At 26.2% G+C, this 67,499-nt stretch overlaps 3 protein-coding genes across 3 annotated transcripts; all 3 read right to left on the minus strand.

Annotated features, from left to right (window-relative positions):
* Positions 1 to 7,348: 7,348 nt before the first annotated feature.
* Positions 7,349 to 14,016, minus strand: LOC145835786 (glucosamine 6-phosphate N-acetyltransferase-like). The gene is made up of 5 exons (XM_082943504.1): positions 13,858 to 14,016; positions 10,639 to 10,701; positions 10,288 to 10,415; positions 8,432 to 8,493; positions 7,349 to 7,793 (listed from the first exon to the last, which is right to left on the minus strand). Exons 1-5 carry the CDS (start codon positions 13,997 to 13,999, stop codon positions 7,646 to 7,648), a joined length of 543 nt encoding a protein of 180 aa, XP_082799630.1. The 5' UTR covers positions 14,000 to 14,016; the 3' UTR covers positions 7,349 to 7,645.
* A 562-nt stretch (positions 14,017 to 14,578) lies between these two features.
* Positions 14,579 to 16,498, minus strand: LOC145835660 (GDP-fucose protein O-fucosyltransferase 4-like). Its single transcript, XM_082943348.1, has one exon. The coding sequence runs from the start codon at positions 16,480 to 16,482 to the stop codon at positions 15,121 to 15,123; it is 1,362 nt and encodes a 453-aa protein (XP_082799474.1). The 5' UTR covers positions 16,483 to 16,498; the 3' UTR covers positions 14,579 to 15,120.
* A 21,579-nt stretch (positions 16,499 to 38,077) lies between these two features.
* Positions 38,078 to 59,534, minus strand: LOC145835389 (vacuolar protein sorting-associated protein 18 homolog). The gene is made up of 22 exons (XM_082942955.1): positions 59,332 to 59,534; positions 57,655 to 57,774; positions 56,472 to 56,625; positions 53,933 to 54,127; positions 48,570 to 48,727; positions 48,056 to 48,158; positions 47,487 to 47,636; positions 47,147 to 47,303; positions 45,109 to 45,193; positions 44,706 to 44,807; positions 44,465 to 44,635; positions 44,223 to 44,354; positions 43,784 to 43,888; positions 42,924 to 43,043; positions 42,340 to 42,435; positions 41,934 to 42,070; positions 41,306 to 41,486; positions 41,012 to 41,155; positions 40,673 to 40,801; positions 40,429 to 40,490; positions 40,122 to 40,305; positions 38,078 to 38,304 (listed from the first exon to the last, which is right to left on the minus strand). Exons 1-22 carry the CDS (start codon positions 59,467 to 59,469, stop codon positions 38,101 to 38,103), a joined length of 3,027 nt encoding a protein of 1,008 aa, XP_082799081.1. The 5' UTR covers positions 59,470 to 59,534; the 3' UTR covers positions 38,078 to 38,100.
* Positions 59,535 to 67,499: the final 7,965 nt, after the last annotated feature.

Here is a 67,499-nt window from a genome sequence, read left to right on the forward strand (position 1 = left end):
TATTTACATTAAATAGTGTAATGAGATGCATCTTTCATTTTTTTATTCCATTGTTAGAATGTTCAACCTTAATTGTAAATTTATTGAATGTTGAGTGTCATAAATGAACCAATCAAATTATAGCGTATTAATACTAATGTAATAAAAATATAACAAGAGAAGGTATTATTGTATAATAAGGTAGGTACTGAAATTTTGTTTAAGCTAAAATTAGACTTAATGTATTTTTCAGATAAATTTAAGAATTTTTCTATTGTATCTTTGTTATAAAAATATAAAGAGCTTTTGTTTAAAAGAACACTTTTAATTGTTCAAAGTCTTGTTTGTTAAAACAGCTAAACTTAATAGTACTTCTTATGTTAGAGCTATGCTTATTAAACTTGTTAGAGAAAGTTCTGTAAAGAATTTTAAAAAATAATTTTCTAGTAAATATAGTCGACATTGTATTTAAAAAAAATTTACATCATTTATGGAAGAAAAACATTATTACAACTTGTTAGCAATAAACTTGTGAAACTTAATTTTTATACAAATGTTGCCTTACTTGAATTTTTCTAAATTAAGTTGTAGTTCTAGGTTTTTTATATTTAGTTTACAGACTTCTTTTTCAAAAAAAGCATTTAGTTACTCTTGATGAAATTATATATGAAATGTATTAAGTTTTTTTAATCTTTCATTAGTTTGAATTAATTAGGAACTTAAACCGGGTAGCTGTCTAAATTGCACGAGCGTACAAAATTGCATGAGTGCACAAAATTGCACAGAGACACATTTGCACGAGGGGATAAAGTTGTACGAATATACTTTTGCACGGAGGGTTACTTTTGCACGAGCAGACATTTTTTTAAAATTTAATTTTTTTTTTTAATTTTGTTTACTTTTTTTTACTATCACTGTTTTACTCCTAACCCTTACCATCGGTCAGTAAGTTATTTCTTTTACTATCACTGTTACCCCTACTTACCCTTACCCTTGGTCAGTAGCTTTTGTTTTTAATGATTGTTTTTTTTTTTCTTTTTAAATTTTTATTAGTTATTTTTTATTGTTATTTTTCCTTTCACTGTTACACTTAACCCTCGGTCAGTAACATTTTTTTCTGTTTATTTACATATTTTTTTGTTTTTTTTTACTCTTGTGCAAAATTGTAACTCGTGCAGAATTGACCCTTAGTGCAAAATCGTCTTTGTGCAGTTTTATTCCCTCGTGCATTTTTGTGCCTTCGTGCAATTTAGTCGCCTCGTGCGATTTAGTAACTTAGCTTAACATTTCAGGCTTTTTAGTGATTTTTGTTCAAAATTCCAGGTTTTTCAAAGTTTCTTTTACCTAAAATTTCAAATTCACGATTTTTCCAGAATTAAAACCCTGCTTAAAACAAAACTGAGTAAAAAAAAAACACTGGTGAAAATCTAAAAGAATAATAAATAAAAACACCAAATGAGAAATAAAAAACTTAAGGTAATAAGATAAAACCTTAAGAATACACTGCCATGTGCTCCCGTTTTAGGTTTTGTTATTTCTAATTTTCCAACTATTTACATATTGTTGTACCTTATTTATGTATTTTACTAACCTAAGTTTTCTATTTCGCTTGAGGTATTTTCAATTTTAAATATAATTTTGACAAGTGTTTTTATTAAGTATTATAAAAATTTTAACACTTATTTTCTAAATTAGTTTCCCCTAGGTTTATATGTATAGTTATAATTACTAATTAACTACTTTCTAACTGTTTGTTTACTTATTAACTTAATCTTTTTATAAATTTGTGTGCTTCATGTTATTTCTAATGTTTTTTTTTAAGCTTTGAGGATCTTTTTAGGTGAAACTTAATTAACCGAGTAAGAACCTGTTAAATAAACTTATTATAATTAAGCTCTCTAGTTTTTATATAAACTGAGTACTTTAATTCATATAGTTTTCTTACTTATCTATAAATGTATTACGAAAAGATATGCAACAACATAAAATCCAACACTTTCTTCATTTTTTATATATTATCTTTTTAATTTTCTTATTGATCTTTTAAAATTAAAGTAATTTCTATTATACTCAACTTGAAGAAAAAAACCTTTTTGCCTTTAAACCAATGGTTTTCAACTGTTTCAAAAGCTAAGCGCAATAAATTACTAAAATATATTTCTTTTCACACTAAATTATAAAAATCTAAGTTGTTCTTATAAAAAAAATGATATTTTTGTACTTACTATCTTTGTATTTAGTTAGCGTGTTTAGAACTGGTAATTTATGCAATAACTAGCTTCCAATGAAAAAAAAAACATTATATAAAACACATTTTCAAACTTTGGAAAGTTTTTGTGCGTAGTAAAAAACTTTATGCACACTATTGTGCACAAGTGAACAGTATGAAAGCTAGAACTACAAACTTTTTCTAAAAAAATTGTCAACCAACACCATATAAAAATATAAAGAAAATATTTATTTATTGGTTTATAGTGAATGCGTAAACGACTAAATTCTTATTTGAAAAAGTTCTTTCAATTAAACAACTAATCCCAAAATATATTTTTAACTGACGTTTTTCAAATTTACTTTTTTTAAATTCATCTTCTATTAATCTAAACATTAACTGGTTCTAACCTCAAGTTTTTAATTATTAAAATGTTTCATATTAACTTGAATTACAACCTGTTAATAATTCACAAATTTTTTAAGACTAATCAAACATTAGCAATAGACATGGAAATGGAAAACGTTTTGCGACTAGACATTGGAAGCAAGCAAATCGACAAGGCAACTTTGAGCAGTCAGCTGCAAAGGGAGTGGCCGGAAGTATCTGAGATTTACATACAAAAGAAAATCACAAAAGTGAAGAACGGGCGGAAGCAATGTCGGAGGCTGGATCGTTTTTGGTTGAAGACGTTTCTGTTCAAGTACAATTGCTGGACAGAAGAGCAAAAAAGAATTTCAAAAACCTTTGCATTGATACTAAAAGTGTTCAAAACGAACAACAAAATGAATTTATGTTAACTGGCACAGAACAGACTCAAGATCGTATTAAGCTTGTGCCTTTGTAAAACAAAATTGCAAAATACTATAACAAAGATGAAATAAAGGCTTTTCTGCGAAAAAGTCCGAGCCTGGAAAATTCGTTCGAGATTATTCTCAACAACGAAGAACAAAAGTTAGACGCAAGTGCAGCAGAGGTGCAGCAGAGGAGGCGAGAAAATACGAGCATCAAAATCAACATTTTATCAAAGATCAGTTGAATCATTTCGCAGCACTGTGCTCAGAGAACACTGCAGACTTGAAAGCGCTCCAAGCTTTTCAAAATTGCAAGCACAAGTTCGAGCGGCTGGAAAACGATGACGGCGACTTCAAGCTTTTGAAACGCTCGCTCGGATACCGAGATTTGAACATATATCGAGTATCTTTGAGTGAAAACTTTGAAGTGCTCGAGAGCGATCCGAAACGCAAAAAGGTGCTGCTGCTTCACGGAACCAGCGGAAAGAGCGTCCGAGGTATTTTGAAAGAAGGATTCCGACCGTCGGTTGACGGTGAGTACGGTCCCGGCGTGTACATGACAAACAGCTTGAACGCTGCTTGCGATTGTGCTGGTTATTTCGGGTTCGAAGTTGTAAATGGAAATAAAGTTGCTAAAAAAACTACGTACTTGTTTGTGAACAATGTTTCGCCAAAAGTTGTAACTGATGAATTAGCATTTAAAAACTCAAAACCTACGTTGAAAAGATTACCTTAGTAGCAAACAAGAAACTAAAACCATAAGTTTAAATGATAAAAGCAGACTGAAAGATTGCTTTAGAGACGACTATGACAGTTTAAATAGCAAAATTATAAAAGGAACTTTTAAAACTTTCAAGCTTAACTGTCGAGCCCAACTTTCAAGCTATTCACACAAGAAGAAAACAGATGAAAAATTGTTTTTGTCCCATCATGACGTCGTATCTCCTGCGTATCTTGTAGAAATCAAAGAATATATTGATATTAAAAGTTTACCAAAACAATTTATACACAGTCCCTTGAGCGAAGAAAGTTTTCATGACTATAAGAAAGTGTCCAAAGAATACGCAGTTACCGTGATGAACAACAAAAAGAAGACATCAAAAACCAATTTATGTAGAAATTGAAACTGAAATTAAGGCGGATCACCTGGAAGAAATAGAATTTCTCAAGTTGACGCTTATTAATTCATCAAACGTAATCATGCAACAGCTTTCTTTTGGTATAAACAAATTAGCTAACCTAAAGTATACGAGCAATTTCAAATATCAAATGAGTCTTTTAGCAAAGGAGAACAATGATTACCAAACGATATCTAACTTAGTCACAAACGCCAAGAGCACGTCGATGGTAATTCAGTTGTACAAAGTAGAACCTTCGGTACCGGCCGAAGCTGATGGATCGCTTGTCAAGCCATTTTATCTCCACGGAGTAAACGCAAACAAAGTGGCCGACATATAAGAGTTTGGCTATCAACAAGTCAAAACGCATCTAGATGATATCCATAAAACTCCTTACGTTAGTAAGTCTGACTTAAGGCGTTTCGCCTCGCTCAATTTTGATCGTGATTTTACGTCGAGTAAAACTGATGGTGATATTGGTAAGTTGTCTTTTGTGTTTGTTGTGAGCGAATGGTTCCAAAGGTCTTGATGGTTCTGCGACAATAATGGACAAAGATGGTACTGGACAAGACTTTAAAAGGTATCCAAAAGGTGTGCGACTCGATAACCGAAAAGTTTTTGTTGTACTAGGTCCAAGGACCAAATAGCTTGATCGCTTTTTTTTTGTCGTTCAATAAACTAGTAAATTACATGTAAAATAAATTTATAGCATAAAAAACAGTGTTCATATTTTTTTGAAACAATAACAATTATTAAAATATATTTTAGTAAAATAGCATATTTCAATAGTCTTGTTATAGAAGTAGATAGATGTTACATATGCAAAACTCTATCTAAAAATCTAATACAAACTTTATATAGCATAGCCTTAAGTAAATTTTATACTTTTTAAATAATCGAAGTCAAATTTACAGGTGTTGTGTTATGATGTACTCCAAAATAACGATGTTGCATACTAATTATTGTAGCTTTACTAAACAAATTAAGAAGACCAAATTTTTAACTGTAACAAACTGATTTTTTTTTGTAGGTGTTTATGCGTTACCTGTATTGAACAGGCTTGCTTTGTTAAAATTGTCTCAAGAAAAAAGATTTACATTATCTTCTTTCCTCTTACAGTTAGTAGCTATTTAAACAACTCGCAATAATACTCAACTAAAATAATTACAGAAGAGAAACAGCAACGTGCGAAATCCGCTGACTTATTTTACAATCATGTACTTATCTTTTAGTTCATGGAATTTTGCTGTTCTAAATATAACTCGAAATCTTACTTGGTCAATCCTGACGCTTAACGTTCACACTTAGTTACCAGCCTACTTCGGTGAAATTCCATGAAGTAGGCTTCATTCTTATTTTATTGTAATATTTTTCATTTGTGACTAATAAATTAATTTTTAAATAGTTTTTTTACTTTAAGTTAAGGTTCGGCAGCCTTTTACAAATCGCGGGGCAATTTCAAAAAAAAAAATGAGGTTGCTTTTCAACTGAAAATGTCTTCGAGGGTCGCGGTTATTTTAAAATAATTATGTAGTTTTTTTAAAAATACTGTTTTAAACAAATAAGTTTAAGAAAAAAGCAATAATAGAGCATTAGTAAAGAGAAAGTATTAAATAAAGACCCTAGTTATAAGTTTGTACTACAATTAAAAAAGTTCTTAAAAACTAGTTGCATACATTCAAAGCAGCAGCAACCTGTTTTTAAACTCTTTTGAACTAAACAAAAGTTTTTTGGCTAAATAGAGCTAGATAAAAGCGTTTATTGGATAAATTAAAAATTTAAGCACTATACTTTTTTTTGAATGGCCTAAATAACTTTTCAAAAATTTTAGTAAAACTTTAATTTTTTAAGAATAGTTTATCAAGGTTCGTACACAAAATTATTCAGACTATGAAATTTCTCTTACTTTTGTTGGTTAAAGCCTAGTTTATCTTATAACTTCAGTTAAATCAATACTGATACGCTTTATTTGGGACACGCTGAGTTCCAACTCGCGTGCAATTCCCACCCACTCAAGGGTAAGGGGTAACAGAGATAGTGAAAAATATATTTAAAGAAAAAATAATATACGAATAAATAAATTTAGAAACAACACAGTTGGCAACTGTGGGTATACCGCCTTATTTAAGATACTCCCCTCCCACTAATAAATATTATTTCCACCTCTATACAAATAATCGTTGAAAGACTAAATTTAAAATTACAACACTGTAAGGAAGTTGATAATATCTGTTAAAAATCAAAAATGTTATCAAATAAACCCTATACTTCAAAAAAATTCACAATTTAATAGTTTACTCAAATGAAAACATATTCTCAAATTTGTACTTAGAGATTTTAAGGCGTTTAAACTGACACTTTACTATGTTTAGTAAACTTAAGGCTTTAAAAATAAAAGTTAATTTAGATTGAAATTCCTTGTTTAAGAATCTACTCTTACTTATATTTACTCATATTTCTATTTACTAATCTACTAAACAAAAATTCTCAAAGATTTTAAAGAAATTTTCAAGCAAGCACTTCAACTGGCATTTTGTCAAACTTTCCAAAACAAAAACTGATTTAGCCTGATGCGTATGAACCCTGCTTTATCCAACAAACAATTTCTAACTTTAACACTAAAAACAAGTTTTTGTTTTTATTATATAAGCCTTAACTTGTAGGTAGACCATAATAACCTATTAAATTAAACTCTTCGACAACGTTTTAGTAACTGATTATCATACAAAACTACTTTAATTGTTTGATACTTTACCTATTCTACTGCAACAGAGGCAATAGCTAGTGAGATATGTATTGTTAAACAACCTTTTGTTAAAACTTAAATGATCTGCTGCATAAGAAGTTTTTCCTACAAAGTCTACTTCTTTGCCATTGTCAAAAAGGTGTTATGTAATAAGACATTTTTCTTACTAGCATACAGTATTTATAAAACCAAGCTTAAAGTAAGTAGTTTTAAAAACCATTTGAAATGAAGCCCTTTCATTCAGGTATGCCATTTAAATTTAATACTGATTTTAAAACTTATTGAGTCAACAAAGGTTTGAGTACTGTGACAATTTATAATTATAATAAAGTTTAAGCAGGAATTTTTAAGAATAGTGTAAATTGTTTTTTTTTTGTATAGAAAAATGTAAAAAAAATTTAAAAAATTGGTTAAAAACCTACCTTTACTTAACATTGTAAAGTAACCTTATACAAAATCTCTTTTAGTATGACAAATTAAGAAGATTAACTAAACTGAGCTCATTTTGTTAGTTTAAAAAAATGTAAGTTGTAAAAAAGTGACAACAAAATTGAATAACATAACACATAATTAAGGACAAAAAATACAGATACTAGATTATGTTTGTCTAAATTTTATTAAATTGGAGTGTAACAGCAAAAAAACTAAAAAAATTAATTAAAGCTATTTAAAAGTAAGTGTAAAAAAAAGCAGAGTAAATACTGAGCATAAAAATAATTAAAAGTACAGCTTATGATAGAGATTAATTGTATGATATTTTACATCATGGTACTATAAGCAATAAAAAAGCGAAAAAGGTTTAACTTCTGAAACGGAGCTGCATATAGTGTTCTGAATCTTTCACGTAGCCGAATTTTTCGTAGAAAGGTCGGTTTTCTTCAGTGCACTCCAATGTACATTTGTAGCACCCAAGTTTTTTGCTCAACTTTGTTACAAGTCCGAGTATGCTATTTTGCAAAAAGAAAGTCATCATAGTGTTTTTTGTTGAAAAGTATTAAAAAAAAGTATTATAAAAGTATAAAATTTCGGTTTTTTAAAAGCTAATCTGTTACGGTTTAAGCGTACTATTTCTGATTACGATAGTCAAATTTCTAATAGTTAAGTATGTTCATCATTAGTACAAATTAAACTTCAAACATGGTGAAATTTTTATATATATTTAGATAGTTTTTAAAAGTTATTTTAAATTCAGTCGTTTAAAAGACAACTTTCAGTGTAAATATTTTTTATAAATATTTTAATTAAAATATTAACTTGCTTTCAATCGTTAATCAATTTTGAAAACAAAAAGGTACAAATTAAGCCTTATCTTATCTGCATAAAAACTAATATTTTTTAATAATTGTCGTTAAAACTTTTCACTCACTTCAATCTAAATTTTAATTTTTCTTCTGTGAAAAATATAAACTATACGTTTTATAAAGTGCTTAAATTTTATGTTGTCTTTGTACACTAACGCATTCAAGATTTATAAAAAGACCAGGTATTAAAAACAAAAAACTGAGGAATAGAAATAAATACCACGTAAATTTCACATTCGCGAAGTCAAGCTTTTTAAAGCTAGGGTTAAAACAAAAAAACTTACAGTTTTCCAAGACGTTGTCCCCGATATTTGTCATCAACAACGACTTCTTCTACTCTGCCTCTCTGCATAATCATTATAAATGTTTTCAACTTTATTTTATACTAATATTATTCTTTTATCAACTGTAATTAAAGTTATAATTTTAATAAAATAATTTAAACTATGTTGTAGATAACATGGTTGCCACAGATCAAGCTGAGAAAAATTTCTTGACTTTTCCTGACTTTTAACTAAAATTTTCCTGACTTTTCTAAATATAAACTCTTGAGTTAAACTTATACTAAAATACATAATCAAACACTTGAAACTATATAAATCTTCCAATCTTATTTTTATACAGGTTAAAACAACAGTTTTTTTTGATGAATTCAATCATCTAACTTCCATTACATCACTTGAACCATCTGTGTATGATTGATGTATTTGCAATAAACAGCTCTATCAGCAAAATAATTGTATTTTCTAACTTGATACAGTTCTTTGATACAGCATACATATAATCTTTAATGGATTAAATGCATACATTGATGTAGTAGTTTCTCATTTCATACTGTTTTCAAGCAGAGCTTTGTTAATACTTAATCTAGTTCGACCTTAGCCTGGTCATTGTGCAGCACAAATAATGGTTGCAACAACTTTCCGAGAGAAGATTTGGCAGGAAATTTTAATGTTTCAATATAGAACTGGTCCAAACAATCGTCCTTTTTCTTGAAGCTCTTGAACTTTAATGCATTCATTGGACAATTTACCAAAGTTCTATACTGTCAATGCTGGTATCACCTTCAGAGTTGAAGTATATTTTTACTCTTAAGGAGTGCACAATGTTGGCAAAACGCTTAACAACAATTGTGACTCCTAATGTTTTCAAGGCTATGCGTATTTAGGCATGACATATCTTTTACAAATGTACTTCCAATAGCCATTCTGCTCCGGATATTTTCAACCACTTTTATAACAAATAACTCATATTTTTGTTTGAATTTAAGACCTTTTGTTCCTCAACTAGGTCTTTTTTCCTCAAATTTGCAAGCAAACTGGTTGCAGCAAAACCAAGATCAAGAGCAGGTTTTAAAGAGGCTTGATCATTTAATTCAACCTTAAATAACTCGTTAAGCTGTAGTTCGTAACTATCACGTCTTTCATAATGATGCACAGCAATTTGATTACCAAGTACAAAATGTTCTAATGCATAAAGGCAACAACTGGCTGGGTACTCTGGTACAATGTCAAAAAAGGCTGAATTAGAGATATCACATAACTAAAGAAATGCAAGAAAATTTTTGTGTATATATCACAATTTCACTATGGAAGTGTTCTTGCCACAGATCATTAATACTAAAGGGCATAAAAAAACTGCTTGTTCAAGTAGGGTAGTTGTTCAATATGTTAATAGAAAAATTTTGCAGTTTTACAAAGGATATTTTATTAATTTATACCAGATGAAGGCATTGGAAATTAAAAAAAAATGCAAATTTCTAGGTAAATTTTGCAATTTTAGTCTGACTTTAAAGAATTTTTAATTAATTTTTTACTATTTGAAGGCTTTGGAAAATAAGGAATTTTGTAAATTAATCTAAAAAAATCTGACCTTTTTTTAAATTTTGTCAAATTTCCTGATTATTCCTGACTTTTTTTCAAAAACCCATATTTTTCCTGACTTTTGTCATTTTTTTTAGTTTTTCCTGACTTTTCCTGACCGTGTGGCAACCCTGAGATAACTTCCTAATTATTTTTATAGCAGGCCATTAGTAGTATATTTTTAGAAAAAATAGATCAAAATAAAAATTTCTTAAATATTAATAACAAAATACATGCGGATGACCAAATGTAAGAAGCAAATTAAATACTAATCAAACCAAAGCACACGAGTGGATGAATTTCTGTTCAACTTCCAACATGCTAGTTGCTACTATCTTGTTTGTAGATTCATCTTCTACAACTATCACGTAATACTCTCCGTTTTTCTTCATTCCATTAAAACGCTCTTTAAAAAGCAAATATATGAAAGGATAGTAGATAAAGCGAGCAAGTATTTATTTATTATCAATGTTGTTTAGTTGGTAAATATTATTCATATATATATTATAATTTGAAAAAAAATTGAATTTAGGCCTTTGTTTTGTTGCTATTTCTAATTTTAGTAAAATACACATACGGCGAAAAATATTGATAGTACACTGAAATTCTTACAAAATTTCTAAAGTTACCTAAGAAATCATTTTTTGAAACATCTCCAGCTCTTGTCAATTGATTTAGTAAACTGATAAAACCTGTAAATGAATAATTTGTTTAATATTTTCACATTTACAAAAATAGAAATTAAGGGCATAGGGGGGTCCGACCTTCTTTTTTTTCCTAAAAATAATATTTGATCTTATATGAAAGCATAAAGTACAAACTACAAGCCAGTTTCCATACAATTAAAAAATCTTATTTATTTTTTGAGATATTGCAATTTTTATAAAAAGTTTCTGATAGAAACATAAGGACCGCAAATTTTTTGGGATCATTTTTCTTTGAAATTTAAAAAATCACTAAAAAACTATATTCTCCTTTATTTTTTGAGCTAGAGACTTCAAACTTTCAGGAAACGTTCCTTTTGTAGTTTACTAAAATTTTTCAATATAACGACTTTAAACAAAATGACTGTTCACTTGACTTAAAATTCATACACTCTAAGACTTTGAATGTTGCAATTTAAAATATATTAAAAAATAAAAATTTTAGATAAAAAAATAGGTGTTTTTTATTTTATAAAAATTTCATTTTTCAAAATTATAAAAAATCCTGCATTCAATCTTTTAAAAGATTTAATAATACACTTTCTTTCAAAATTTGAAGAAGATTGCTTAAAAAATAAAGGAGGAGATAGATTTTTAGTGAAATGTTTTTTTTTGCGTTTTTAGTTTGTGCCTTCCGTTAGGAACCTATTTAGGTCACTGACTTTGATCTCTCATACCTCAAAAAATACTTTGAATTTTTTCAAGCGGTTAAAATTGTCTGATAGCTCAGATAAAACTTTATAAAATAAGATCAAAAATCAAGTTGGACCTCCTTATGCCCTTAAGTGCTAAGAAATATTAAGTTTTACTTAATATTTTTTAATATACCTAATGTGAGTAAAAAGAAAATTTTTAATTGGAGTTGGAATTAAAACTACTGATCAACTTCGAAACAAATACTTCAACCCACCCTACTGTCAGTCATTAAGAACCAATACAGGTAAAGCTTTTCTGCAACTAATAGATAAACATTTTAAAGAAGACCACAAGTTAAACAAAATAATAAACAAAAATAATTGTAAAGTTTCATATAGCTGCATGAGCAATATTAAGAAATTAATTCAAAAACATAATCGAAAATACTTAAAAACAAAAAACGATGAACAGAACGTAACACTTTGCAACTGTCGAACAAAAACCAAATGTACCCTTAAGAATAAATGCTTAGTTGAAAATGTAATTTATAAAGCAACAATCAGATCGGAAAATGAAACAAAAAACTATTTGGGCTCAACGGGTGGCACTTTCGAAAAAATATGGTACAACCATATTAGTGACTTTAAAAACTGAGTTGCCACTCTTTGAGTCAAAAAATCTTCACTGAGTGACCAGAAACTTCCCTGAGTAACCTTCATGAGTTTTTTTTCAAATACTTAAAATTTTCATTATTTATTAAAAAACTACAATGTTAATTCAAAGAATTATGAAGAACTAGCCGCAACGCTAAAAAATTCTAAATAAGCACTTAAAAATAAATAAAATTAAATTTTTTGAACAAAATATTGAAACTGGATTAACTAAATCTCATTATAAATATAGAAAAAAATTTCCCTGAGGTTTTTTAAAAAATCTAAAAATTTCCCTGAAGATTTTAGAAAAAACTAAAACTGCCCTGAGTTTCCCTGAGTTAAAAAAAAATCAGAATTCCCTGAGTTTCCTTAAGATTTTCTATAAGTTGAAAATTCCCTGAGTTTCCCTGAGTGTGTGGCAACCCTGTAAAAACTATAAAGAGAACTGAACAGAAATATCAAAGTATATATGGAAGCTTAAAAATAACAACATTGACTACAAAATAGACTGGGAAATTATCCACCATATTGGCAAAGCTAAAAACCCACAAGCATTTGAAGTACTTGCATATTAAAAAAGGTCGCAATCGCCGAAGCACACAGAAGGGATAACCTAAATAAACGGTACAAGCTCTTTTATTCCTGCCCGCACTTCCGAAAACTCAACTTCAAAACTTAATACAGGATTTATGCATGCTTTTAAATAAATTTTCGTGCAGCTATTATTTTTTTGAAACTAAAAGTTTTTTTTATAAAAATCATTCAAGCAAAATTTCAAGTTTTCGTAACTATCACAAGCACAAAATTAGTTAAACTTTCAATAGTCAAGTCACAATAAAAATTAGCTTGATTAACATGCATCTTAACTTAAGCTCACTTATTTAACTAATTTTTTATTTAAGCAATGTTTACTTTGAAAATCAACTACAAGAAAATAGAAAGCGATACACAGATTTTTATTTTTATTATTTGTGTTGTTCTTTGATTTTGAAACTTAACTAAAATTTAAAATTTGCCACAAATTCAATCTTAAAATTATAATATAACTTGTTCTGTTTTTAGGTAAAAATTTGTTTTAACTATAAGTTTTTATATAAAGCATTCGGGCAGGATTTCAAATTTTCATAGCTATTACAAGCACAAGATTGTTTAAATTTTCAATAGTTACGTCACGATTAAAATAAGCTACGTTAAAATGCATCTCAACTTTAAGCTCACTTTATTAACTACATTTTTGCTTAAGCAATGTTTACTTTGGAAATTAACTAGAAGAAAAAAGAAAGCTATATACAGCTTTTATTATTATTGTTGTTGTAGTATTTATTTTAAAACTTAACTAAAATTTAAACTTTACCTTAAACTCAATAAAATATTCAAATTTAATTTGTTTAGTTTTTTTTTAATTTTGAGTAAAAAGTTGTTTTTATTTTAATTAAACTGTTTAAATGCTATTTTCCATGACTGTCACATATCTTTTTAGATTTATTTAAGCACTGACGAGATCTTTGACCAAAACTTAGTTTAAAAAGTAAATTCTTAAAAGCATAAATTCATTAAAAATTACACTTGAGAATACGATAAAATATAATTTTAGAGTATTGTTTGAATCTTTGTAAAATAATTATAATTAAAATATATTCGACCAATGTATTTTATATTTTGTTTTTACTTTATTAAAAAAATACAATAGAAATAAATTTTGTCAGAACTTAAAAGTCTGTATTTTACTTAAGTAATAAATTTAATCTTGCACTTCGAAAAAATAGCAAGTGCTAAATGAATAAGATAAGATTAAAACAAAATTTTAATAAAACTTCCTAAACAACAAATTAAACTTCAACAACCAAAATATAACCTTTTTCATAATCTCCAGTAGACAATGGTCTTACAGTCAAGTTTTTTCCAGGTTTGATTACTGATGTTTCTCCATCAAATTTTAAACCATAGTCTGACAAGTCTAAGTCCTCTAAAACTTTTGCGTCATAAAGATAATCCATTGTTTAGTATACAAACTAATAACTTAGAATATTTTAATAATAGTTAGCTTTTAAATATAAAATGTACGAGGTTTATGAACCTTCTAACAAAATTTTTTAACAAGCAACAATTTACAAAACAGATAAGAAAATTCTTGAATTTTTCAGAACATACCTAAGCTTAAAATGAAATCAGTTTGTTTTAAAAAGTGGGTTCAACTACCACCTTAAAGAATAATTTTACTTAAATAAAGTTGTGCTTTGAATGAGTAATAATTGTTCATAAATTACAAAACCAAATAAACTCTTAGCTTATGGTAGTATGAAAGATGAACATTTTTTATGATTAAATAAATCAAGTTTATATGTATTACAAAATACTGTATGTAATTATTTAAATTTAAAACAGATATACAAATACATTTCAAAAAATATGATTTAGTAAAATTGTTAAAATGAAAAACAGTTTGTTATGAAAAAATACAATTAAATAGACTAAAACTTTGTATTTTCATCAAAACAAAATTTTTCAACTAAAATTTTTCAATTAAAAACCTTATTAGAGACAAACAAAAAAATTTTTTTATAGTTTATGTGGGTGTTGAAATAATATACTTTTACCTCTTGAACCATGTCTTTTTGTTTAATTAATTTTTTTGTTGTATATGTAGTCAGCTAAATAGTTTTTAATTGTTCACAAAGTAAATACCAATTAAAAAAAATGTTTGATAAGTACTTTAGTTTTATAATACATGAAAAGTGTTACACGTGATGATTCAAAAATAGAATGAGAGGAGCGACTTAACTCACCTTAAATACAGTTAATTTTCATTCCTAAAAGTTTCATGTCAATTATTTTTGCACATAATTACATTTTTAAATAGTACAGTATTATAAGAGGTAGTTTAATTTGATCTTAGTCATAAAAACACAAGTTTATTTACAGTATTGTATTTTAGTGATCTTAGTCAATTACAAGAAATAAAAAGCACAGAAACTATAAAATAAGCATGCATGTCTTTGTGAAACAAAAAACAATATTTCGAAACAGAAAATATAAAAATTTAAGGCAAAAACACAGAAATTATTTAAAATATGTCTTTGTAAAAACTGCATGCAAAAAATAAAACTTATGTTAAGTATCAAAGCTCAGTATGAGAATATGCACCATTACCTTGTTCATACAGTTTTTCAATGTATCCCCAAATGGAAGAAAAAGATGTAGACTCCTTTTTAGAATCAGTTACCATTTCTTTTAAAGCTCTGGCCATATCTAGTTGATGCCAATAGTTTTCAATCCACATATGCATAAGATTATTACGTGGTAAATCTTCTATTTTTCCTAAAGATGGTTGAGGTTTAGGACATATTATATCTTTTTCATCTACTATATATGACTTATGTATGCCTTGTTTTCTCTCATTTTTAATTGCATGAATTTTATTGCAAATATAACATTCATAAGAACCAACCATATAACTTTCATCATAACCATTGGGATCCCATTGACGATCATTTAATAAGCTTTCTAAAAACTTGTTGGGTAGTTCTGGGGACTTCTTATAATCTAAGTGTTTTAAATAAGCTGCATCACTTCTATCAAGCATTTTTAAATATTTAGCAAGAATTCGCGGACTTGAAAAGTCATCAGCTAATATGACTGAATTTTCACTTGGAGCAAAGTCTCTTACAAACTTTGATCCCTTGTACACAGGTACAGAACCTAAATGAAAAGCTCTTGTCAACTTTTCAGTAATATAATCATCACAAATTGCATTTTCAAAGGCAATATGAAACTTGTATTTAGACAATATTTCATAAACTTCTTCATTGTGCATCTCACTTGTATCATGCAAACTTGTATTTTTAAACTGCTTATTATTTAAACAACTGCCATAAGAATCAATATCGATATACTTCATTAGTTCTTTTACATAAGCATCCCTATCTGAAGGTGCATCACAATGAGACTGTAAATAAGCAATAGGGGCAAAGCCTTTTTTCCTGTATTTGTTTTTTTCAGTAATACTCTTTGGATTTCGGTTAAGTAAATAATTTATACTGGGGTAATGCTGTAAAGTCAATGGAAAGTCTGAGTTACGCTTATAAGTAGCAGAAAAATTAAAAACTGCTGCAGAAGCATTATGGGTAAGAAGATAACTATTTTTAGGAGATTCTTCATTGAACAGCGCCCACAGATGGTTATCTTTTTTTGGTAACGGAACATCCTCTACATCAAAATTACTACCATAAAACATTAAACTTACAATTCTGTCATCATTAATAGATTTTAGAATATTTTTGTTTTGAGTAACTAAACACTTTTGTCCAGATGATAAACATTCTACTTCTGTATACTTTCCTGCCTCTTCTACATGAGGAAAAAAGCCTTCACTCCACCATAAAATTATAGGTATGTCTTTTTCAGACTCAAACAATACTTCCTTTGAGTTCCAAGAAAATGCAAACACAGGTAATAACAATAAAAAGAATTTTTTTAACATAATTAATTAATTTCTTATATTCTTCTATAAGATGTTATTATGTTATGTTTAACTAAAAAACCTTAACTTATTTTTTATTTGAAACTAATGAGGCTAGTGTTATTTAAACTAAATGTCTTATACTAACTAAATACTTATTTTCTTTTATAAAAATTTGAAATAATATAGTTTAAGGGCATAGAGGGGGGTAAACACCCTTTTTTGGTTTTTGATCTTATTTTATATAGTTTTTACTAAGCTACAAGATGCTTTTCACAGATTTAAAAAATTCAAAATTTTTTTTGAGATATAGCCGGTCAAAGTCGGAGGCAACAACAGGATCCTTATGGGAGGCGCAAACTAAAACGGCAAATATCTAGAAATCACTAAAAATCTATCTCCTCCTACGTTTTTTGAGATAACTACCTCAAATTTTCAGGAAATGTTCCTTGCAGTATTTAGAAAATTCTGTCGGAACAGATTTTTAAAAAAATAAAAAATAAAAATTTTATAACAAAAAAACAAAAAAAAAACTGTTTTTTTTGTTTATTTTTTATATAAAATTTTTATTTTTTATTTTTTTTTTAATTCCTTCCGACAGAATTTTCTAAATATATCAAGGAACATTTCCTGAAAGTTTGAGGTAGTTATCTCAAAAAACGTAGGAGAAGATAGATTTTTAGTAAAATAGTCTATTTTTGCCGTTTTAGTTTGCGCCTTCCATAAGGAACCTATTGTTGGCTCCGACTTTGACCGGCTATATCTCAAAAATTATTTTGAATTTTTAAAATCTTTAAAAAGCATCTTGTAGCTTAGTAAAAATTATATAAAATAAGATCAAAAACCAAAAAAGGGTGTTTACCCCCCCCCTATGCCCTTAAAACAAAAACCGGTTTTAAAAAAATGAACCTAATCATAACTACATTTCAACCAAAACAATCACAATATATAAAAAGTAATGAAAAGTATCAATAAGATAGACAAGAAAAAAGTAAATACTTTAGAGCAGGGAGTAAATTTAATTGTTTTAGGGGGTAATTTTTTTTATTACAAGTTATGTAAATTAATGTTTACTAAATGTATTTTCAAATTAGAAATTAATATTTAAGTTTATTTTTTTCAAGTTACATAAACTCTTTAAACTTTACAATTTAGTTCATTTGATAAAGTTAAAATTAGTGATGTACCAGACTGACTATCAGGGTCCGGATCCGGCCCGATATTGCCATTTTTGTCTGATATCTGGATCCGGCCGGATCTTAATATGAAAAAACAATTTGGATCCCGCCAGATTCTAATTTGAAAAATTGTTAGAATCCAGGTCTGGCCGGATCCTAATTAAAAAAAAAGTCTGGATCCGGCCGGATCCTAACAGAGATCCAGCCGATTCGGATCTAGTTAGTAAAAAAGAGCATACAAAAAAGTATTTTTTCTTAAACAAACCCTGTGTAAATTGAAAAGCGTCATTTTTGTCATTTAAATTAAAAAACTACGTGATTGGCTCATTTTGTAAACGTGACTAAATTACATTTGTTTACATTTAAACTATGAAATAAACATTTCAGAAATGCAACTCTTTACCTATGTTGTAAAATAAAAAACTTTACTACCAAATTGTCAACCTTATGGCTAGCTTTTCTACTGACTATTAGTAATTTTAGACTCAGGCTAGTTTATACTCACTCAAGCTAGTTTTTTTGACTTAAACAGTGGCAACCCAGCTAGTTTAAAAATTTTTGGGAATTTTTGAAAATCTAAGGCTTCCTCAGGCTAGTTTAGTTTTTTATAAAAACTCAGGCTTAATGAGACGATCCAGTTTTCAATATTTTGTGATTTTCTAGTTAATTTTGTTTAAGAACGTTATTTTAATTGATTTTAGATTGTTAAGGCTATAAGGGGGTCAACCTTGATTTTTACAAGTTGATCTTATTTGATAGACTTTAATCTTAGCTACCAGATACTTTTAACAGCTTAACAAAATTTAAAGTAGTTTCCGAGATACAAGTGGTCAAAGCCAGCCAGCTTAATAGCTTCCTTATAAGAGGTGTAAACTAAAAAGGCAAAAAAAAAACTTTATTATAAATCTATCTCCTCCTACAGTTTTTAAGCAATCTTATTCAAGTTTTACAGTTTACTCTTTAATAAATTTTAAATGATTTGAGTGTAAGAATTTTTTATATTTTGAGAAAAAGTCCCCTTTTTTCAAAAAACGGTGTTTTTTTTCGAATCTTAGACCTTAAATTTGTAGATTTCATTTATTTGAAATTCCAACACTCAAAAGCTTTTAAACTACGTAAGGAATATTTTTTTGAAAATTTGAGGTACCTAGCTTAAAAAACCTAGAAGGAAATAGATTTTTAGTGAAATGGATATTTCCGCGCTTAAGGCTTGCGCCATCCATTAGGTCCCTATGGAACTCTCTGGTATTGACTGCTTATATCTCAAAAACTACTTTAAATTTTGTAAAGCTATTAAAAACTTTGGTACCTAAGATAGTATTCATTAAAGAAGATCAACTAGTAAAAAAAGTGTTTAACCCCCCTATAGCCTTAATTGTAAACATTACATAAAATTTTCAACCTCAAATTTAGCTGTTCTACTGATTGCTAGCTTAAAGTATTTATTTTTTTGGTTTTTCAAAACCTTATTCTGACTCAAAAAAGTTTATAATCACTCAGGTTAGTTTTTTTGAATTTAAGAGTTGCAACCCTGATATAAGCTAAAATTAGGTGATATTCTGGTTGCCAAAAATCATGGAAAGTTTATTAGTTTAGCAAAAAAGATATTTTATTGTTTTTAATTGTTCTTTCAATTTGAAGTTTATCTTTTGTTCTTTCAATTTTAATAAAATTCAAATGTAAATATTGTTCAGAAAATTAGCAAACATACCAGCTACTATTTTTAACTGTTAATCTAAACTAGACCTTATAACATATCATAAACTCTCTTATTATTTAATTATTTTAGCAGCACATTAATATTTTTTAGTCTAATTTTTAAAACTATAATTTTTTTAAATTCAAAAGTATATAGTAAGATATAACACATAAAAGATAAACTTCACACAATTATACTTAGTTAGTAGTTAGTTATATAAAATTGCATTATAGTACATAGTAGTTTTTATACTACTTACATTACAAATAACTTAAAGTATTAAGAATCAGGTTCCGGATCCGGCCGGATTCTAATTTGAAAAAAAAATTCTGGATCGGGGTCTGGCCGGATCCTAATTTGAAAAAAAATTCTGGATCCGGGTCCAGTACATCACTAGTTAAAATTCAAAAAACTTTTTTTTTCCTCAAAATTAAACACTATTTTGTATATTGGGGGTTAACTTGGTAATTACTTTCAAAAAAGGGGTAAAACATGATAAAAAGGTTAAGAACTGCTGCTTTAGAGCTAATTTCTATAGCCATATTAACTTTTAGATCTGTAGAATTTCATCTAAAACATAAAAGAATAAATAAGTTTTGATTTTTTTTGAGTAAACATTAGGCAAACATGGTCAAAACTTTTATACCAACAAAAATATTCATGTATACCTAAATTAAAGTTTTCAATAATACTATTAAGATAACAATAAAATAAGTAAGGGCTTTAAATAAAAAAAGTAATATTTTCAAAGAAAAGTTACTCATAACTTTAAACACTGCTAAAAAAATCAAGGAAATGTATGCTTTATTTACCAATTAAAAACACTGAACTGTTTTACATTACTGTTTTCTTGTAGGTAAATATCTAATAGTTAATAACCTTTGAGAATTTTCATAACATTCCCGTAACATAAAAGAGACTCAAACAATCTTGTACACACAATTAGCATCAAAATAATACAGAATATACAAAACAACAATAAAAAACACTACAAATTTATGTTTTGCAGAATTAAAATAAAAACTCTATTTTATAGGTTCTTCAAACTCTCTTGCATAATAGACCAAAACTTGAGACTTTAATACCTAAAGGAATTAGGCTAAGTATTGTCCTAGGTATTTAAAATACAAAATTCAATTAGTTTTAAAACCTTGTATTGTGTAAATAAACAGATCTACCAAGTGTAAATATATTGTGATCAACATTAAGTCCTGATAGAGTATAAATATCAACTTTTTAACTTACAATTTTAATACATTGTTATTTGGAAGACTAAATCTTTAAAGAGAGAGTGTGTTAAGATCAAAAGCAGGCACAACTAATACATACCTAATTGTCTTTAATTGAATACAATTGAATTCAAAAAGCATTCAGCAGCACCACCCTGAGAAGAAAAACGATGTAGTATAACAATTTTTTATCAAATCACTACAATGAGTAGGCCTAGAGTGCTTCTGTATATATTTTTATTTGTGTTGAAATCTGATGCATGCTTTATGTATAGCAAATAGTGATAGGTCTTTTCATTTTAGAGTTGTCTAAATATCAATATAGTGATTGTTGTAAATTATTGAAATAAATTAAATTTATTGTCAAGTTATTTATTTAATATCTTTTTTTTTCAGTGTTAGATTCAAGACAGTTGATTTTATCATTTTATTATAAATAAGAAGTAAAAATTAAACTTTAGTTCAAATTTATTTTTTGAGTTTTTTGTTTCAGCTAATACTAACGAACTTTTATATCACTTGTTTTTTCATTAATTTTCAAATAAAAATAGTTTTTTTGTACTGAAAGCATTTCCTTATTTTATAAATACTTTTATAGAACTTGATTATTACAGTTAGACATTGGTTTATTTAAACTTGCAACAGCTAATTGTAAGATCACACTCGTGGCAGAGATCACATGATTAGATTGTTGATGTGTTTTTTTTTGTTGTAGCACTAGTAAACATTTGCTTGGGGGTTTAAGCTCCATGATTTTCCCACACTTTGTGGTTTTTACTGTTGATAAACTCCCACATCTTGTGAGTGTTTACCAAATGACATGTCACCAAGGGATACTTCTTTCAGTTAAATATATAGTTTATTTTAATTACAATAACTTAATGTCAATTCTAAAGGGGAAGGTAGAACTACAGGTGATCACAAATTGCTTGCTTGACCTTCAAAAAACAATTTGATGTTGCACCAATATTGAACTGAAACTAAATTGATTCAATTTAGGCTCTATTTAATTTAATTTAGTCTCTATATAATTTAAGGATGTATGTTTAACAAAATAGGTACATCTATAAGGTATGCACCCTCATAAGGTACACACTTAATTTCAATAACATATTTATTCATTATACTTAAAAGTTTTCTTTAAAAAGTACACACCTGTGTAGATGTAAACAATGAATTTTTATTTACTCAGAGGTCTAAAATAATACACGCACACTTATCTATATATTTAAGGTGTTTTTGATAATTTTGTAAAAGAATAAATTATTATAACTATTTACTGATCAAGATGAAGACAAGCTTTTTAGATCAAAGATAGAGTACTTATCAATGTAACTATTTTGTTGAAAGCACATTCTTAAATTATAAATTATGGTTTAGCTAGAGCCTGAATTAAATGAATATGAATACAATTTCAGTTCAATATTGGTGCGAAATAATCCTAGTTAACTACTAAAAAACAATCTATTTAACATAAAATGCTTATCATATTTATACTATCATAAATATAAAGAACTACTGAACAGGTCATTTTTGCTGCACAAGCATCACTTTAAACTTTAACACAAGGGGACACTTATTAGGAGGGTCACTTTACAAAGTACACACTTTAAGAGGTGTACACATCAGCTCAAAGTTTGTACCTGCATGGCACTAAATTACAAAACAAACAAAATAGAAACATTTTATATTTTTATTTTTTAAAGGTAGAAACTTTAATGGGGTGCATACTTTACAAGGGTGCATACTTTGTTGGGATTTGTAATTCTTTAAGTGCATACTTTGTGCAAAAGTTTCCTCTTGCAAAACTGACCCCTCCTGCAAAAGTGTTCCCTTGTGAAAAAGTGACTTCCACCAACAGATTTATACTATCATTCTGCTCTTAGGATATATTCTTTTTTTTTGCTGCCGAACATCAATGACTATAAAATAAATGAACAACAAAGTAAAATTTAAAGAATTTAAAACTGAATATGTTAATTATCTTAAAACTTTTAGAACAGTTAAAGTAAATTTTACAGCTTAATGTTGACTATGAAGTTCTTTTAAGTTAAATATGTTATAAGCATTTTGATTACCTGGCATACACACGAACTTTGTAGCAGAAATTTCCCTAATAAAAATATTTTTAAAAGGTTTCTTGAGTACCCAACATTCTGGTTTAGTTTTAATCAGTTTTCACCCTGACTTCAGTTGGAATTTGCATGGAATACTCACAATTTCTACTCAAGCAATTTAAATTTGACCAATTTCTATATAAATCAATTACCTCTAAAACCAACTATTCAAAACAATTTCTTTCTTATAGACGTTACTTTTGCGAGAATCTTAATTTTACACGCGTCTTTTTTGCAAGGGTTTCATTTTTGCACAAAATGTCACTTTCTCACAAATTTTAAAATTAGCATGGTCACTTTTGAATATTTTTTTTGCTCTTAAAGCATTTTGAATCTACTATCTATTTAGTTTTCAGCACAACAAGAATTGTTGAAGAGATGTTCACATTTCACAATTAGATTTAAAAAAAAGAAGTTAATGTATACAGTTTATGAACTTTCGAAATAAATAATTTAAATAAAATATATTTAACAAAAATCGGCACAAAAATCTTTGGGTTTTGAATTAAATAAACAACAAATTATCAGATAATAATAATTTTAATTTTTACAGGTTATTCTCAATAGATTTTATTTTAATATAAAAGTTGTTGTTTATTTAGAGTAATCTAAGTAATAGTTTTATATTAGTTAAATTAAATTTGTGCAAGTACAGAAAACCATAATCGAATTTTAATTAAAAAAAGCAATAGTTGTTTAAAAAACGCTAAATTTAGAAATAAATGAGTATTATTTTGATCAGTAATCTAGACTTTTTTAGATAGTAAAATTATTTAGTTTTAGTACTTAAAATAAGGTTTTTATATAGCTTAAAACAAAAGTTTTAAGTGGAAAGATTTTATTCTAATTAAGTAAATTTTGCGCAACTCATACAAAAATACCACACTACGCCACTTATATATGTTATAGATAATTGTATGGTGTTTTAGTGGGATGGTGTTTTAGTGGGATGGTCTAGTTCAGTAGTCGTCAAGCTAATCAATTTCTGTATACACCAAGCTGCAAAAAATAAAATTATAGCACCCCAAAATCTAATTATAATAAACGCCGCTATTGGTGGGACTAGGTAAACACTTTTATTAGTGCATTTCTCCTTAAAAGTCTCAGTTCTCAGTTTGTAACTCAGTTTGTATTTACAGGCAAACCATTCAAAAACTGAAGCTGAATTTTTTGTTTGACCCTCTTTTTAAATGACCTCTTTATTTGCTTTACCTTATTTTCACAATGATATTTTAGTTATATGGCTTTGTCTTAAATATTAATTAAACACTTCTTCGCAATCACTACAAAATCCTCAGTTCAGTATTCTTTGTATACTTTATTAAATATCAACTACATACTTAATCTAGTTCTGTTTAGTCTTTGTGTAATCTCAAAATTTCGTGCACTCCTAAATGATTTTGGTGAACCCTAAAAATTTCATGCACCCAAAAAAAAGTTTTGTATACACTAGTGTGCACCAGTGTACACCTTGACGACCACTGGTCTAGTTTACAGAAACCATGTAAATGTTAAATACAGTTTTTGTTTGATGAACATGATATATTAACTATTTATTTAAATGTGTAGTGAACTACTTGTTAGTAGGTTTGAGTTTGAATATTTTTTTTTACTTATTTTTTTTCCCTATTTCATTAGTTTTTAATTATTTGTGTATGTTTCAGAGGACCTGTTAGTTGGAATAAAACAATATCAGTTTTAGTAAAGCTGCTTTTGTTTAAAACTTTTTATTCAAAAAACTTAAATCTTTACGATTTTAATTATAAAAACATCCAGATCCGGCCGGATCTTAGTTTGATAATATATTTGAATTCGGATCCGGTCGGATCGGAAATAAGTGGGCTCAGTAAATCACTACGGTGACAGCAAAATATTTTTGATTCAAAGTTGTGTTGATTTTTTGTGTTGCTAAGTTTTTATAACTTTAAATATTTTAAGCTTACTTGTACTCTACAGATTCTTTTTCTAAGAAAATATACAGATCTTTAATATATGTGTATCATTACTTTTCTCTTTATTATGCTGTATAATAGTAGTGATCTACCAAATCTAAGATACGAATTCGGACGAAATCGGCCTTTTTTGACTCGGATTCGGCCGAATCCTAATTTCAAACTGAGATTTGGATTTGAACCTGGCTCCATTCTTATTTCAAAATAAGATTCAGATTCGGCCGAATCCGAAATTTTGGATTCGGTAGACCACTTTAAACTTATTAAATTTTACTTAATTGTTTGTCAAAAGTTTAATGAAATGTAAAACTAGTTAATGAAGTCACGCTTGAGCGGATAAAAAAAATGGTTGTTCACAATTATAACAGCCTTATAAACTTTGATTTAGAGTTTGCAGAGAGTATAAAAAACTATGTTAAATTATTTTAAATAAACTCTTAAAAAAAGTTAAGTACATAATTAAGGTATTTAAGCTCAGATATTTTGATAACCACTCTTACTTATTCATCATACTTTTAGCTTTTTATGTTTGCTCGTTGTAATGAACTGCTGCATTATTTATAAAACGAAAAAAGTGCAACTTAAGTATTTAACATTAAGCAGATGCTTGCATACTTTTAGCTATATATTTTTTCTTAATATATTATTATTTATTTAAATGATAGTTTTAATTTACGACATATATGTTACAACTTTTTTCAAACAGAAATTTTACTATTTTATTTTTAAAAACATTTTTCTAAAAAATAAAAAAACATCTGTTAACAATAAATTCATAATTAATTTGTAATGAACTGCTAAAAATTTTTGCATTATTCATTTTTGAAATCTGAATATTAAAAGAATATTCAGAGCTTCCACAGTTATGAAAATTAAGGCTTAAAATCAATAATGCAACATTTAATCAAAAAACTTTTGCAAAGTAATATATAAAAGTTTTTATTCAGCTTATATTTTAGAGTAAGAAGTTTTGTAATGTTGTCGTGTGGTTCTTTTGTATAATAAATACATCATCCAAATTATCTTGCCTAATTTATATAAAGTAGTCTAGAATACTCTTAAGTACTGATAGATAAAATTCACTGATACATTATAATAATTTAGTATAAAAGTATTTTATATTTATTATGTCCACTTTAAGTAATACAAATACCTAGCTGCCCGCAGAGGGTCCTAAGCATAAACGTGCTAGAAAGTCAGCTCGTCTGCAGGAAAAGTATAGGGAAAGAGGCCAGGTTGACAATCTTCCCACAGACAGTAAACCATATCCAACTGAGACTTTGGATCTGGCCCACCAACATCCACAGCTAACAATTTTTAATAAATCTTTACTTTATTTGGTGTTAATTTTTTTGGAGTGAAAGACTATTATAAAGAAAACAAACTTAAAATAATTGAAGTTAGAACATTCTCTTTACAGGGTTGCCAAAAACCTGGAACCCTAGAAATTGACAATTTAGACTAAAAATCAAGGAAAAAACTGGAATTTTGAACAGAAATCACTAAAAAGTCTGGAATAAAAAAAAATTAATATTAAGTAGTAAAACTTTGATTTGATACAATGAAATCTATCATATAAATAAATTTTTTTGTCATCATCAAATTTTTTTATTAAAAAATTTTTTTTAAGTAGTTTTACAGTATCCTTTCATTGTTTTTATACAATTTAACACAGTTTTTAACCTTAAACTAAATTTTAAACTAAAAATAGACCCAAAAATGTGTACTTTTAAAAATATGGAGGAATTTTTGAAAACCTGGAAAAGAATTTCTAAAAAAATTTGGCAACTCTGTCTTTAGCAATAAGTGAAGACCTTTATTTGTTATATATCTTTAAAGACAACAGCCTTAATTAAATTATTTGGTTAGTTTTATACTACTTTAGTGCAGAAGTATAGTTTACAAAAACCATACATTTTAAAATAATTTATTTGTTATGTTTTATTAATTATAGTAATCAAGGGTTGCTAAACGCTCAGGGTACTCAAGGAAACATAGAGTTTTAAAAATTTTAGAAAATCTCTTTGAAATTCACGGAAACTCAGGGTAGTTTTAATTTTTAATAAATATTTCAGGGTAGTTTTAAAACTTAAAAAGTTTTATGCTAGTTTTTCATAGATTTTGAATGAGATTAAGTTGATTTAGTTTTAATTCTTTGTTATATAACCAATTTTTTAAAAAACTTGATTTTTACTGATGTAGAAAAGATGTTAAACTTTTTCTAAGGATTTGAAAAATCTCGGGTTGACTCAGGACAGTTTAAGGTCACTCAGGGCAGTTTTATTGATATAAAGAGTGGCAACCTTAAATAAAGTAAATTTTGTTGGTAGTTTATCTGTGATGATTTTTTTTTTAATTCTCACAACTTTACAAAGCTTATCTTGTTAATTTTTTCATTTTGTTGGAAGAATATCGAAATGTTTTGATTTTATTTAAAGTTTTTTACTTAATTTCGAATATTTATACCAGGAAAAATAAAAAAAATAATCGTTTTGATAAAAAAAAAGTTATATTGAAGCAGATTTCCGCAGATTTTAGCTCTATATTATTATGATGATATTTAATTATTATTATTTTTTTCTGTTTGAAATGTAAATACATACAAATGCTAAAATACGATGTAATTATATTGTAAATTTTATAAAATAAGTTTGACTCACTAGGTAAATATAAAAAAAGCCTGACCTTTCTAATAGCTTAGTAAATAATTAAAGATACATTGATTTGTATTTTTTAGTATCATGTTTTACATAGCAATACCGCCTTTTTGTATCCATAAAATGTTTTTTTAAATAAAAACATAATTTAGAACAAAAATATTACGACCTGTTTTAACAGCTTTTTCAAAGTATTGTTTACACAACAGAGAAAATAAATTACTATTTAGACTTAAAATTTTGTGAACTTTAAATTTATAATACTATTAAATTATTATTCTACAATTATTTTTGTTTTACAACTTTAATAATGTCTCAAATAGTCTGGTAACATTCTACTATAAGTTTGGAAGATAGCTACATCGCAGTATGCAAAATCTGCGGAGCTAAGATAAAAAGAGGAAGTAGCAAGTCTAAGTCATATAATACCTCTTTCATGCACAAGCATTTGAAAACTCAACACAGCGAGAGTTACAAAAAGTCTCAAAGTGAATCTTTAGACAAAGGTAGATGTTGTACTGCACCAAAACCTCTGAAGAAAAGAAAGCTTGAAGGTATAAAGCAAACTAGCCTTGATGATTATAAGTTTATGAAACTCTGGGGCATTAAGGATTCAAAATCAATTAAATTTCTTAAAAAATTATGAATATGATTGCTATGGACAATCAGCTTTTTTCAATTGTAGAAGATCAACGCTTCATAAAGCTTCATATTATAGCCAAGATATGTAATTACAAGTACTAAGTACTTTACTGAAACCATGCTTCCAAAGGCTATGATAGTCTGAAGAAGAAAATTGCTAAAGAGTTGTCACATGCTTCGTCTTTGTCATTCACAAGCGATATATGGAAAAAATTGAGAACAAATTAAGCTAATATTTGTTTAACCGCGCACTGTTTGAATAAAAATTTTGCGTTCAAACATCGTTTTTTGAAAATCGTAATGGAGGGTGAGCACACTGGCCAAAACATTTGTAATAACATTCAGGATATGCTTACTTTATTTTACCTTGGATCGTGTTCACGTTTTTATGCGAAACGATGCAAAAAATATTAAAAAGGCAATATAATTGTTAAAGACCTCGTTTGTATCCTAATTTATCCATACGCTTCAGCTAGTTATTTAAGATTTATTGTTTGAGGACGATTGTATAAAATTGCTAATAGGAAAGGTACGAAAATTAATTTGCCATTTCAGCTATTCTTCTAAAGCAAGCAAAAGGCTAAAAAAAGTCCAGGTAGATTTTGCCTTGCTTCTTGTTCAAGATATTGGTACAAGGTGGAACTAAATATATCTAATGCTAGAGAGACTTAAAAAGCTAAAATCAAGTGTCCGATACTATGTGGCTAACTATAAAAATTATCAAGATTCGAATACTACACCTGAAGAATGGCAACTGGTTGATGACATTATTCTACTACTTGAACCTTTTTTTTGTGACAAAGGAGTGTAGTAAAAACGATGCATTGCTCTCAAGCGTGATCCTGCATGCAAAATCACTGACAAAGTTTGTTAAATTTTATAAGAATTCAGAATAAGTATCAAATGTTTGTAAAACTTTAGCTAAAAATATAGGAGGTGCTTGCAAAAGAAGGTTTTATACCAATAACAACAACTTAAACCTGAATGACAACAAATTACTTATAGTAACAACAGCTGTTAATCCACGATATCTACTTTTCGCTTTCCCTTCTTACCGTAGAAATAATGTTAAGGAACAGCTAAAATTTAAAGTTAAAATGCATATCTGTTTCGAATCTAATCAAGATGGTGATTCTCCTATATTGCCACCATAGAAACCAAAACCACAACACTCTGTAAATTTTGACCCGGAGAAGTTTTAAACTTACTATTCTTTGTTTAAAATAGAATCAAACACAGCTACACAGAAAGACGATCAACAGGTTTCTATTGATAAAGAAACTGAATCAGAAATAAAGGGCTTTTGTGCTACAGAGAATTTGGATGCAGAAACTGAAGAGGATAAAGTCTTAAACTAGTGAAACTTGAAGAATATAAAGTACCCAGATCTTGCCATCTTTGCAAGGAAATATCTTTCTGCACTATCATCTTCTGTGTATTCTAAAAAATTATTTTCTGAAACTGGGAAATTGTACAAGCAAAAGCGCAATCGATTGCTTCCAAAGACCGGTGAAAAACTTTTATTTCTCCACCACAACTTGAAAAAACAAGTTTAGTCTTTTGTAGTTTAACAGAGATATCTTTTGTTATTGTAGTTAGTTTTATATTTTTAAACTGTTGCTTAAAATAATCAATATTTAATTTTTATTATTGTAAAAGTATAGCCCTTAGTGGAATTTAAAAACTTTTTATTACAACTGTAATTCCTAATTTTTTTAGGCCTTTACTACAGTTGGTATTATACTTTTATTTAATACGGCTCCATATTTTTTCAATTGAACTTTAATTAATAAACATGAACACTTGAAAAAGTTTATGTTATAATTCGTTTATGGTCTTAATAAGAGCTAACTCTCAAATTAAACGTAAAATTTTTTTTTGTTCTTTGTTTTCTGCTTCTTGCATTTATTAAAGTCTATTTAATTATCTGTTTTAGTCTATTATTTATCTAAATGCATAACAAAAGTACAACTTAATTGTTAATATTGCTTGCATGGGCATCAAAGATTTGAAATTAAGTTTTGTGTATGTAGCTTAATTTTTTCCCAGCAATGCATTTGCTTTTTTGTTTCTTTTAAAATGAAATATTCTTAAATTGAAATGTATTTATTTATTAAGACGTTAAAAATACTTTTCAAACTTTTTTTACGACATAAGTAGTAATTTAATACGTAATTATTATTTATAAACCTAGATTGTATTTACATAACAAGCAGATTAAATCTTTCGGATTCCAATTATTAAAGTATTCGGATTCGGCCGAAACCTTATTAGAAAATAAGATTCGGATTCGGCCGAAATTTTTGGATTCGGTAGATCACATATAAATTGTTAATTTTTATTATTAATTTAGCGGTTTGTTTTTACATTTTCAGATTTTAAATTTATACATAAGTAAAACCTACAAGTTATGAACAAGCTAGTCGATGAAGTTAAGAAGTATGCACAGAAAAATTTTCAAGAAAGTTTTTCAAAAGATGTTCATTTACAAGGTTAGAAAAATAATATTTTTGTATAAAGGTCAGAAACAAAAATATCATAAAGTTCAATTTTTTTTTGTTTTTAAAGTTTCTTTAATATATATCTTTAAGTTTAATGTAGCTTAATTGTAAGTGTTATTTATAAATAAAATAAGCTTTTGTAAAGTGTTTTAGTATTCGTTTCAGTAACTAAAACAATAATTTTTTTCTTAAAACACCTTAACTTGAAACCTTAATTTGAACAGGAAAACCTGGCATTAAATCTTTAAGATAAAAATTAGAATTTTAAAAATTACTTAAATAGTTTAATTCAGACTATAGCTGTACAATTGTTTTGATATTTTAAGCAACTATTTAACTATAATAAAATATTAATATAGTTATAATATAGTTTCAATATATTATAACTATTTGTCTAAATTAGATTCTAGTTTAGTTTTAATTTCTTTCTATATATCGTTTTTTTTGTTTGTGAGGTTTAAAACTTAAATTTATGTCAAAAAAAATTGGTCTGTAATAAATTGTAAGAACGTATGGTGAAAAACTCGATAACCGATAGGCTCTTTCGTACACTAGGTCCTTACTAAAAACTTTTTAAGCGCTTCTCTTTCAATATTAAATATATAAATTGTTTATTGAACGATAAAAAAGCGCTCAAAAAGTTTGGTCTAAGAACCTGGTGTACAAAGGAACCTTTCAGTTATTGAGTCGTACACCACATGCTTGTAAAGTTTCTTACGAGCTATTACACATAGCTTTTTTTAATCATTTTAATGTTTAAATCTTTAGTAATAAACAATCAGTTAAACGAAAAGAAAAACAAAAGAAAATAAAACTAAACGAAAACTAACTTGATTTTGTGTTTAATAATGTACTATGAATCTTGTTAAGTAACATATGAACTAAAGTATATATATATCACTTTAAAAGATATCAGCCAGATAAAAGATATAATAAAAGATATTTGAAAAAGATGTAATAAATTTGTAATTTCTGTAAACAATGTTATACTTTTATGTTTTTATTCCAAACTTTGTTTTTAAACCATAAAGTTCATTTATAGTTAATACCCACATAAACATTATACATAATTATACATGCTTTGTTTTCTAATGTGTGTTAATATTTTATAGACTCCGTAGATCTGTTCTTAAATTTATTTAAGAGCAGTGAAACGCCGTTAGTAGGAATAAAGTTTTGACACAAAAACACCTGTGGTATATCAATTTAAATTAACTTTTAAAGGTAGATAAACAACACTAATAACAAACGTGTGAATACGTGAATTATAGATTACAACTTCTTTAAAGAAAGTAAAATGTAATAAGCTATAATTTTTTACGATTTTTTTTTTGTATGTATTTTTGTTAAAAATGTAATTTTCATTTTATTTTATAATTTAACTTGAACAGTAAAAACAATTTTGCATTTGAATAGTTAAGTAAACTGTTGTAATTTTTTTTAACAATTTTAGAGAAGTGATTTTTACAATAACTGAACTTAACTTTTATAAAATATGAAGATAAATACTGTAAAATGTATGCTTTTAATAAGAAAAAAAGATAAAAAAAATCTATAAAAACTTTTACAATAATTATATTAACAACAACATACTTCCTTCTATTTTAAAATATCCTTTTTGTCTTCTTTTTTTTTGAATACTTGTCCAAGTCTAAAACTGTACTAATAGAAAGCAAGCAACATTTGCAAACATAAAAAAGAAGAATTTTTTCTTTAATTTCCTCAAAAAAACAAAAAAAAATAAACTTAAGTTAACTTGAGTTAGCTTACTATTTAAATACTTTATTTTCTGCTAAATTAAAAACATCTTTAACTATTTTTTTACATTTCAATGCTAAAAATGAAAGAAAAACTGTAAGCATAAGAAAAAAAAACTATTTAAGTATTCTGAACTTAATTCAAAATAGTAAACTTAAAGAATAATCTTAAAATATGAGCAGATAGAAAATTCTAAAACCTAGACTAAACCAATGTTACTGTAACCAAACAAATCAACTTTCAAACAAAAAAAAAAGAAATATAAAATAATAATTATAATTTTGGATATTAAATGATAAATGCTATTAACTCCTTAAACAAAGTAAGCAGACGAGTAGGAATGATCACTAATGACCTTGAGAATCAGTATTTAAAAGATAACTTTTAAGTTCATCCTGAAACTTTCCAAAATGACTTATATTTTTTAAAGATATTGGTAGCTTAATCCATAACTTACTTCCTTGGTAGGATAGCGGTTTATGACCTATTTTGCTGTTGAATCTAGGTAGGAACAAATTTGTTTCTGAAGACCTCGTATGATAATTATGGACATTTTTTACACTTTTATAGTAATTTTTAAGTTATGTGGTATAAGTTATTGTTAAACATAAACATAAACAGACCTTTTACATATAGATACAGACTTTCAACATCTAATATTTTTTCTGCATCAATAAACAAAACTAGATATGAAAATACATTTTACATATAACTTAATGCTATTATAGATAGTAAGAAAACAAAAGAAATTCAGTTAATTTTGGCTCTGAAACTAGATAAGTTTGTGCTAAATGAAAACAAAAACCCGAAGATAAGCGAATACATCCAGGACAAAACAGCAATTGAAAATGTTCTTACTTTTTACAGTTTAAATGAACTTTACAAAACAGATACTATTTCCGAGTCATCCTTGAAATTCATTGAACGTTTCTTTACGATGCTAGTTGAAAGTAAAGACTTTTTGCATTTAGATTTTAGTGTTGTTGCAAAAATACTTAGAAGTTCTGAGTTGAATATTCAGTCAGAAGTTGAAGTATTTGATGCGGCAATTAATTGGTTGCAACACAACATTGTAGCACGTAGCAAGTTTGCTAAACAGTTGTTACTAAAAGTTCGTGTTCCGTTGTTGTCAGAACATGCACTAAAGCATATTAAAAATAAAACTTCATCAATAACTGAAAACAGTAAATGTGTTGATGCATTGAAAGAACTATTGGTAAACAAGAAACACTTCTTTCAAAATAAGTCAAGTAGTTACTATACAAGAAGGTATTGTAGCCAAAACAAGTTCAATATACTATTTTGTGCTGGTTATAGTAAAAAAAGTCGTAGAAATTTAAAAAGAGCATCTAAAATTGATGGCAGAAACTTGAAGGACGTTCAATTTCTACCTTCAATGATAGAGGAACGAAGATACAGTAGATTAGTTTGTGTAAAGGGTGAAGTTTACGTGTTTTGTGGTGAAAGTAATAATTGCAAACTTATAAAGTCTATTGAAAAATACTCAACTACCACTAGAACATGGAACAAAATAGCTGATATGCTCGATAACCGTGAGGATTTTTGCGTTTGTTCATTTATGGATGAAATATTTATTTTTGGTGGCTTCCGTTATCGATGCGGTCTAGATGATGATGACGAAGGCGTATCTAGTTCTTGTTTACAATTTATTAGAAACAAAGCAAAATGGAAGAAAGTTTCTAGTATGATCGCAGAGAGAAAAGATGCAGCTTGTGCAGTTTTTCAAGAAAATGTTGTAGTTTCAGGTGGAGTAAATAACAGAAGTCGTAAATTAAATACAGTAGAATCATATGATGTTTTTGCAGACAAATGGTCATCCATGCCTAATACTATAAATGGTAAAAGAGAACACAGTTTAGTTGTTGTTAGAAATAAGTTGTTTGTTATAGGTAGAAGCTTTAATAATTGTGAAGTTTTTGACAATCTTAGTAAAAAGTTTGTTGCTCTTAATTCACCGGATTATATTGATTTTCATGAAGCTATATCTATTGGAAACAAAATTATTATCATCCAACATTACAGCTCGTTTATAGTTTGTTATGATGCAGAAAGAGATGAATGGTCTAAACAGTCGTTTAAACATACAAAAAATCTTAAAGGTTTTTCTTGTGCAAAATTACCTTGTTATTAATGAACATCAATAGTCCTGGACAACGTATTAAACTGTATACACGGTTTAAGACTTATACATCGAAATCTCTTTTCGTACACTAAGTCTTAGAACGAAGTTTTTTGAGTGCTTATTTTTTTGTTGTTCAATAAACTATATATACGTTACAAAATTTAAAAAAACTAAATCTTTTTACTTTAAATTAAAAGCTTTATGTTTTAAAAAATGTTTATAATACAGTTTTTATACAAAATTGTTTAACTATTTACGAATACTTTCCTACAATGAGTTACCAAGAAATTAAGTTTTGTAAAAATATCAAGCTATAAGCATGTTTTCTTTTTACTTTGCTTTACATATCTATCAAATTAATTTATGGCTTCTTAAAGAGAAAATACTCTGTTTAAGATATTTTAGTATGATTTTTGTCCATTTAATAAAGATTTAAACTTATAAAAATTCTTTTTTTTTTTATGTTTATTTACCCTAGTTAAAATAAAAAAACGAGATTTTTAAAAAATTTTTCTTAGAAAGACTTCCGTAAAGAAAAAACCTTGTTTTTGTAATTAAATTATACAGATAGCTGATTTTGTGATACTCAAAACATATACTGAGTGATAAACAAAATAATAAAATGAATCTCAACTTTTCTTATACTTAGTAACTTGTTAGACAAGAAGTCTGTTTTAAAACATAAGTAAACCATACTTTTAAGAAAAAAACTTTATTAGTTTAAATGTTATGCAATCAAAAATTCCGTTCTTTCTTTACGAAAATATTTTTTTAGTTTTAAACTATAATAAATAAGGCTGTAACGATATCTGCACATATCGCTCTGAAGAGAGTATAAAAAACGCGAAAACGGTATAAAAATCACTGCGAGAGAGATCAAGCGTAGTAGTTGAGTCGTGGTAGCCGTAGCGTGGTTGCGTTCGCGTTAATATTAGTTGGCATTAGTTTGTTTTCTCGTAGGGGTAGGCGTATGTGTTTATTTTTGGAGCACTACTTTTGATTTAAGAATGACTTATGTTTAAGACTTTTGAGTCGTTTACTAAGCATTATTTTGTTTTTGGGCATTGATTCATATTCTTGCTAATCTTCTAATTTTCAATTAGCGAGTCGCTTAGTTTCTTTTCTAAGATCGTAGATTTTTTAATACATTGTACAATAAACATTGAGTGTTAATTCATATTTGTTTACTTACTAGAATTTAACCTAGTTAAGCGTAACTTTTATATCTAGCAATAATTTATAGGCTAGATTATATTAGACCTTTTGTAGAATACGTTTAATTTTAACACACACTCACTAACACGATTAGTAACACTAATCACCTATATTTGAGTATGAGCACTAGCAGCAAGAAGTCCATACCTGTGTCAGTATACGACCGCTCGAGGTTAGTTACTGATGCTGAAGAGGGTATGGATGCTAGTTACCACAAACCAACTATAAACCCTGAGCCAATTAATCTAAGAGAAAAAATTGTAAGAGGTGAGGGTTATAAGGCTAATAATATTTTTATATGATTTATAAAAATAGTATAAGTACAACCGTTTACGTATAACTCCAAAAATTTTTCAACAAAATGCTTTTTTAAATAATTGAAGTAAATATATGAAGATGAAGTTTTTTTTTAATTAACTTAGTTTTAAGTATTTTATACTCTAAAACTACGAATTGCACATTTCAAATTTTTATCAGGGCTCATTAAGGTGCTTTAAAAAAAAAAATTCAACAGAAAATATTATTTTTATTGTGTGAAAAAAGAAAAGTTCACACAAAAATTAATATCATACACAACAATAGAAATTAAGTTAGTACATCAGGTCGTGAAATTAGCATGTGATTTTGATTTGAAAAATTCTAACTAAAATTGTAAACTGAAATCGACTATACATTTTTCTTTTTGGAAAACCTAAATCATAAAAAAGTAATATGCTAAATTATAGTTTGAATAATTTCTAAACAGAAAACTTTATGTATTTAAGTTACTTTTACTATGTTGTAACGTTTGAGGAATCGAACAAAGTTTTAAAATTCAACAAGTAAATAAATTCTTCAAATAAGGTATTTGAAAAAATTACGTATTTCTGCACTATATATAATGAACAACAAATAAAATAGACTATTTTAATATAAGATATAAGCCAAAACCAAGGTAAACTTGATATATTTGTTAATGGATACAAGATACGTATATGCCAATCTTTTATTTGTTCAACTTTACGTAAGACTAGTGTTGTAGTTTGTTACCTTTTACTTTTAGTAACGAAGTCAATAAATTTTACTGAGTATTTAACGAGTTTAAAACAACATTCATAGAATTTAATTTAGAGATAATCTACTATATTAATTAGAAATATTATCTATTTACTAAAAAGACTTAAGTGAAATAAAAATTTTGTAAATACAATGTAAATTTTTTAATTACAGTTTTATTGTGCGAAATCAAATCTATGAATCAAATATCTTAATTTACATGTAAAACTGCTAATTCTTATTCAAAAAATGTACTTAACATAAACTTTATTTCATTCCAAAAATTAAACTATTTGAGAAATGAAACACAAAAACTACAACATTTTCCTAAATATAAAAAACTATATTGTTTAAGAATACCGCATCTCCTAGTCAACTTTTTGTGCTAAAACATAATAACCTAATTTTCGATCTACAAAGCACAAATGTTTGTTACACTAAATATGTAGAGTAATAACTAATTAGCTAAGTTCTATTTACTTGAAAATAAATCATTCATTCCTACGCAAAACGAGCTAAAGTCCACTTTAGTATCATCAAAATTGTTCTTTTTCTTGTTAATCGTCTGCACATAATGCGTCATCGACTTGTGCTTTCTTTTCTTCTTAACTTTGCCATCATCTAATTTTTTTTTCGACTTTTTCGATTTGTTAGACGCAAAGTACTTTGACGTTTTTATCAACTTTATTCCTTCCTTTGGTTTTCTCTCAGTGACGTCTTCTTGCTTGTCAACTACATCCACAAACTCCAGTGTTTTATCAAAATACTCTTTCAACTTCTTAGAATAGTAATCTCTGGAGCCTTTGCTGACAATCAAATCATCTTTGCCGCACTTCTTTTTACCAGCTTCACAATCACCATTGCTTTTGCCCAGATCTTTTCCGAGCATTTTTTTCTTGGATATTGCGTTGAACGGGTCGAAGTTTGTGTCGATGCAAGCGGAAAAGTTGTCCATTTTTATTAAAAATTTAGAAAGACCTAAAAAATTTCCATTGTTTTAGATGAAAGAAAAAAATTAAGTTTAAATCTCAAAGATAAAGCGTGAAAATTTACTAGTTATTGCACTGAACTACTGCAAAATGTTTAGCACATAATCAGAAAGATAAATAAAAAGGAAACATGAATAAACATTTCGAATTATAAGATGAAGGCTTAATTTTTTTTATTATACATAAAATGTATCTAATAACAAAATATTATGAAAACAAATAAAAACATTATCCATGTGAAAATAGCAGTATAAAGGTATTGAATTAACAAGAAAAACAGTTGAAAAGGCTCAATAGAATATATAAATAAAGCAAAAAATTTCGTCTTTTATGATAAAAATATGTAAACGTTTACAACTTGCTTTAAAAAAATATTTAACAACGCTAAAATTAATTCAGTTTAAAGTTACTAATTGCACATAAGATAACCATAAAAACAAAACATGAAAGCTCACATTAAAAAAAAATATTTTGTACTATAAAAACAAAAAATTAAACAAACAACAAAAAGTTTTCTAGTTATTCTACCATTCTGTGAAATCTTGATACAACGTTTTGGGAGGAACAATCGGCTTATCCAGCATTCTTATGGCCCACTCACCGCACAGCAAGCAATCAGAAGCAATGATGTCGTCCAGTTCTTCAATCACTTTCAATCTCAGCTGCTTCCTTTCAATAACTTGTTCCTTGTTCAGGTTGGAAACCGGCTGAGTCAGCTGCAGCAGTTTCTGTTGAATAATGAAGTTTGTTTGTTAGATTTATAACAATGCAAATTAAGAGCATGATATAGAACTTACGAAATAAGTAAATATAAGCTGCTCTTGAGTAAGATACTTTTTAAAATGTCTTTAATAATTTTTTTTATTTTAACAGTAAAATTTATAAACTTGTGTTGAGTGCAATTTCGTGTTTTTTAAGTTTAAATTAAGTTTTGACAGTGATTAACTAACTATTTAGCTGTGAAAATTTTAAGTAGGTAAATCAGTTTTTAAATGTACGCAATACAAAATAAAACAGATTGAAGATCTACTTTCTGGTATTTACTAATCATTATTTAAAACTTAATTGAAAGTATTTTATAAAAACGTAAATAAACTCATAACATAACAATTTGTTTCAAACAGCAAATTTGTAAGTTAAATTTTGTCCTAATTTTATCAAACATAATTAATAAATAGAAATAAAGGATGTTATCTTATCAACTAATAAAAACTTTTTTCAAGGTATTAAAAATTAAAGGTCTAAAGGTGTAGCATAACAAACTACATAAGAAACTTTTTACATACATCAAAAAACAAGTTGCTCTTATTTAAAGCCTATGATATTAATTAGTTAAATGTAACTTTGTATATCATTTCATAGTTTCATTTTGAAAGTATTTATTTAGTATTTAAAAGTACTAAATATGATTAAAACTAGAGTTTTACTGAGCTTATCGCTTTATAAATGTTTCTAGCTTACGCAATGGTCACAAGCAAATGAACTAATAAGTAACTTCAAAAGTATTATACACATTTCAAATTCTTAACTTGATTAAAGACTTTTATAATAAAAAATGATATATATTCCAGCAGCCTACCAAAACAAACTAAAAATAAGATTTTTTATTGGTTTAAATATATAAAAACTAAATAAAACTATATGAAAAACTTTAAAATTTTAATTTATAGAACGAAAGTATAATTAGTTAAGGCCATAGGGGGGTGGGGGAGGGGGGGTAAACCATGTTTTTTACAAGTTTATCTTATTTTATAAAGTTTTTTCTAAGCTTCAAGATGCTTTTTATCGTTTTAAAATTTTTAATTCGAATTCTTTTTTGAGATATGACCAGTCAAAGTCGGGCCGCATAATAGGTTCCCTATGGGAAGGGAAAACTAAAACAGCGAAAAAAGACTATTTTATTTAAAATCTATCTCCTCCTACATTTTTCAAGCAATCTTCTTCAAACTTTTACAGTCTAATCTTTTTACAATAACAAAAAAACGTTACTTTGGAATTAGAAAAAAAAATGTAAAAATTTGTTTTTTTTTGAAAAAAAAACACTTTTTTTTAAATTTATGTGATAAAATTTTATTTTTTTAAATTATTAAAATTCTAAAGTAACGTTTTTTTCTTTTATTGTAAGGAATGTTTCCTGAAAATTTGAAGAAGATTGCTTGAAAAATGAAGGAGGAGATAGATTTTTAGTGAATTTTAAAATTTCCGAGAAAATTGACCCCGAAAAATTTGCGGTCCATACGTTTATATTGGAAAGTTATTACAAAAAATTAAATATCTCAATAGTTAAATAATATTTTTGAATTCTATAAAAACTGGCTTGTAGTTTGTACTTAAAACTTTCATATAAAAGCCAAAGTTAATTCTAGTAAAAAAAAATGTTGGACCCCTATGACCTTAAATTAAGAACAACAATGTGAATGTTAATTGTATGCCTTTTTACTATTTTAGTCACCGTTAGCATAGTTTTATATAAATATGTTTTTTAAGCTGATCGTAATACTAATTGTATAAGTATCTTACTAAAATCTACTTAAAATAATATTACTTGTTGCATTTCATCCAGCAATTTCAGTTTCTCAGGCATGTCTATCATCAGAGCTTTTATTTCCGCTATGAGGCAATCTCTGTGCCACCCGTGTTGGCAGGGAAATATGTAAAACGCCCTGCTGGTCAGCTGCTTGCCACACACCTGACAACAGTCCGTACTGCCGACTACCAAGTGACAATTTCTGTGATAAAACGAAAACAAAAACTTATTATTTTTGTTGTTATTGATACTAAGATTATAAAATCAATAAATAAAGTTTTTCATTAATAACTATTTATAAAACTGGAGTGAAAAAGAAACTAACTTGGTCAGCTGTATACTTGATCTAATTTTCATTGCACTTTCGGTCGCAATGTTCATTTCCTCCTAAATTTCATTTAAGTTATAGAAATTATATATATATATAATACTAATAAGAAATGAAAGAAAACATTTAATAAAGTTGTTAATCTGTTAAAAAAGTTGCGAAAAAAAAAAAAACTGTTAAGTTACATTAACAGTTATTTACCTACAGCAAAATGTTAAATTTCTACAATTATTTACTTTACCTTGAGCAAATCAATTCCTTGATTATATTCCGATAGAGACTCACACAAGGCATCTTTAAAGTGGTCGATAGTTACAAAGTCTGGAAAGAACGGCAAAATGTCTTCAATTTTTAACAAGTCTTGTGATTCCTAGACAAGTTTAAAAAACACTTTATAATAATAATTTCAAATGTACTTTAACTACTTTTTAACTGTTTTTAGTTTTTAAACAGTATTTGTAAAATATAACTTTAACCTTAGGATTTTAGTTAAAAAAAACAGTTTTTAAAACTTTAGTTTTTAAACAGAAACTACAAATTATAAGAACTTAATTTCACTAAAATATTATTTTCAGCTTACCTTCAAAAGAAGCATTGATTTTTTGATGTCTTTTTCTTCTTGAACGGCATGCTTTGCTATCATTAGCCACAACTTTTTCTTTATTTCCACTTCATTTTCTATTTGCTGAAGCAACACCACCTCTTTTGCTTCATTAACACCAACCTAAGAATTAGTCATATAATATTTTAAATATAATACAAACTTCTTTTTTTTATTGAGCTTCAAAATAATGGGACTGTTTTAAATAAACTTTAATAAAAATCAAATATGAGAAAAAATGTTTTTCGACTAATATAAAAAATATAATTTTACCAGCAATGCCATGGCCACTGCTTCTTCGTAAAGCTTCATTATGATGTACAAGTGGACGCAGGAGAGGTGCAAAGTGAACTTATCCTCGCCTGTTGAAGTGAGCGCTTGCAAGCACAAGCGGAGTGCGTACTTCACGTCGTAGCACACTGAAGAAACGTCGTCGCCTTGTTGCTTCAAATAACTGAAACATTAAGTTCATCGTTAGCAATTATTACCTTTTGACAATTTTGAAATATCTTTAAACAAGAAGTTTTTACTTAAAAAATATTTTATTTTTTAATGTGAAGTTAATTTGTAGAAAAACTATGTATATAACAACTTGTAGGGCAACACTAATAATATTTATTACAGTAAACTGGATAGCACAAGTTACGTTATCAAGTGGTATTAGCTTGAACAAATGTAGTTAAACCGATTCTGAAAAATAACTAACAAAAAAAATCTGAACACCTTTCCAAACTAAGTTATTTAAATATTTCAATTTTAACTCAAGCTAAACTAAAATAATAAAATTACTAAGTGTTTTGTGCAAAGCAGAATGTTGATATTTTACAAAATATAATAAATCAAAAAAAAAATACAGTACAAATTTTCTTATTTATTCTTGTAAAACAGAAATAAAAGCAACCTGAGCACACTGTTTGGTTGGTATTGCACGTGAAGAGAAAGCAGGTAGTTGTGAACAGCGGTGTCGGTTACGTTGAGCTCGGAAATACTGAACTGAAGATACCTGATCGCATGCCACCAGTGTGCTTTTTCACTTTCCTGAAAAACTAGGGTTTCATTCTACATTTGCACATTTATTTGTTAGGTTTGCAAAAGATAAAAAAACCGTTGTTGGATTTTCTTTAAATATCTAATTTTAAAGAGCTTATAAATAGCTAGATTTTATTGTTTAAATTTAAAACAAAAGTTTTGTGAAATCATATTAGCATTTTTATAAATAAGTTTTTTGAGAGGGTAAGAAAATAAAAATAAAAGCTAATAACTTTTGTTGATACTCGCAAAGTATAAAACAATTTATACCAAATCACCTGATTTTTTTCAAAGATAAGTGACGGAATAAGTTGAAGAGGATCAATTTTTCTTCCTAATTTTATCCAACAGTCAACGACTTGTTTTGGAATTTGCTACAAAAAATTATACGATTAAACAAAAATTACAGCTAGACATTAAACAAATCTGATGAAAATATCTCAGTGAACATCTCACGGAGATTTTATAAAACATAACTTTTGAATTTAATAAGTATAGATTCAATATAACAGTCTAGAATTTATCTGGGACTTATAAAAAATATATGTAATTGAATGCTTTTTTCAAAAATAATTTATATTGAAAAAAATTTAAATTATCTAGAAATATTTTAACAATTTGTAATTCAAAAAAGTTAATTTATATGTTAATCTAGATATATGGTAGTATGAATAATCGGTATGAAAATAAATTTTATTATTTTAAAAGCTTTTTAGGCTTTTTTGTATTAATTTTTTTTAATCATATAATTTTTCTACCAAACTTATCTATTGATTACTGGAAAACATCAGTAAATGTTTTTCTAGTCATAACATATGAACTTCTTATCATTATTATTTTATTATTACTCTTAAAATATTACCTGCATCAATATAGGACAGTACTTGTAGTACAGTTTGTTATTGCTTTGTTTTTGTAAAGCGTCTAGTGCTGACAGAAAATTTTTCTTTTGAATGTAATGGTCAATAACACGTTCAAAATCCTAAAAAGCATTTATTTATACTTTTTTCTTATTATACAAACTTTTTATCACTTTTTAATTATTTTCAAAGCCTTACAGTAGTATTTAAATTTTACATAAGTATAAATTACAAATATAAAAAATACTTAAAAGCTAAATCATGACTACTAGCACAAAACATATATTTCTCTCATAAAACCAAATAGGGTCTATCGCAAAAATCAAAGTGTATCAAAAATAATACCATTACTTAAGAACAATTAATTTACTAACTTTCCATAAAAAAATTAAGTTTTTATGTTTTTTAGACTGAACAATTATATTAAAACTTTAACTCTTTAAGAAAGACTAAAATATTACAGTCCTTTAAAAATATTCAAACAAGTATTTCTACAAATTTAAATAATATATTTAAATTTTTCTGAATTTAATACTTTAAAAACACTAGAATACATAAAATTAAAATGTATTATTTATAGCTTTAAGTATTAAATTTAGGTATTGATTTTTGTCAAGACAAGAATTTTAGTTTGAAAATATTATGACATATTATTATCATTTTTAGATTTTGATATTAAGTAACAATTGATAGTGTATATATAACTACTATTATAGAAAAAATGAAAATACTTACAGAAAGCATGCTATACTTTTCATTTTAAAGTATAGTGTGTTGTACAGTACATGTGAAGATTATAATTTGGCAATAATTCTTGAATTACTAACTAAATATAAACTACATATACATAACAAGAACATACTTGCATTTGTAGTGAAAAATGTATGTAGATTTCAATTTGGCCACTTTGATGCAGTAAACTATAAATTGTCTGCCGATTTTCCCTGAATACTTCTTGCAAGTGTTTCTATAATTTTTTAACAAAGTATAAAAACAGAAGTTGAAGATTAGTTTAGGTTATTTTAAACTTTAGTTCACGTATTCGTAAAATTTCAAAGACTATTTTAGGTAAACTAGATTCTAATTCGGGGTATTTAAACTTTCATCTCGACTCTTAAACAGTTTACAAGTGTGCTGAAAGTTTATCATAAATCATTTAAACTTTACATTAGCTTACTTTGATTTAAAAAATTATAAAAATTGTTGCCCAAAACTATACTTCAAGTAGTTCTACAGTGGTCTACTAAAATTTAAGATATTTTTGAATTTAAAAGTTTAATTAACTGCAAATAAGTACATACTTGTGATAGAAGAGAGCGAATTTCGTCTTGGTACGATTCAAGCTTTGAACTATCGGATGAGTTAGATATGGCATACAAAAGCATATGAACAAGCCATGTTGACAGTAAAGTTAATTGAGTTATATCTCCACTCTAAATTTTATTAAGAAGTTATCATTGAAAATAATATCAGTATCTAAAAAACATAGTTATCCATTTTAGTCAATAAGCTAATTTTGCTGATTTAGAAGAAAAAGTCTTACTTTCAGGCTCTGCATTCTTTTTTCAACGTATTTTCTCAGGGCATGCTCCTGATTTGCCCGTATGAACTTAAGCACAACCTTCTCAAATGAAACATTAGTTGACGCATAGACAAGTGCACTTTCCAAAAACATCTTTCTGTCAAAACAGTCGTCTGCCTCACTTATGAGTACCTTAAAAAATTGTTTTAAAAGCAATTTTGCAATTTGTTAAAATTTTAATGATTTTAATTATTCGTCTTACTCTGTCTAGTTTTTTGTAATCATTTCTGCAATATTCTTTGGCGAGATCAAACTTTTTCAGAGCAAGATAGATTTCCCATACATTTTTTTGTTCGTTTGTTACCTAAAAATAAAAAAAATACATTTCGTATTTTAAAAAGTATGGAGTTTTATTAATTAAAAATAAAACTCAAATAAAATTTACTTATTTTAAAACTACCTACAATTTTTTAGATAAATATTGGCAACCTTTCTTCTTACAAAGTCTAGACACATTATTAAAGTTTTCAACAAAAATTTAGTGTTTTAACACAACTAAAACGTATACTACTTTCAGTAAAACTAAAGAATTAAAAATATATACACAATTAAAATATAGCTAGTATCTAAAACGGTAAACATAAAAAACTTTTAGATAAACAGACCTTGTATTTAAAAACAGCATTTTCTGTATAAAGCCAAATCGTACCAACTGTCGGGTCTTTAATTATCCCCTTTAGTGGTCCATGTCTATAGTAAAAATTAAAGATATTTGATATACTTTATCATTAAGGTATTAGTTTTTGTATAGATTTTTTTTACAAATTTTCTATTCTTTTATTTAGTGTTCAAAACTATTAAAAATATAATTTACTTTGGTTAAAATTTTACAAATCTTTTTACCATTTTGGAAAACTTTCTAGTTATCATGCTTAGATTTCTTAAAGAAATATATTGCACTTATTAAAATTTATTTTAATAGTGATTGTGTAAAACCATTGTGAACTATTATTTATTTTATAATATTAAGTGTAATAACTTTTTTTTATGTAATGTATAAAAAAATATGTATTGTAGATTTAAACAATATTTATTATTGTAGATATTTTTATAATAAATTCTAATAATCCTCTGTTAAGGCCATAGGGGGGGTCCGACTTTTTTTTTTTACAAAAATTATCTTTGGCTTTTATATGAAAGCTATAAATACAAACTACAAGACTGTTTTTATAGAATTCAAAAATATCATTTAACTTTTGAGATATTTTATTTTTTGTAAAAAGTTTCCGATACAAACGTATAGACTGCAAATTTTTTGAGGTCAATTTTCTCGAAAATTTAAAAATTCACTAAAAATCTATCTCCTCCTTCGTTTTTCAAGCAATCTTCTTTAAATTTTCAGGAAATGTTCCTTTTATTAAAAGGAAAAAACATTACTCTAGAATTTTAATAATGTGAAAAAAATAAAATTTTATCACATAAATTTAAAAAAAAGTGTTTTTTTTTCAAAAAAATAATATTTTTACAAAAAAATTTTTTAATTCCAAAGTAATTTTTTTTTGATATTGTATAAAGATTAGACTGTGAAAGTTTGAAGAATATTGCTTAAAAAATGTAGGAGGAGATAGATTTTAAATAAAATAGTCTTTTTTCGCTGTTTTAGTTTTCCCTTTCCATTGGTAACCTATTATGCGGCCCGACTTTGACTAGTCATATCTCAAAAAATAATTTGAATTTTTTAAAACAATAAAAAGCATCTTCAAGCTTAGAAAAAACTCTTTAAAATAAGATCAACTTGTAAAAAACATGGTTTACCCCCCCCCCCCCTATGGCCTTAACTACTACCTATTAATTATACACTATACAGACTAGCTATTTGTTATAAAAATTTATCATAAAAGTTATTGAGCTTATATTTAGTCACTTTTTTACATACAAATTTAAGTAAAAATTTAAGTAGATTTTAGTAGTGTATCAGAAAAACACTATTGAATAAATTTAACCTTAAAAATACATGTAAATTATCACGTTCAAAAAAGATTTAAAGTTTATGAATAAGTAGAGAGTTTACAAATGCTAATGATGCTATATTTAAAGTATGATAGTTTTTCTGATTAAAATAGGCTTAAACTGAAGTAGTAACTAAACTTATTTTACTTTTACTTAATTGTTATCAAACACCTTTTGTAGAATTTTTTTTTGGTAGCAAACAGTTTTAAGTTTAATGTAGTCCAAAACTTTTTATTATAGTTGCTTTAATTTTTTTTATCAATTAATGTGCTTTCAAAAACACCATAAGTTGTATAGATTACTTGGGTTTTATTACTTAATATCAACTTGCTAACACTTTTATCTAAAAAATATTAATCAAAAAATATAATTTATTGATTTTTATTTCACAAAATTATGCTTATTAGTTTTTATTTTGTGATTGAGTTTATTATAATTCTAAGAAGCTAAATAAACAGTTATATTATGTGTAATAATTTTACTTGAAGTTTATTTTAAATTCAATATAATTTTTAGAGTGAGTAAATAGATCTCATATAACTGAATTAAAGAAGCAATCGAATTTGAAACATAAACATAAAACTTAAACATATTATAACTGAAATATTGAAAATAACTAGAAACAATAAACACAATGAACAAGCATGTGGGAAATTAATTTAAAGAACAAAAAAACAACGAAAATTAACAAACTTGCTGGAAATAAAGTCGTCAGTGAGTTTCTTTTCATTCAAAGTGCACAGAATTGTAACATGATCCGTGTACAGCAACATAACGTGAAACTCTGTGACGACCAAGTCGATAACTTCAGAATCATCTTCAATGTCAAAACGATTCCTCACCGTTGAATCTAGTTTTTATATGCTATTTACATAGCTGATCTATCATATATAAATATCGAAGAACTAAACTATGCCACAAGACATTTATCAAGGTATTAATCATTACACACATACTTTCCTGTATATTTTAGGAAAAGGTATTATTTATTTACATTCAACAACGTCAAGATAAATAAAGCACAAGCAATAACCAGGTTCAGGGAAAGAGATGAGTTTGGCGCCTGCAAGAACGCTTCGCTGCAAAATGTCCGAGGAGGCCGGTGGCACGGAAATGTTTCCATGATAAATTCCGGATGGGATCAGCCAGCTGAACTGATTGGGCATCCTATTGAACATGGGCTCTGTTTAACTTTTATCATTATTTATTAAACATTTTTTCAATTACTTAAACTTAAATGGAACTGTAAAGCAGTGAATATAAAAGGGAATTGTTATGTATTGTCCACTTTTTAAGATAATTATGTGAAAAATTTATTATACGCCATTGATTTTACCTAAAAACTAAATTATTCAGGCACTAAATAAATTAATTTTTAATAAGATAGATAATACTAACAATTTTAGATACTTTTTAAAGCTAAATGATGCACAGTAGATGTTATTAAATAACAAATACAACTTAGAACTATGTTTATAGTTAAATTATTTAAAAAAAAACTTTAAACTGATTTTAATTAGCTACTTTTATCTTGCAGTAGAATAAGTTATTGTTAATAATTGTTTTAATGGTAGCACAAAGAAAGAAAATAAATTAAAAAACCTATGTCGTTTTTGTAGAAAGTTCGCAGTATTCTAGGAGCACATTCATCAGAATGCAAATCGATGTATCTAGGTGGGGATTCAAAGTACAATGAAAAAAACCTCTAAAAAAAAATAATATTAGTTAATAACTAGAAAACATATTCTAAACGTCTAATTAAACTTAACATTAAACTATAATACATATAACGATCACAACTTCAATTGAAAATAACGGCATATTTAAGATAAACTTTCTATGTACCTTCTTTAGTAAAACAAGTTTTGTGAACCAAAAACTTAACAAGAGTACAGTACATTGACAGTCAAGTAATTAAGTAGTTTTAACTATGCTAAGGTTTTTTACCTGTAATAGTTCTTTAACTCAAATAATAATTTTTCTTAAAGATTTTAAGTGACATCACGACTTTAATAATTATACAACAACAATAACAACAGGACAAAAAAATAAAAAAATATATTTTTTCAACTTACAAATTATGAACTTTTGGATCAAATAATTAAATAAAAAAAACCTGAAATATAGGTTCAGAAACACCGGAATTCATATCGATGTAGCCATTAAACTGGTAGAGTCTAGATGCAGCGCACAACAAAACACAAACTTCTTGCTCGCTCGATCTTGTCGGATTTTTAGAGGTATTGAAACACTCAATACTACTTATAATTGTGCCTATAAAAATATTTTTCTGACCATGTTAAAAACTTTTCAACCGACAGGTCGTGGCATTTATTTTAATTAGTTTTTACATATGTAAAAATAAAATAACTCCTGAAAGATTAGAAACTTTTAAATCGTAAACAAACCATAACAAGCTGTGCATAACTTATGAAAAATATAAAATATACATAGTAAGGCTATTTACTTATACTTGAAGTATAAACTAATTGTATATTATGGTTGTTTTGTTTAGCATAACAGTGATTGATGTGAATGAACTTAATAAGCATATTTGATAAATTTAAATTTGATAACATTTGATAGATTTTTAAATGCAAAAAATAAGTTTATAAAAATAGTTAATTGTAGAGTTTTTGATTGCTTTATTTTTCATTAATATATTAGAGTACGACTGTTAAACATATGTGTTTACTTTTTATTTTCAGCTAAGAATCATAAGTTGTAGCTTAAGACAGCTAATATTATTTAAGTTGATCATACAACTTAAATAAAATTCTGTAAAAAATAGATTACTAATCATTTGTTAAGCAAGTTTATGTCATTAGGGTAAATTACTTAAAGAATGTCTTATTTTTTACATTAATAACTAACCTATCAGATGATCTATCGCTTTTATAGCTAAAATTAAATTTTAAGATATAAATAAACTAAAAATAGAGATTTCAATTCAGATCTAAGGTACTTTCATACATGTTCATCTTATTTTAAGATCTTAAACTTAGCTAACAGTGGCTTTTTACCGTTGCACATAATGAAATCTAGTTTTATAAGTTTTAAAGGGACAAATTCAGAGATTTCAATAGGATTCCAATGGAAGGGTGAAGTTAAAAGAGCAAAAAAAATCATTAAAATTCTATCTTTTCCTACAGTTTTTAAGCAACCCTTCTTAGACTTTCTCAGTTTTACATTAACTTAATGTTTAACAATCCCATAGTAAATACATTGTGTAAAAATATGTCACAATATTGATTTTTTTTTTCTTCTTTTGCTCATAAAATTTTTATTTATTATTACTGTTTAAATCGTTTCGATAGGATATTCTCTTATACTGAAAAAAAAAATTTCAAAAACTTGAGGTTGTTAGCTTTAAAAATGATTAAGGAGATATATTTTTAAACAAGTTTCAAAATTTTTATTAAATTGGTCTCAAAAAAGTTTTGATTTCATACGGTTGTAACGATTTTTTCTTACAAAACTAGTTATATCTCATAAGTTAATTAAAACTTTTATGTTATATAAAACTCTTCTTATAATATATACTCTAAGCTTTCAAATATGAGCCAATGTTAATGTAAGTAAAAAAAAGACCAGCTCCCCTATGCCCTTATGATCCTTATGAAATGCAAAAAGAGATATATTTTGATTTTTTTATTTTCAAAAACCTGCTTCCTACTTTGTTGTTCTAGATATTGCAAGGAACTTTTCCTAAGAAATAAAAGTAAATTGTTTGAAAAACTTAGGAGGTAGATAGTTGTTAAATTATTTAAAATTCTTATAATTTATCCATAAAAAAAATCCTCCTATGACATTTGTATCAAACACCTTTTACAAAACTGATTACATTTAAAATGATGATAGAATTTTACTTTTTTGTATATAATATGCCTGTACATCATACATTGGTCATACAATCGAAATCGCCGAGAACCGCAGAAATGCAGCAAAAAAAGTACTACATAGGATTTTTAACAAATGGGGTTTCAAAATAACAATTTATGCAGGTCTAATTCGAACAGACTTTCTAGACGTAGAGTTAAACCTAATCAACAAACATACGTCCCATTTAGAAAACGCATTCGAATATCCTATATGTGAGTAACCAATCAAACCACCCTATTAAAATACTAAAACAATTACCTATAACTATTAACAAAAGACTAAACAATTTATCAAGTAACCAAGAATAATTTAAGGCCATAGGGGGGACCAACATTTCTTTTTTACAAAAATTAACTTTGGCTTTTATATGAAAGCTTTAAGTACAAACTACAAGCCAGTTTTTATAGAATTCAAAAATATCATTTAACTTTTGAGATATTTTACTTTTTGTAAAAATTTTCCAATGTAAACGTATGAACCGCAAATTTTTCGGGGTCAATTTTCTCGGAAATTTAAAAATTCACTAAAAATCTATCTCCTCCTTCATTTTTCAAGCAATCTTCTTCAAATTTTCAGGAAACATTCCTTATAATAAAAGGAAAAAACGTTAATTTAGAATTTCAATAATCAAAAAAATAAAAATTTTATCACATTAATTTAAAAAAAAAAGTTTTTTTTTATTTCAAAAAAAAATTGTTTACAAAAAATATTTTTAATTCCAAAGTAACGTTTTTTTTGTTATTGTATAAAGATTAGATTGTGAAAGTTTGAAGAAGATTGCTTGAAAAATGTAGGAGATAGAATTTAAATGAAATAGTCTTTTTTCGCTGTTTTAGTTTTCCCTTCCCATAGGGAACCTATTATGCGGCCCGACTTTGACTGGTCATATTTCAAAAAATAATTTCAATTTTTTAAAACGATAAAAAGCATCTTGAAGCTTAGAAAAACCTCTATAAAATAAGATCAACTTGTAAAAAACATGGTCTACCCCCCACCCCTATGGCCTTAACCGCATAAAACATAATTACCAATCAGCCCTTGATCCCGCCAACAACAAATTCAGTTTAACATACCAAAAAACAAATAAAACAACAAAAAAGCAAATAGAAAGAAAAATTATTAATTTCAACCCGCCTTTTTTCCTAACTGTAGCCACTAAAATAGGCAAGAAACTTTTAAATATAATAAACAAACACTTTGACGCAAACCATCCATATCACAAAACTTTTAACAGGTATACCTTTTAAAATTCTTATAGCTCCATGGAAAATTTAGAAGAAAAATTCTCAAACACAATTAGAAAATATTAAACAACTTAAGCCTCAAACAACATGAAAATCTGCATTTGCAGGAAAGAAAAATGCCTTTTAGACAATAACTGCCTAGCAAACAATATTATTTACAGGGTTGCCACGTGTTTTTTTCAAAAATTTTTCCAGGTTTTCAAAATTTCCTCCAGGTATTTATAAGTAAAAAATTTTTGGGTCTGTTTTTATTTTAAAGTTAAGTTTAAGGTAAGAAACTGTGATAAATAGTATAAAAACAACGAAAAGATACTATTAAGCTACGTAGAATGTGTTATTTAATAAAAAATACTTTTGATGATGACAAATTTTTTTATCCATATGATAGATTTTTTGAGTCAAATTCTTCAAAATTCCAGGGTTTTCTAGTTTCTTTTTTGCCTAAATTGTCAAATTTCAGGTAACGTGGCAACCCTGTATTTACCGAGCTACAATAAAAATAAAAAACATAACAAAATTTACGTTAGTTCGATAAGCACAACATTCATAAATAGATACAGTAATCATAAGACAAGATTTAATAACAAATTAAAGATACATAATACAAAGTTATCAAAATACATATGGGAATTAAAAGAAGCAAACATAAACTATAATCTAAAATGGGAAACACTCTGCAGAACTAAGCAAAACCGAAAAACAACAAAAAATGTAATTTATGTAGCCTAGAAAAGTACAAGATGTAAAAAAATAAAATAGAGTCATTGCTAAATAAAAGAAAAGAAAGACAGCAAACTTGTCTTCACAAAAAAAATATGTATTTTAAAAGAACAAAAAATATTAATCATTAACAAAAATAGCAACAAAAATAAATAATAAGAACAAAGAAGACATAACATAAGAGTACTTGTACAGAAGTTGTTTTTAAGGTTGGCTATCTAAAATTATTCAATTTTTTTGATACGTCATAATGTGTATTTTTGTGATTCTTTAAAAATGTTGCTGTTAGCTTTATCATTGTTCTGATGAACGCTTAATGCGTAGAAACTACAAGTTGAACATTAGCTTTTTATTGTTTTATCAATATTAATATGCCTGTAAATATATTATATTTTAAATTTTCCAATAATGGTTAAAATTTTGTAAAAAGTGGTACCCTCCTCCTTATTGTGGATTTAATAAGAAAAACAAAAGATAAAACTTAAGGCCATAGGGGGGGTAGAAGCCATTTTTTGACCAAAAATAACATATAGACTTATATTATAGTAAATTTCATAATCTTTCCGATGCTTTTTTTAGATTTTAAAATATTAAGTAACTTATTTTTTATGACCGGTTATATAAAGGGTTGTCTTTATAAAGGGTATATAAAGAGTAACTTTAAAGCCGTTTTTCTCGAGTTTTCAAAAACGGGCTTTAATATCTATCTTCTCCTTCATTTTTCAAGCAATCTTCTTCAAATTTTCAGGAAATGTTCCTTTCATTATGAGAAAAAAACGTTATTAGTGAAGTTTAATAATTTTAAAAAATAAAAATTTTATGACAAAAATTAAAAAAAAAAAGTGATTTTTTATCAAAAAAAATTTTTTTTTCAAAAAAAAGGTATTTTTACTTGAAATTTTTTAAGGTCACAAATAACGTTTTTTTGTTATTGTATCATAAATAGACTGTGAAAGTTTGAAGAAGATTGCTTAAAAAATGAAGGAGGAGATAGATTTTGAATGCATTAGTCTTTTTTCGCCGTTTTAGTTTTTCCTTCCCCATAAGGAACCTGTTATGCGGCCCGACTTTGGCCGGTCATATCTCAAAAACTAATTCGAATTTTTAAAAACGGTAAAAAGCAACTTGAAGCTTAGTAAAAACTCTATAAAATAAGATCAACTTGTAAAAAACATGGCCTACCCCCCTATGGCCTTAAATTACAAGAATTTCAATAAACAACTTGTTTTAAGTAATACTATTTATTTTTAATAAAAATAAAACATAAACTATCTTGTGTATTACAAAAAATCATGACAATTTTAAAAATGCCTTTTTTTTATCTTAAATTAACGTAATTTTACAACTGGTTTAACTAAACAGATTAAGCAGAAATTCCTCATATAGGCTGAAATAATAATATTTTTTAAACAAAAACATAATCAAATCATTTTTAATATCAGAAACTCATAAAAGTCGAATTAAGTTTTATTTAAATCATATTATATGTAAATTGTGATTTTCATAAAACTTAAAATATCTTATATTTTAAACTAGCCTATAATTATTTTAACTATTTCTAAATGCACTAGTATTATTCAGTCAGCCTAGAAATAGTGAATTTTTTCGATTATTTAAAATAAAGAATACTCACTGGGAGAGTTTTGAATTTGAAGTTTGTACAGTTCTCGAAAATACTTTTCAGTTCGGTATCTGCTCAGTCTACTTTCGTCTTGAGTATCCACATGGCTTTCAATTATACTCCCCGTGTTTGTTCCCATCAAAATAGAACCTGTTGCTTTACTGGTCGTTGCATTGCCATACCAACAAACACTTTCAATAATGTGACCTGCAATACAATTTAAATGTTTTTTACTTTTTATTTATAGATAAAGTACGTATATACAAACATCGTACAAACTAAACTTTAAAACTCATTTAGATTAACAAAAAAACATATGTCATGAACACTTAAAATCTGTCCCAGTTCTTTACACCAAACACTTTAAACTGACCATTTGTTTTCATAAAAAAATTATTAATTATACTTATTAAAAAAGATATGAAGTAAACAGTTTTCAATTAAGTGGTTTCAAGCATATTATTTATTAAATTAAAATCTAATAAAGAGACAAATTTAGTCTTTTAATTAAAATATCAAATATTCACAAAAATAGAGAAATTGTATAAAAAAATTTATCAACAACATTATAATTTAAATCTTAGTACAAATAAACTTAAACCTATTTTTAAATTTGTGTTCAAAAAAAGCTTCAACACATATTATTGTATAATTCAACTAAAAATAGCTAATCTTAAGGAAATTTAATATACTTAGTAAATATTACCTAAACAAGAACTTGATACCGCAAATTTTTCATGTCATATCTGAAGAGTTTATTTAAAATATTTTTCAAATTTTATTGATCATTTCCTGAACACATTGTTTAATCTTTTCACTTTAAATTTTTAATAAGCAATTGTTCTGTATAGTCCAAATTAGATCTTACTAGTTTTAAAAAAATATGTTTTGTGTTCTATCATTTTTAAAGATACCTTATTTGAAGAACTTTTTATAATGATTAATTAATGCATATTGGTATTTTACCCCATTGTTTGTTTTAGTTTTATTAATATTTTTATAGATGTAATTCTTTACCCAAATATTACTACAAATGTTTGTGTATAGTCTTTACAGTCTAGTAGTTGTTTTATTTTCAATTACTTAGTCGACATTTCTTTAAACACCATGCATTTTTTGTGACCACCAAAATTTCTGCATAAAGCGCACTTCCCTGATTAAACATCTTATACAAATAATTTTTTAGAACTTATCTTCTAAGAATGGTGTAGTATAAGTTTTGGATCGCAAATTTATTATCTTAATTGGTTTAATAGGCTAATTAAAATAATTAAGTGGATTGACTTGTTACAAAAGAAAAACTAAAAAAAAATGTATTTTTTTAGTATAATTGAGTGTAATCAACTAGTCTTAAAATAATAATACAAAACGTTTAAGACTAAGTCATTTTAAACTTTCACCAGTTACTATTAAACAGAACTAAAACTTTAAAAATATATATTAAGTGCAAAAGGAGTTCGACATTTTTTTAACCAAAAATAACATTGTATCTTATATGAAAGCTTGAAGTACAAACTACAAGCCAGCTTTTATAAAATTAAAAAATCTCATTTAACTTTTGAGATATTGTAATCTTTATAAAAAGTTTCAAATACAAACATATGGACCGCAAATTTTTTTGAATCAATTTTCTCAGAAAATTTTAAAATCACTAAAAATCTATATTTTCCTTTATTTTTTGAGCTAGAGACCTCAAACTTTCAGGAAACGTTCCTTTTATAGTTTAAAAAACTTTGAATGTTGTAATTCTTAAAATGTTAAAAAATTAAAACTTTAGACTAAAAAACAAAATATATAGGTGTTTTTTTAAATTAATACTTTATTTTTTTAAATTAAAAAAAAACCTACATTCAATATTTTTAAAATTTAATAATACACTTTCTGTAAAAAAATGAAGAAGATTGCTTACAAAATGAAGGCGAAAATAAATTTTTAGTAAAATTGTCTTTTTTTGCGTATTTAGTTTGTACCTTCTATAAGGAACCTATTGAGGTCACTGACTTTGACTGCTGATATCTCAAAAAATACTTTGAATTTTTTCACGCGTTTAAAAATTTCTGATAGCTCTGATAAAACTCTATAAAATATGATCAACTTGTAAAAATCAAGGTGGACTTCCCTATGCCCTTAATAATTTTAAAAATGTATACACACATACTTTATTGATTGGCTATGTTTTGATGTTCATATAAGATTAACAGCTCTACAGAGTCGAAATTTCTAAAGTATACACAATGTTGCTTTTCGGATCTCTAAGATTAAAAGCCTTATTATTATACCTTACACATTACAATACATTTCAATTGACACTAACTTACATATACATTACATTACAATTGACACTAACTTAGTACATGTAAAAATCATCTAAAATAAAAAAAAATTGTTTGCTAATTGTATGCTTACAAGTTTACCAAGTTTTGTTTTATTTATTTAAAGTATTTGATTAACTTCAGATTTATCTTTAAAAAACAGTTTCAATCATAGTTATCTACAAATAACTACACTATCAAACAAATAGTATTGATTAATAGAAAATACAAATACACACCTTTGAATTTTTGAAGATTTTTTTTTTGAAGTTTTTTAGGTTCAACAGAAAAGTATAAAGTTTCGTGAGTATTCATTGATATTAGTAAATGTCTACCATGCGGATCCAAAAATATTTTATGAATTCTTTCATCTCTACCATTACACAAGGACACCTTTGAAATTTTTTAAAACATATAAAATTACTACCGGGCTTAAACAAATAGTTAAATTTTATAGAGTGATATTTATTTTATTTTTTAAATAGCTATATGGAAATTGATATTGATTCATTGTAAGAAAAAAATAAACTACTCTAAATATCATTAAAATAAAACATTATAACTTTTTTTGTTAAAACATCATTTTTAAGAAAAAGTTGAAATATCACTTCATTAACATTGTATTAGATCAAATGATAATTACAACATCTATTTTAAAAAGAGGAAAAGACGAAAAAAAATATAATGCTAAAAATTTATGTGGATCTGCTTTAATAGAACAAATTAATTTAACTGTTCCTTTTTATAAGACTACTACATATTTCTAAAATGTAGCACTCAGAATCTTTGTAACTACACCTTTGCACAAAAAAATACTTAAAATCATATATTGGAAAAAAACAAAAAAAAAATTAAAATTTGAAAATAGAATAAAAAATAAGTTTCAAAGAGTATTCCAACTTTATTGTTTACAAACGTAGCCTTACTACATGCTCAATCATAGTTAAATTAAGGCTAAAACTAAAAAAAAAAAAACAACTATAAATTATCTTTTTTCTCCTACTATTGAAAGTAAACATTGTGCATTGAATAAAATAAATAAACTTTTTGAGACTCTATAACTAATAAAAATTTTAAGTATGCAAATTTTAATTTTTTCTAAAACTTCCAAAACATGTTTTTCTTTGCTTTTTCCTTGGCTGAAACTGTTTAGAAACTTTGATTATATTTTCTATTTTCTTTAATTAAGCTAAGTAGATATATTCTTTTAATGTGTACAGTAATAATTGGGAAATAGCATGATTTATAATAAAATGTTGCAAAATGTTACAAATGAAATATAATGTTTTTTAAGTTATATATTATCAAACTAGTATAAGTCTTTTTAAACATTTTTAAATAGATTCAATTAAAAATTTTAGAAAGTAGGTATCACTAAATACTAATTTAATTTCATGCACAAATAAAAAACAACTTTATTACTTCATCTGATTCTGTACTTTCCAGGTTTATTCTTTCAAGTAGATTACCACCTTTTACCATGCAAAGCATATTGCTACATATAGTTAAATGAGTAATTGGTTGTCCAGGTTTGTAATTTATCTGAAAGGTATTTCATAATCACAATAAGATATTTTTGTTGTTTACTATACTTAAAAATATCTCTACATAATTGTTTAATAAAAAGAAAAACAGTGAATCTTCAATAAAAGCATTATTAAAAGCAAAAAAATAATATATTTAACTAAAAATGTTAAAAAAATCTTTTAACTATTTGAAAAACTAAAAAACATTTTTCTCAGAACTTCAACTTTTTTTTAAACTTAAATTACATTCAATAACTATTTTAAATTTATCTATTGCTCAAATACACATTTTGTGCTTCATAGTAAACATAAAAAATCAATATATGCATTTTTTTCATAATAAAAGTTATTTAAATTATATAATTCTGTATATCTTTTCTTACAAAAGTTATCATATTTAAGTAAATAAATGAAAACTAGACTAAAGTAAATAAGCTCAAAAATTAAAAAGTTACTGTTGATTTACTTAAGGGCATAGGAGGGTCCAACATTTTTTTTTTACTAAAAATAACATTGGATCTTATATGAAAGCTTAAAATACAAACTACTAGCCAGTTTTTATAGAATTAAAAAATATTATTTAACTTTTGAGATACAAACATTGGACTGCAAGTTTTTCAAGATCAATTTTCTCAAAAACTTAAAAAATTACTAAAAGCCTATCTTCTCCTTCATTTTTTGAGATAAAGACCTCAAATTTTCAGGAAATATTCCTTTTATAGTTAAGATATTGAATGTTGGAATTTTAAAAATGTTAAAAATAACAATTTTAGATAAAAAAACAAAAAAAATAGGTGGTTTTTTTTCAATAAATAAATAATTTTTCAAAATTAAAAAAAAATACTACATTCAATATTTTTAAAATTTAATAATACACTTTCTGTGAAAAAATGAAGAAGATTGCTTAAAAAATGAAGGAGTAGATAGATTTTTAGTGAAATGTTCTTTTTTTGCTTTTTAGTTTGCGCCTTCCATAAAGAACCTATTGAGGTCACCAACTTTGACTGCTGATATCTCAAAAAGTATTTTTAATTTTTTCAAGCGGTTAAAAATGTCTGATAGCTCAGATAAAACTTTATAAAATAAGATCAACTTGTAAAATTCAAGGTGGACACCCTATGCCCTTAAAATATTATAGAACATAAATAAGTAAATTGTTAGAATATTTTACAAAATAGACAAAACTTCATTAAATAAAGTTAAGTCAAAGTCAAAATAAAATCTTTATGTTTAGGAAACAGGTTCAAACTAGCCTTAATATACCCAAAAAAAAACCTAAGTGTCACCTAGAGTTTTAATAAATCTAGTTTGACATGAAGTTTTTATAGGATATCAATTGAATAATTTTAAATTTAGACTATAATGTTTAAGTTTGATATTAGTATGAATTATTTAAATTAGAACAAAAGTGATTATAGAAAATTAAAAATCTCATTTTAATTGATTTTAAATAATAGCTTTATTTGAAACGAAAACATTCAAATGAAAAATAAATATACTAAAAATATATTGCACAATAAATAAAGTAAGCAAAAAAGCAACTTAAAATTAAAAAATAATCAACTAAATCAACCTTGTTTTTTTGAAATATTGGAATTTGATCATCAGACAATTGATCTTTTAATGAATAAGGCTTTAGTTGAGAGTTTTTGCGGTTATCATTCCTATTTGTTATACTTAAACTATCAAACTCTTCTCTTAAGGACACCATGATAGTTTTATTTTCCTCTTAAAATTTTCTTTAAAAATAGAGTTATAAAAATTCAAAGTTTACAGTCAAAGCTAAAAAAATGAAAATAATTAAAAAGAACTAAGCTTATTTTTATACCAAGTCATAAAACTTTGGTGATTTTATACAATTGAGAAAAAAATCATTTCTCATTGAAACAGAAGTATCATTATACTTACAAAACTTATAAAAAAGTCTTATGAACTTTAAAACATGTTTTTAATATATTTAATACAACATACTACACCTATTCAAACAAAAGCATACAAAATATTTTAAACTTCATTAAATTTCAAGTTTTATATCAAAAATATATTACATAAGCTAAATAATCCAATTTAAAACTATGATGTAAATGTTTGATTTATATTTACGAAAGTTGGTGCAAAGTACTTTGACTGGTATAAATCATGATCACAATAACTTTTACTCGTTCAAAAAACACAATACGTTCAAAAAAAAAAATTTGAAATAAAAATACCTAAAAAAAGAAATAAATAAAACTTATTAAGTATTTTGGCCCCAGGTTTTCTCTAGTGTTCTAGAGAATTTAAAAACTTAAAAATATAGCTTTACTTTACATTATTATTTATTATATCATTGTTTATTTTTATAAAAAATCATTTTAATTTTTTATAATGGTTGTTTGACAAGTTTGGAACTCTTCTATTTAATCCAGATTTTGTTGAAATTTGTCTTACATTATATATACAATATTATACAACAATGTTATAACACTAAATTTTAAACTAGTTATACTGAGATAACTATTCATTTCTATTTTTGTACGACTATTAAAATTTTATCACTGACTAAAAATATGTTAAAATATATATTAGCAGAGGTTTAGTATACTGTTTTAAAAAGTAGTCTGTTATAATTGTTAAAAATTTTCCAAGTCGAGTATTTATATACTTAAAATTCAAATTTTAACAGCTAATTGTGGGTTCACTTTGGTGGAAGCGATCATACAGTATAATATGACTTGCTTGTGAACTTGAGTATAACACTTTTCTTACAATTTCCTGTTTTAACGTTGAAATTTTAATCTAGTAAGTGATAGCCAAATGATGACTTAAAAAAGGTCTTTTAAAAAAAATTGTTTAATTCTTTAAACCTAGTTTTAGATATATAGGTTTTCATCATTAAAGGGGCAAATGAACTTACATATCATAAAACTTTCTTGCAAGAATTTGGATGTTTATCTCTGAATAGGGAAGAGTGAATACAATGGAGTCTTCTTGTACTGAGGTAACTAAAGTTTAGCAAAACTAATTTCTTAATATGTATCTTTAATTACATTTATTAAGTAATTACTCAGGGTTGACTCAAAAAAAATTGTCCTAGGTGACATGCCACTAGGTTTTGATAAATTTTTTCTAGGTTTTTGAAAGTCCACGTTTTTGGGTCTAATTTTAGTTTAGATATAAGTTTAAGGTTAAAGACTGTGTTAAGTAGTAAAACAAGATTAAAAAGATACTGTAAATCTACTTTAAATGTGTTTAAAAAAACTGATAATGACAAAATGTTTTTATCTATATGAAAGATTTTTTGTGTCAAATCAAAATTTTGCTGCATAACATGAAAAGTTGCTTAAAATTTCATGTTTTTTCTAGGTTTTTTAAGCATAAATTGACAAATTCCAGGTTATTCCAGGTTTAGTGGCAAGCCTGTGAGTTTTTTTTTTTGCCCTTAAAAAAATTTATTTCATCATTTCAAAATTAACAAAAGTTAAGTTTTTCAACACTATGAAATAACTCTCTTGTTACTATCCTGAATTTTTTATTAAAAAAAACAAAATTACACTTAATCAGCCAGGATTTTAAATAAAAATATCCTGAGATTAAAAATTAAGCTGTCCTGGAGAGTTTTTGAAATTTAAAAATATACGAGTGTGTGGCAACTCTGATTACTAGTTGAAAGTAGTAAGCAAGTAGAAACAAACCTCTAATTTAATTGTCCTGGACAAGACATTAAAAGGTATTCGTGGTGTGTGACTTAATAACCAAAAGGTTTTTTTGTGCTCCAGGTCTTAGGACCAAATATTTTGAGTATCTTTTTTGTTGTTTAATAAACGGTAATTACCTAGGATGATGTTGCACCAATATCAAGCTGAAATTATATTTTACAATGTCTTTTTTGACCATAATTTAAGGCTAAAAACTTATATTTTATAATAACACAAATAAAATAATTTTTTTCTATTATTAACTAATAAAACTTAAATATTTAATCGCTTTTATTTTACAACATAAAGCAATTATATCAATAAATGATTTATATTGATTACAATATTTTCAAATAGAATTAATTAAATATTTTAGTTTATGACAAAGAAATTTAATTCTCACTATGTATTTTTATAGCTTGTTTAAAACAAAGTAGCTTTTTAGATTAAACATATCAAGCTTAAATAATAGATTTTTAGCCTAAAACTAGTGTGTATCATTTTAGCTACCAACAAAAACAAAACTTGATCAACATTTAGATTATGATTAAAAAAAACATTGAACATAATATAATTTCATCTTGATTTTGGTGCAACATCATCCTAGGTAACTACCCAATAAACTATAATATTATTTTATTACTATAGAAATTACACTGAGCAAGTACTGAGGTCTTTTATCAAAAAGAAATTAATTAACCACTTTTTTTAGTAAATAGTTAGCAGGAGTGATCCGAAAGGGGTCAAAAATTTCAATTCAAATAATAGTTATTCAATACTTAACCATAATAAAAACTAAAACAATTTAATATAAAAAAAAAAAAAAGTATTAGTTATAAACTAATAATAACTTGCCCAAACTATTCAAAAAAAAATCAACAAACCTGAGTTTTTCATAAAACATCAAACTAGGCTGAGTTTTGAAAATTTTTTAGACTAGCCTACAATGTTCTGGGAAGCGTAAGTGAATGCAACACTGTAACTTAATTGACTAAAAAAGTTTTAAATTTTCAGAAATTAACCTGATTGTGTTTTTTAATATTATAGAAAAAAAATATTTAGTCTGATTATCTTTAACTTTAACTGAGTACATCACATCAGGCTAATTTATAACGTTTATTGTTTACCCCCAGAAAACGTTTATCGTTGCAAGGGGTAGAGTTTGAGACTGATGTTTTTTTACCATAAAAAAAAATAATGTGGCCTAATCTATACATACACTAAGTGTACTTACAAAACAGATTTTTTTTTGGTAGAAAAACATCAGACTTACTCTTTCCTACAACAATAAAAAATTTTTGAAGGTCAAACAAGCCTTTTGTCATTGTCTTGTAATTCGACATCCCCTTTAAAATTAACACTAAACTTAAAAAAATATTAGAATAAAAAATAATAATAATAAGTTTAACAAAAGTTAAAAACTTGAAAAATTGATGTTGAAATAAGAAATTACATGATATCATGAGAATAAATTTTTTATTAGACACTTAACACTTTTTTGAAGTAACTTTTGTTTATGTTTACAAATGTAATAAATAGTGATTTAAATTAAATATAGTAAATATTCACATTTATTTCTATAATATTTTTTTTCACTTTAGTTTTAGGGGGTTTAGGACATATTTTTTATACCAGGGTCAAAGCTGCAACTCGCTTCATTGGTAGTTTATTTACTAAGGTCGTCAAGTCAAATCATTTTATAAATCTTTATTTTTTTATAAATAACATTTTTGCCATTATTAATTGTTACTTTTAATTGAAAACATCTATAAAATGAAGTTTATAAAACAACGATGTAATTATTGAAACATTGTTCGTTTTAAACTATCAAAATTTATAAAGGTTTTTTACTTCTTTTGTAGTTAAGATTTATAAAAACTGCATTTCAAAAAAGAATTGTATTTTAGACCGGTTAAATTTTTTTGTAATTTCATAAATTCTGGACATTAACTATTTTATAAACATTTAGTGCAGGGTTTCCCAACCCCTTTGGGGTGTGAAGAAACATTCCAGGGGATGCGTGATAGCTTTTCATTTTTGTTTGATAAGTAACGAGGTATTTCTTTAACCTGGGAGACTGTTAAGTTGTTTTCTTAAACAAAAAAATTGTAGTTATTTAATTACATAATTTTAACGAAGCTTTCAAATTTAATACTAATTCAGTTGTTAATTAAATATTAACTTATAGTTAACAAAAAACACTACTACCATTACCTAAATCTAAATCTTGTTATACTTATCATATCTTTTAAAAACCAAATAGTTTTTCACAAGTTTTAGACTAATTTGAGTTGTGATGTGACTATGAGTGTATAGATTTTAATTCAAAATATAACTTTGGCTTTGTTTAGCACAGTTGATTTTATGTTTTTTAGTACCTATTTCATTCAAAATGTACAAAAAGTGTTTGTTTTAAGTTTAAGCCTAATTTTATTAATTTTTTCCTGCCTTCTTATCACTTCTCATATTTTTTTAGATCTTAAAAAACAAACTGACGAGGTCATAGACCAAAGCACTGTTTTTGTTAAATAAATCTTATAAAAATAAATGTCTAAGTAATTTAATATTTTATAATTCTTAGCATACAATTTTCTAAATAATTTTTAATCAATGATTATGTCAAAATAAATATGCTCATTTATACCAATCGCGAAAAATTACTTGTACGAGTCATGATTTAAATACTTTTTTTCAATCAAAACAAAATTTATAAATTGCTTGAATGCACAGGCAGACATGCGAATTGCTACCAGCAACAAAGTGCCACGTTTTGTGCGATAAACAGGAACAAAAAAGTCAATAAATTTTAAGTAGAGTAAAAATTGAATTCTTAACTTTTTAAAAATAATATTGCATAGATAAAAATTTTATTTTTCGATAAATACCTTACCTAAGTACAAATAGACGTGTCATTAGGTTTTTTTATTAAATAAAAAAAAAACACTTTCTTATTATTGTTTACGTTAGTTAAAAAAAAATATAAATAGGGCAATTAGAATAACAAGCGATGAGCTAAAAACTCACTTGCTCAACCTTCAGAAAATGTTTATCGTTGCAGAGGGGATAGTAAATTATGATGTTTTCTACCTAAAAAAAATGAAAATAAATAAAACTTGTTTTAAAACAGTTTATTTTACTTTTTAATTTCCATATATTCCATTTATGTTAACATAGTACACTATCAAAAAAAAGATATAAGTCTTCATCGTTCAATTTCAAATTATTTCTAAAATAATCATTGCATCTATTGCAAGGGTTGCAAAAACAAATCAAAATATTTTAGGGGTGCGGGGCATCAAAAAGGGTGGGAGGGAACCACTGATTTAGTACAATTAAAGGTAATTTAGGTAATCTAAAGTATTTCAAACTGTTAAGTTAGTTTAAAGTTTTTAAAATGAATTTAACCTTTTTAATAGTATTTAAACTTCTTTTTTTTTGTTTTATAGATGATGGATAACTTGTAATTATTTTATATTTCTTAAGTAACAGAAGTTTTACAACAAAATTAAACCATTAAGGGAAAAATATGCTTAAATGTCAGTCTGAGCTGAAAAAATCTGAATAAAAAAACTGAGTCAGCAAAATTTTTTTTATTTCTTATACCTTTAACCCTAACCCACCTTACCTAAAACTATTAAAAGTTCATCAATGAAGGAAATTTAAATATTGAAAATAAAAATTACCTAAATTAAGCTTTTATTTTAGCTGAGCAAACATTTTACAGATCTTAAGTTTACTAGCCTAGATAGGATAAGCCACAAACATCTGATCTGATAACAATATTAATTAAAAAACGTTTTAATCTTACCGAATAACAACACTTACACTTTTTAATATTTACTTAATTAATAAACAGATCAAGTTTAAATGCGTTTATTTTAACGTTCCTTACGTTTTATTTTAAAAAAGCAATAATCTAAAACTACTAAAAGTTTCAAATTAAAAAAAATACATACGTCATACACACCACACGCACGCATAATGGATATAAATATGTTTGGTTCAATAATTAAAAAAGGTAACCAATTGAATACAACTTTTAACAAAAGTTAAGACATATTAAAACTTACAACAGTTCAAACTCAGTTTGAACTTCAAAGTAACTATAAATTGTAAACTTAAAAACTATTTAAAAACAGTCTTTTAAAATACAAAGAAGAGCACATTAAATACTGTTTTATTCTTAAATATATGGTTTTGTTAAAGTATTCTGCCTTTGATTATAAACTTTAAAATAAATTAAAATTTATTTTAACTTACCAGTTTTATCTAATAAACTGCTTGTTTGAGTAAGACAAGAACTAAACAAATATGTTTTACCTTTTCTTTGTTTTCTACGCTTTTTGTAACATAAATTTCAGCTTTTATATTACAAAATAGAAGAAATAAAAATAACATTTTTAACAACTTTTTAATGATTTTTGACTTATAATAGCGAATACAAAAAGTTATTTTTAACTAATTATACAAAACCAACCTTAAATAATCTTAAAAATTCATATCTGTTATATTTTAATTTGTGAAGAATATCTATTTTTCTGAATAAGTAATATTGAAAAATATTTAGAATAAAAAAATTAGGGTTATAATTTTTAGTGGAACGCGAGTCGCGACCTTTTTAAAAATGTAACATCATATGTTTTTGAATTTTAATAACAAATTTTCGTTTAAATGAAAATATAGGTGATTAATTTTATAATAAAATTTCAATCTATTTACGCTAAACTTTGCCATATTTTTAAATTTAAAAATAAAGGTATTTCCTAAAAAATGTTTTGCAAGTTTATAACTATACATTCTTAGATCTATGTAAACTTCTAAAATCATTAATTTTAGAATTGTGAAAAAGTAGTGAAAATCCCCTTATCTGATTATGACAATCTCTTCTGTAATAGCTTACATGAGAATAATACTTACAAACTGATTTGAAACTTATGTGGTAGCTAAAACCCAAATTAAAATAATTAATTAATAAATATAAGGCCACTACCGATTTAAAAAAGTAAAATATGTGTTTTAAAGTTTAAAGGTGTTCAATTAAATTGATAATTTTGCATGATCTTTTTGGAGAAATGGGATTAAAAATTTTAAACTTTTAGTTAGTTTTTATTTTAATTGTATATGTTTTATGTCTCAGTTTAATTCTTACAACAAATAAATTTTCAGTTTTGATGTGCTACTTTGCAATCTTACAACTCTTTAATTTTGCTTAAAAACAAAACTGTAAAGGGGAGTGTCATTTTAATACTTGCATTATACTTTTTCTCAGGGTTGCCATACACTCATGATACTCAGGATATTTTTATGTTCTAGAAAATCTCAGGATGACTCAGGATAACTAGTCAATTTTAATTTTTTTTTAGATACAGGATAACTTACAACATTTTGACTTTTTTTAAACTCAATAATATTCAGGAGATTTTTTTTTCTTATAAATCTCAGGATAGTTTAAGGATTTCTCATAGATTTAGAATATTCAGTTGATTTAGTTTCAATATTTTGTTATATTGTAATAATATTATTAATAATAATATATTTATTATTATTGAAGTTTATTGTTAAGGCCATAGGGGGGGGTAGGCCATGTTTTTTACAAGTTGATCTTATTTTATAGAGTTTTTACTAAGCTTCAAGTTGCTTTTTACCGTTTTTAAAAATTCGAATTAGTTTTTGAGATATGACCGGCCAAAGTCGGGCCGCATTACAGGTTCCTTATGGGGAAGGAAAAACTAAAACGGCGAAAAAAGACTAATGCATTCAAAATCTATCTCCTCCTTCATTTTTTAAGCAATCTTCTTCAAACTTTCACAGTCTATTTATGATACAATAACAAAAAAACGTTATTTGTGACCTTAAAAAATTTCAAGTAAAAATACCTTTTTTTTGAAAAAAAAATATTTTTTGATAAAAAATCACTTTTTTTTTTTAATTTTTGTCATAAAATTTTTATTTTTTAAAATTATTAAAATTCACAAATAACGTTTTTTTCTCATAATGTAAGGAACATTTCCTGAAAATTTGAAGAAGATTGCTTGAAAAATGAAGGAGAAGATAGATTTTAAAG

The sequence above is a fragment of the Thalia democratica genome, chromosome 5 (genome assembly GCF_965202585.1).
Source record: "Thalia democratica chromosome 5, ktThaDemo2.hap1.1, whole genome shotgun sequence".
In the NCBI taxonomy this organism is placed as follows: Eukaryota; Metazoa; Chordata; class Thaliacea; order Salpida; family Salpidae; genus Thalia; species Thalia democratica.

Coding starts and splice junctions, on each gene's coding strand:
- LOC145835786 (XM_082943504.1), bottom strand. CDS start 13,999: ATGGATTATCTTTATGACGCAAAAGTTTTAGAGGACTTAGACTTGTCA. Junction 10,416..10,638: donor TTCAAAAAATGATTTCTTAG/GTAACTTTAGAA, acceptor TGCTTTTTAAAG/AGCGTTTTAATGGAATGAAG. Junction 8,494..10,287: donor TCATCCACTCGTGTGCTTTG/GTTTGATTAGTA, acceptor ATGATTATGCAG/AGAGGCAGAGTAGAAGAAGT.
- LOC145835389 (XM_082942955.1), bottom strand. CDS start 59,469: ATGGTGTCCTTAAGAGAAGAGTTTGATAGTTTAAGTATAACAAATAGG. Junction 43,044..43,783: donor ATTTTTCACTACAAATGCAA/GTATGTTCTTGT, acceptor AATGCTTTTTAG/GATTTTGAACGTGTTATTGA. Junction 42,436..42,923: donor ACTGTCCTATATTGATGCAG/GTAATATTTTAA, acceptor AATTTTTTGTAG/CAAATTCCAAAACAAGTCGT.
- LOC145835660 (XM_082943348.1), bottom strand. CDS start 16,482: ATGTTAAAAAAATTCTTTTTATTGTTATTACCTGTGTTTGCATTTTCT.